Genomic DNA, 71595 nt, shown 5'->3' with positions numbered 1-71595 from the left:
ATGGATGGAGGGATGGAGGGAGGGATGGAGGGAGGGATGGAGGGAGGGAGGGATGGATGGATGGATGGATGGATGGATGGATGGATGGATGGATGGATGGAGGGATGGAGGGAGGGATGGATGGAGGGATGGAGGGATGGAGGGAGGGATGGAGGGAGGGATGGATGGATGGATGGATGGATGGAGGGATGGATGGATGGATGGATGGATGGATGGATGGAGGGAGGGAGGGATGGATGGAGGGAGGGATGGATGGAGGGATGGAGGGATGGAGGGAGGGATGGAGGGAGGGATGGATGGATGGATGGATGGATGGAGGGAGGGAGGGATGGATGGAGGGAGGGATGGATGGAGGGATGGAGGGATGGATGGACGGATGGACGGACAGACAGACAGATGGATGGATGGACAGGTGGATGGATGGATGGATGGATGGATGGATGGATAGATGGACAGATGGACACTGACAGCAGCCCCATCCCGGCCACTCAAAGGACACACAAGGAGTGTAAAGCTCTGTGTTCCAGCCAACACTGGCAGGAAAGGACAGAGCATCCCCCTGCCCTGGATTTGGGGAGCCCCAGGAGCCCCCAGGAACCCCCAGGAAGGGCAGTAAAAGCACAGGGAGGACTCAGAGGCCGCAGCATCCCGGGGGATACCCAAGAACACTTCAGGGATGGAGGCAAAGGCCACACTGGGGGATGCAGAGAATCCAGCAGGGGGAATCCAGCCAGGACTGCAGATCACAGCAGGGGATGGACAGTCATTGGGATGTCCCCATCACCCCCTCCCGGCCCTGCAGCACTTACTGGCTCGCACAAAACACAGATCGCAGCCGAAGAGCATCAGGACCGGGCTGATCACCGCCGAGACTCGGGCCATGGCTGTTCCCGGTTCCCCCAGGGCAGGAGGGAGCGGGGCCGAGCCCCGGCCGCAGAGCGGGGGGTGGGGGGGACGGACGGGCCCGGCCCGGCCCCCGAGCGGCTCCGCAGCGGCTCCGGGACCGCCCCCAGCCCCGGGACCGCCCCCAGCCCCGGGACCGCCCCCAGCCCCCGGGACCGCCCCCAGCCCCCGGGACCGCCCCCAGCCCCCAGTAACCCCCAGTGCTGACCATTTCCATCCTGCACCCCCAGTGCCAATTTTTTCCATGCTGCACCCCCAGTAATCCCCAGTGACCCCCAGAGTAACCCCCAGTAACCCCCAGTGCTATTTCCCTGCTGCATCCCCAGTAACCCCCAGTGCCAATTCTTTCCATGCTGCACCCCCAGTTACCCCCAGTAACCCCCAGTAACCCCCAGTGCTGACTATTTCCATGCTGCACTCCCAGTAACCCCCAGTGCAAAGTCTTTTCATCCTGCACCCCCAGTAACCCCCAGTAACTCCCAATGCTGACTATTTCCATCCTGCACCCTCAGTGCCAATTCCTTCCATGCTGCACCCCCCAACGCTGACTATTTCCATGTCGCATCCCGAGTAACCCCCAGTGCTATTTCCATTCTGCACCTCCAGTAACCCCCAGTAACCCCCAGTGCTATTTCCATCCTGCACCCCCAGTAACCCCCAGTAGCCCCCAGTGCTGATTCTTACCATGCTGCATCCCCAGTAACCCCTAGTGCCAATTATTTCTATTCTGCACCCTCGGTAACTCCCAGTGCTGACTATTTCTGTGCTGCACCCCCCCAGTAACCCCCAGTGCCGATTCTTTCCATGCTGAACCCCCCAGTAACCCCCAGTAACCCCAGTAACCCCCAGTGCCGATTCTTTCCATGCTGAACCCCCCCAGTAACCCCCAGTAACCCCAGTAACCCCCAGTAGCCTCCAGTGCTGACCATTTCCATTCTGCACCCCCAGTGCCAATTCTTTCCCTGCTGCACCCCCAGTAACCCCCCAGTGCTGACTATTTCCATCCTGCAGCCCCAGTGCCAATTCTTTACATGCTGCATCCCCCAGTGCTATTTCCATGTTGCACCCCCAGTAACCCCTAGTGACCCCCAGTGACCCCCAGTGACCCCCAGTGACCCCCAGTAACCTCCAGTGCTGACTCCTTCCATCCTGCACCACCAGTGCCAATTCCTTCCACGCTGCACCCCCAGTAACACCAGTGCTGACTATTTCCATGTTGCATCCCCCAGTGCCAATTCTTTCCATGCTGCACCCCCAGTGCTGACTATTTCCATGCCGCACCCCCCCAGTAACCCCCAGTAGCCCCTAGTGCTAACTATTTCCATCCTGCACCCCCAGTGCCAATTCTTTCCATCCTGCACCCCCAGTAACCCCCAGTGCTGATTCTTTCCATGTTGCACCTCCCAGTAGCCCCCAGTGCTGACCATTTCCATCCTGCACCCCCAGTGCCAATTCTTTCCATGGTGCATCCCCAGTAACCCCCAGTGTCATTTCCATCCTGCACCCCCAGGAACTCCCAGTGCTGATTATTTCCCTGCAGCACTCCCAGTAACCCCCAGTGCCAATTCTTTTCATGCTGCACCCCCAGTAACCCCCAGTAACCCCCAGTAACCCCCAGTGCTGACTATTTCCATCCTGCACCCCCAGTAGCCCCCAGTGCCATTTTTTTTCCATGCTGCACCCCCAGTTACCCCCAGTAACCCCCAGTAATCCCCAGTGCTGACCATTTCCATTCTGCATCCCCAGTGCCAATTTTTTCCATGCTGCACCCCTGGTAGTCCCCAGTGCCAATTCCACGCTGCATCCCCAGTAACCCCCAGTAACCCCCAGTGCTGACTATTTCCATTCTGCACCCCCAGGAACCCCCAGTGCAAATTCTTTCCCTGCTGCACCCCCCCAGGTAGCCCCCAGTAACCCCCAGTAGCCCCCAGTGCCAATTCTTTCCATGCTGCACCCCCAGTGCTGACCATTTCCATCCTGCACCCCCAGTGCTGACTATTTCCATGCTGCACCCCCCCAGTAACCCCCAGTAGCCCCCAGTGCTGACCATTTCCATCCTGCACCCCCAGTGCCAATTTTTTCCATGCTGCACCCCCAGTAAACCCCAGTAACCCCCAGTGCTGATTCTTTCCATGCTGCATTCCCAGTAACTCCCAGTAACCCCTAGTGACCCCAGTGCCAATTCTTTCCATGCTGCACCCCCAGTTAGCTGTGGTTTTGGGCAGACTTGGGAACTCCTGAGACTCCTCCCAGCCCAGCTGATGTCCTTGGCTGCAGCCCAGGCTGTTTTCCTGGACCCAAAGGGCAGTTTAGACCATGGGCCTGCATGAGGTCAACCCACAGCAAAAGTATTTCAGTGTGTGCCTGTGTCGTGGTTTGAAAGCAAAACAAGTGAGAGGCTCCAAGTCAGAAATATAATTTAATAAGAAGAAAAGGTAAAAAGGTAAAAATAAAATAAAATCAATGCAATAACACAAAAGAGCACTGCCAGAGTCAGAACACAGCCTGAGCAGGGTGGTGGGAGCAGTCCAGGTGAGGGGCTCTTCCTGAAGCAGTGATCCCACAGAAAGGTCTGGGAGCTCTGCTCCTCTGGGAATCCAGTGGCTCAGGGCTGCTTGTCCTGTCCCAAATCCCAGATTCTCTCCAGGTGGGAATGCTTGGCTCCTCCCCCTGGGCATTGGGAGCATCTCCCAATGGGATGAGGAGTCGTGCAGTGGCTCCTTGATGGCCCATTAAACAGAGATAATCATGAAATGGGTCCTTGATGTTCCGTTAAACAGATATAATCATTAAATGAGTCCTTGATGGCCCATTAAACACAGACAGTCCTGCAGTGGGTCCTTGATGGTCCATTAAACAGAAAAAATCATGAAATGGGTCCTTGATGGCTCATTAAACAGAAATAATAATGAAATGTCTTCTTGGTGGCCCATTAAATAGGGATAGTCATGAAATGAGCCCTTGATGGCCCATTAAACAGAGATAACTCCTGGAGGGAGTTCCCTGTGAGTCCTGGGCAAGGCATTGATGGGCCATGAGCAGAAGACGCCCTTGGGAAAACCCTGCCCCACTTGGTTCCAACAGCTCATGGGGATGGGGATGGAATAAATACTTTGTGTACATCCCACACTACAACCCAGGACAGCCTGTTTGGAGATGTGGGCACAGACATCTGTAGTTCAGTGCCCTAAAAATCTTTATTTGGTCATTGAAAAGGCCTTTCCTAGTTAGAGGAGAATTGTTGCTTTGGGGAGAGCTGTGGGAGAGCAGGGTACTCGTGTTGCCACGTGAAGGATTTAATCTGTGCAAAAGGCAAGTTCCAGCTAAGTGATGTGAAAAAACGAGGTTCACTTTTTGGTAAATTTTAAGAAATATGTTTAATAAAATAATTAAGACAATTAGGAGATAAAAAAAAAAAGTTAAGTACGGCTGGCTGGGTGACTTGGCATTCAGCTAAATTCACACTGTGCTATTTCAGAGACATTTTTTTAAAATACTCTTTTCATCGCAATAGTTTATGAATTCCATAAACTGGTTTCTATATTTTAGGAACTGTTTTGCATTGGTTTTTTTTGGTTTTTTGGCTCTGCCTTTTTAGAGTATGCGTGGTTTGTGGTTTTGTTTTTATTATCACTTTCAGTTTGGGCTTTGCTTTGTGCTTTTTGCAGGTGGGAGATGCTGATAGTTGGTATATTAGCAGTAGAGTCTTCTTTATATGTTCATTGGATGTTATCCCAACCAAACAGACACTTTAAGCATCCTTACATCAACTACTTTCATTATATTTAATCTTTTTTTTTTTACCAATAGCAGAAATAAACTTATATTTTATACCCTTACTATGTCATTAATCATACAGCACACATCTTGCGAAAATTATATATATTATATATAATTTTATATATTTATAATACAATAACAATATATATATAATATAATATAATATAATATAATATAATATATATAATATATATTATAATATATATAATATATATTATAATATATAGTTATATATAATTATATATAATAGATATAATATATAATATATTATATATAATATATTATATATATTATAATAATAATATAAATAACATAAATATAAATAATATACAATAATATAATATATATATAATATAATATTATATAATAAGATAATAATATATAATAATAAAATATATATAATAATAAAATATAAATATAAAATAAATAATAATATATATAATATATAATATATAATATATAATATATAATATTATAATATTATAATATATAATATATATATTAGATATATATTATATAATAGTATATATAATAGTATATATAATATAATATAATATAATATAATATAATATAATATAATATAATATATATAATACAATTTTATAATACACATTTATAACAGTGAAAACTGAAGCTTGTCAGGATTTACATCAACTCTCTGCAAGGTCCATTCTCACTCATTTGCTGTGAGAACAATTTGGTTATTGCAGAGCCAGCTCTTGGTGTTAATGTTGATTTTTCCAGAGCCTGAGTTTGCCACCAGGCAAAAATCCCAGGCCCAGCCCTGCTCTGACCTGCACAGGAGGACTCAGATATTTTATTTAATAATCTCAGCACTGCCAGGGTTAGATATCAGTGAGCAATGCAATTGTTTTTTTTTTTTTGTAGCAGAAACAGGTGGGCCATTAGCACTGTGCAGTTTATTCTGCATCCTTCCCCTGAACTACTTTAAAGTGGTTCCATTCCCTTCAATTGAAATTCCATTTCAATTCCAAAAATTCCTTTCCCTGTGCTCCAGCCCCGTTGCATGTGCAGGGTGAGGACTATGCTGTGGTTGGGGAATTTTTTTATCTGATCACTGTTGTGTTGGCTCCTGGCATTCCCAGGCTTCACAAACCTGCCAGATCAGTGCTGGACATGGGAAAAATCACATTTTGTGCCACTTAGGACAATGCTGGGAATTCAGTGCATTGAGTGCACGGTGTGCTTTGAGAGCCAGGTGATGGCATTTGCATCTGTGCCTTCAGTCTATAAATAATAAATACTGAGAGTGCAAGCTCTCCACACACATTTAATTATCACTTGAGTATTTGGGATTTTGGCCAGGCAAAAATTCAATTTGCCATCGCAAATCAGGCACTAATGCATCTAAATTGTATTTATATGCCTTGTACTTAGAATTCAGTGGGGAAATAAATCCAGGACTCCCAGCAGGTCAGGAATTGAACTTCTGCAGCTGGGAAAGGTTTGGGTTGATGATATTCCCTGTGCAGAATCTGCATAAATGTTATTGATTAAATGAAGCCCACAAAGGATTTTTGTGGCCCTAAATCTAAACTTTAATTAGGTGTTAACTGGTGCAAGGTGAGCATTCCCAGATTTATGAAAACACAATGATTCATTCCCATCCATTTTGTCACATCTGGGTGCTGGTGCTGTATCTTCCATTCCTCTCCCATGGAAGTGGGAATTAACACACTGATTCCCTGTGATGACACTACAGCTGGGAGAGCTTTGGATTTGGATTGATGATATTCCCTGTGCAGAATCTGCATAAATGTTATTGATTAAATGAAGCCCACAAAGGATTTTGTGGCCCTAAATCTAAACTTTAATTAGATGAGCATTCACAGATTTATGAAAACACAACATGACCTGCAATAGCTGAGTCCTGACCTGGGTGGTTTGGACCCTCCTGGGCCACTCATGCAATTATTTCTCCCATATTTTGGCTGCTCCTTTTTCCTCCTCCAGACCTTCCCATGGCCAGCTGTGATCCAGCTGTGCCTATGGAAACAGGGACAACTGCAGCTGTGACTCAGATGGCCCCTTTCCTACCTGTGTCCTCCCTTCCAGAGTTTCCTGGCTGCTGCTTCACTTTATCTGTCTCAATGTTCACTGAAAGGAAACATCCAAAGTTGTTTGTGAGGGTTCATTCCCATCTATTTTGTCACATCTGGGTGCTGGTGCTGTATCCTCCATTTCTCTCCCATGGAAGTGGGAATTAACACACTGATTCCCTGTGATGATTCTACAGCTGGGAGAGGTTTGGATTGATGATATTCCCCGTGCAGAATCTGCATAAATGTTATTGATTAAATGAAGCCCAAAAAGGATTTCGTGGCCCTAAATCTAAACTTTAATTAGGTGTTAACTGGTGCAAGGTGAGCATTCACAGATTTATGAAAACACAACATGACCTGCAATAGCTCAGACCTGTCACCAGTCTATGGATATCAGCACTTTATCAACACTTCATGAACTTTACTAATGTGGAAAGTCAATCTGCTGATCATTAATATCTCCGGGTCCTCCTTTTGTGTTTATTTTTTTTTTTTTTTCTGATGGCATCTTTTTTACCATCTGCTGCATAATTGGATTGGGGGAATTCAGTGCTGCCCGAGAACAGACATTTCTACTCTCTATTGTCACAGGCTATTGTGAAGTCAAGAGTTTTCGCTGTGTAATTATGTGCATTGTGAAAAAAAAAGTAATTTATTCTGTTGCATTTAGACCAGATGCCCAAATTACTTCTTCTGGTGCTTCCTAGCTTTTATTGTAAGAAAAAAAAAAAAAAAAAAGTAATAATAGTTTGCTATTTATCTGCACACAGCAGACCCTGGTCATCTTTCACAGCTGATTATTTCTTTTTAACCCTTTTAATATGGGACAAGTAGGGTAATGAGAAATAAAACCAAATAGTAAAATCATCTTCTCACCACTCCTCCTTTTTTCCCAGCTTTAGTTTCATTGCCCAGCTCCCCCTCAGCAGTGCAGTGGGACAGGGAATGGGATCAAAATTAATCACAGCATGTCTCCTCCACTATTTCCTTCTCAGGGAGAGGGTCCTCACACTCTTCCTCTGCTCTCACATGGATCTTTTTGGGTTTTAGGTGGGTCTCTGCTACCCCTGTGCCCCGCAGGCTGCAAAAAAATCCCTGTCCCAGCACTTGGAATATCTTCTCTCATTCCTTCTGCACTGGCCTGGGGGAGTGCAGATCACACATCTTTTTTTAAGTACTGGCACATTTGAGTTTTGCTTTGGGGGCCTGGAGGGTTGTTGGTTTTTTAGTGGGTTTTTTTGGGGTTGGTTTGGTGTTTTTTTTTTTTTTTTTTTTTTTTTTTTTTTTTTTTTTGTTTTGTTTTGTTTTGTTTTTTGAGGAGAGAGATTATATTTTAGTTCAGGAGTTATTTGGTTGTTTTTTTTTTCATAATCCTCAAGGATTTCCCCGTTGTTTCAAGATTTGTTAAAAGTCATTAATAATTCATTAATTCCCATGAGATCACTCACCACCCTTCCCTGCAAGTTATACAATGCAGTACCTTTAAGGTTTAATCTTTTTCAACAATGCCCAAATATCCAAAACAATGGAGCTGTTGTATTGAGAGAAAACTCTCACTGGATCACCTTGGGGCACATCCCTTTAGTTTATCATCTCTCTATTGCTAAGGACAACCACACTGGTGCCAGGCAAGCTCCTCCACTGCTTTCCTTTCCTCACAGTGACATCACCTAGAAATCAAACATTTCCCTGAGCTGCTGCAGGTATTTGGGAGCAGCTGTTGATGGATCCATGGCATGGGACCAACTTCTGGAGCAATCTGGTCCTTGGTGTTTGCTCAGTGACCTTCAAGGCAGGTGGAGGGTTAAATATCACCCTGAGATGCTGATGTGTGACACTGATGCTGATAATAAAACCACAGAACCACCCCTGTAACCCTCCCTCTACCCCAAAACCCTGCCATGAAAGCAAACCCAATAAATTCCCTTAGGAGGGAGTTTTGGGCAAAGCAACTTATGGCGAAAGCCTAAATTAGCCTGAGTTGTTTAGCCTAGAAACTATGAAAGTGAGGGGGATGTGCTGACAGCTTCTCTTTAGATGCCTGACAGCTGCCAGGCACTTACACTTGGCTGCTGCAGAGGCTGGAATGGCCTGTTCCATGTAAAACTTCAGTCCATGTTGGCTTGACCCACATGGAAACCCAGGGCTGATTGTCCTCTCAGGGTGAGACTGCAGAATGTTGATTTAATTTCCAGCCACTCCTCCACCTCAAGGACTGCCATTCCTCTGACATCCTCTCCCTGGCATTGCTTCTGACAGGACCAAAGTAATTTGCCAGCTGCATCACTGGCACTGGGAAATCTGCTCCTTGTGTTTGCTTGTGCTGATTGTGTGACTGTTCCCATAATTTGGGAGCAGAGATGCAGTTCCTGGAGGAAGGGGAGGGAATTTGCTTGCCAGGCTCTGCCACATCTCATGAACATCAGCCAGCAGTGCGCCCAGGTGGCTGAGAGGGCCAATGGCCCCTGGCCTGGATCAGGAATGGTGTGGCCAGCAGGAGCAGGGAGGTCATTCTTCCCCTGGACACGGCACTGGTGAGGCCACACCTTGAGTGCTGTGTCCAGTTCTGGGCCCCTCAGTTCAGGAAGGACATTGAGATGCTTGAACGTGTCCAGAGAAGGGCAACAAAGCTGGTGAAGGGATTGGAAAACAAGCCATAAGAAGAACGACTGAGGGAGCTGGGGTTGTTTAGCCTGGAGAAAAGGAGACTCAGGGGTGACCTGATCACTCTCTACAACTCCCTGAAGGGGGGCTGTGGACAGTTGGGGGCTGGTCTCTTTCTCCAGGCAGCACTGACAGAATGAGAGGACACAGCCTTGAGCTGCGTCAAGGGAAATACAGGTTGGATATCAGGAAGAAGTTTTTCACTGAAAGAGTGATTAAATACTGGAATGGTCTGCCCGGGGAGGTGGTGGAGTCACCATCCCTGGGTGTGTTTAAAAGGAAACTGGATGTGGCACTCGATGCCATGACCTGGTTGAGATGTTAGGGCTGGGTTAGACTCGATGATCTTGAAGGTCTCTTCCAACCTACACATTCTGTGATTCTGTGATCTCTGCTCCACAAGCCAGGGGCAGAGCCAAGGTGGCCTGGGAAGGAGGGGAAACCTCTGTGGTGCCTGGATCTCCATGGCACAGGACAGGGAGCTCTCAGGGACAGGGTGTAGAGGTGTCTTGTCTCTGCCTTGGCTATTCCTGACACCTCCACAGGGAAGGGTTTGGGAGCAGGATGAACCTCACTGACCCCTGTGAGTTCTTGTCTTGCCCAAAGGAGTGAAGCAACGACAGCAGGAGAAAAGAGGAGGCTGTTCTGGGTTAACTGCTGGCTTTATTCATCATTTATTTATTTATCTGCCCCAGCAGACACCCCTCAGCAGAAGCAGCAGGGGGGGGAAAAAATGAGGGAAAAGAATCTTTTTGAACCCCCCAATGCAGCACCTTTTATTGGGGGGAGGAACTCAGGGATGGGTTTAACTGGGGACAAATCAGGGGCCAAAGGGCTCTCTGGATAAATGACACACATTGTGACAAATCAATAACTCGGGTGGGGAGACAGCTGAAGTCTTGTCCAATCACTTGGGGTCCTCACTGGAACTTTCCAGACTTTTGGGAGAGACCCCAAAGTGACAGACAAGGCCCAGGGGCTGGAAAACTTCTGACTGACACATAACTGGGGTTGGGGTGAAACCAATGAGGGTGGGACATGGGGCAAACCATTATAACTTATAAAAATGAACTTAACACAAGGAACAAATACATCCATAAAACTGCTAAAACCAAACCCACAGCACTACAACAGGGGACAGTGACATAAGGCACTTTCTGGGCAACCTGAGTGACATTTGAGAGGCTGCAAGGGCAATAAATAGATGTTATTGGGGCCCTTTCATTTTATAATAATGAATTTCATCTGCCATTTCATCTCCCAGCCATTCAGTATTCCAAGATGCTTTAGCAGTTCTTTGTGGTTACCTTTTAATTTTTACTGCTCCATGTAATCCTCAAACCTGACCTTAATCCTTGCCTATTTACTTCTTGTATCACGAGGGAAACATTTTAATATGTGTTAATATGAATCCCTGAAGGATTTCCCAATGGCCTCACTCCCTGGAAAATGCCAAATATCTCCTCCAAATGCTTCCTCTAGCCTTCAATGAGACAACCATACTGTTTAATGCATGGCAGTCTTGCTTTTTAAAGAGATCCAAGGCCTTGTCAATTTTTTTTTTTTTTTTTTTTTTTTTTTTTTTTTTTTTTTTTTTTTTTTTTTTTTTTTTTGGAAATTCCAAAATTTTATTTTTTGGAAATTTCAAAACCCCTCCAGTGCCGAAAGGAAAAATCCTACAAGAATGATGGGGATGGACAGTTTAGCAGGGCCTGGTGCAATAAGAGCAAGGAGTGATGGTTTAAATGGAAGGAGAGTTAATTTAGATCAGATGTAAGGAAGTTTTTCACAATGAATGTGGCCAGACACACACAGAGGCTTGGCCAGAGAGGTCTTGAGTGTCCCATCCTTGGAATCATTTAACACCCAGTTGGATGGTGTTCTGAGCAACCCAATCCAGTAAAGACAATCTTGCTCATTGCAGGGTCTTGGCCCAGTTAACATTTAAAAGTCCCTTCACAAACCAAAGCATTTCCATGATTCTACGTGTGGAAAAAATCTTCTTTTGAGGTTTATCTGTTTACTGAGTACTTTAATCAGATGAGATCTGTCTCCTATTCCTTTGCACATGAGCTCTCCTCTTTCCTCTAACCCTCACTGCTGCAGGGGCTGGTCTCTGCTTTTTATAAGGTGAAGGAGCTGTCCCCAAAAACAGCACCAAAACAGCACCACAGGCAGATGAGGGACCAGCCCACACTGCAGTGGCACAGAGGGCCAAGAGCCTCCTTGGCAAAGAACTGGGAAAAAAAAAAAAAAAAAAAAAAAAAAAAAAAAAGCTGACAGCACTGGCTGTGATTTTTGTGATTTTTCTAATCTTTAATTTGGCTCTGTCTGGCAGCCACTGGGACCACATTTTTGGTTGTTCTGTGGTTCAGTGCAGGTTGCGTTTGAGTAACTACCTGGCTTTTGTTACCTCCTTCCAAAGAAAGACAAGAGATTTGCTTCTGAAATGGCAACTGCACTTTCTGAAAACAAAAGCTTCTGATTTAGAAGACCTCTGCCTCCTTGGCAATGAGAAAGAACTGAAAAAAAAAAAAAAAAGAAAAAAAGCTGACAGCACTGGCTGTGATTATCCTAATCTTTAATTTGGCTCTGTCTCCACAGGCAGCCACATCTCTGGTCATTCTGTGTTTGAGTAACTACCTGGTTTTTGTTACCTCCTTCCAAAGAAAGACAAGAGGCTTCCTTCTGAAATGGCAACTGCACTTTCTGAAAACAAAATCTTCTGATTTAGAAGACCTCTGAGTGTAATTCAGATGTGTTTTTGGACCTGATGCAGCACGTATAAAAGAGGACACTGCGCTAATTAATGTCTCAGCAGAGCTGTCCAATATAACCACCTCCCCCTCCAATCTCACTATATTTTTAATGATAACATTGACCTATTTAATTTTGAAGGCAGCTTGGCTTTCAGAGCCAAGAAACACTTGAAGAAATGATGTCATGTTTAGTGCTGGTTTTATTATCAGCATCAGTGTCACACATCAGCATCTCAGGGTGATATTTAACCCTCCACTTGCCTTGAAGGTCACTGAGCAAACACCAAGGACCAGATTGCTCCAGAAGCTGGTCCCATGCCATGGATCCATCAACAGCTGCTCCCAAATACCTGCAGCAGCTCAGGGAAATGTTTGATTTCTAGGTGATGTCACTGTGAGGAAAGGAAAGCAGTGGAGGAGCTTGCCTGGCACCAGTGTGGTTGTCCTTAGCAATAGAGAGGTGATAAACTAAAGGGATGTGCCCCAAGGTGATCCAGTGAGAGTTTTCTCTCAATACAACAGCTCCATTGTTTTGGATATTTTGGCATTGTTAAAAGAGGTTAGACCTTAAAGGTACTGCATTGTATAACTTGCAGGGAAGGGTGGTGAGTGATCTGATGGAAATTACTGAATTATTAATGACTTTTAACAAATCTTGAAACAATCCTTGAGGATTATGAAAAAACCAAACAACCAAACAGCTCCTGAACTAAAATATAATCTCTCCTCCAAAAAACAAAACAAAACCAAAAAAACCCCAAAAAACCCCAAAAAACAAAAAAAAACCAAAACCAAACCAAACCAAACCAAAAAAACAAACAAAAAAACCCAAACCAAACCAAACCAAAAAAAAAACCAAAAACAAACAAACAAAAAAACAAATCCCAAAAAACAACAAAAAAAAAACCAACCAAAAAAACCCCCCAAAAAACAAACAAACAAAACCAACAAAAAAACCCCCCAAAAACCGCCAAAAACCAAAAAAAAACCCCCCAAAAAAACCAACCAAAAAAACCCCCCACCCCCCCAAAAAACAAAAAAAACCCAAAACAAAACCAAACAAAAAAAACCAAACAAAAAAAAACAACCAAAAAAACCCCCCAAAAACCCCGAAAACCAAAAAAACCCAAAAACAAAACAAAAAAACCCCCAAAAAACACCAACCAAAAAACCCCCCCAAAACCCCTCCAAAAAACCAAAAAAAACAAACCAAACCAAAACAAAACAAAAAACAACAAAAAACCCCCTCAAAAAACCCAAAAAAACCCCAAACCAAACCAAACCAAAAAACCCAACCAAAAAACCCCCCAAAAAACCCCAAAAAAACCCACTAAAAAAACCAACAACCCTCCAGGCTCCCAAAGCAAAACTCAAGTGTGTCAGTACTTAAAAAAATATGTGTGATGAGTGTAAGCACAGCTTAATCTGAGATCTGCCAGACACACCAAAAATTGACATTAAAAGGCATCGTAAGTAAGACCCAGCCAAGGTGGTTTCACAGAGAAGAGTTTTCTGTAAATATTATTCTTTAATTAATTACAAGTCCATTTAGGTAAAGGTAGCTGTTGACATCATAAATTTCTCTAAGGCCTTGCTCTTGGCCCCCACGTGTTATACAAGCATCAGTGGAACACATTAAATGCTTGATATTAAGTAATTGTAAATAAGGGTTTGTCCTAGAGAATCCCAGAGTCTGCAGCTATTTAACATCTTTATCAAGAAATGTTAATGAAATTATATAACAAATACAAAGAAAATCTGCAGATTAAAACCAAGCTTTCTGGAAAAGTCACTGTACAAAATATTGTTATTAAGGTCTTTGCTGGAGGAGTAGTTTTGTGAAATACACCACAAATGTTTCAGAATGTGCTGTCTGGCCTTAAACTCTGTGGAGTTTCTAGAAATAAAAGAGAGATGAGTTCTCAGAGGCATTTGCAGAATAACTGAAAAATGTGTCTAAGAGGGTAAAAGTGAATATTAATGGTGTAAGTGAGGGAGGTGAGGACAGAAAAGAGGTAGGTGAGAGCAGAGCAAGGTTATCATTGTATCTTACATAAAACCAGACTGTTACAGAATGCTGCAGCTGGTTCCTGGTTCATCTCTCTGGACTTTAAAAAAAAAAAAAAAAAGTGAAAAAATGCACCAATCGATGTACAACGTGTCAGCAAAGAACGATGCACAGCAGGAAAAAGAAAAAGAGCAAAAAAAGCCTCTCGTGACTGAGACTAACAAGCCTCTTTATCTCATACAGCAAATTATGTAATGGAGTTAATAATGACTACAAATATGCAGGAAGAAATTTCTGATACCATAAAGCTATTTCAGTTACCAGGACTCAGCAGAACGGGATGCAGAGGCTGAAATGAAAACAAATCCCAGTGAGAAAATACATAATTTTTTAGTACAGTGAATCACTGCAACAGGTACTGAGTGACTGGTTGGTCTCTTATCAATTCTGATTCCTTCAAAACTGGATCTCTTTCTAAATATGTACTTGTTCAAGTAAAATTGATAACAGCAAGGATCAGTTTGCTGGGGCAGTGGTCAAGCATTTTTCCAGGGCTTGTTGCACACAATATATAATATTTTCAATCCAAGCTGCCTGGTGGAACTGATTTTCTGGAGGAGAGGGATGTCATCCAGAACAAACTGGGGAATTCATGGATGGAGAACAGCCCTGGTGGACTGGGGATAAAAGAACTGGACATAACCTGGCCCAGAAACCACCAGTGCCCAGGGCTGCAGCTCCAGGAGTGTGGAGAGCAGGGGAGGGAGGTGATTTTTGCCTCTCTGGTAAATTCTTTGCTCTCAGTGAAGCTGTCTCAGCCTCATTGCAGCAGGAGGGAGGTGCTATGGGACAGATCTCTGTGCTCACAGCAGTGCCAATCCAGCAAACAATCTGCTGTAATGCTGATGGATTGTTAAAAAAAGGTTTTCTTCCCCATGCTGTGTTATGTGGAGGAGTATTTTACTGAATAACCACAAAAAAATATCCATGTCTAGAAAGCAGGTCTAGTTAGTAACTCATAAATGACAGGAAACTGGACTCTGGACTGAAAATTGAATATGAAAAACTTTCTTTAATTCCTGGGTTTATTGTACTGAGTGGGAAGGTGGTGAACATTTGCACTGTGGAGTTCTGAAGAGAAACTGAAAAGACAACTGGACAGCACCAATGCATGCAGGACAAACCCTGCAGGCAGGCTGGGGTGTGCAGTGTGAGGAGGGATGGCACCAAGAAAACACCAAACAGACAAGAAAACCACATTCTCACACCACATTCTGCACAGCACTGTTTTCTCATGATTAGTTTGTGTGCATTCTGTGCAAGAAAGGATTTCCCCCCTTTGAAGAGACTTAAACATTCTGTTAGTCAGTCCCTTAAGAGAAGAATTGTAAAAAAAAGAACCCCGATCTCACACATCAGAGGAAGATGACAAAACAGACACTTGCTGTACTGGAAATCACTAAACAAGCAACTAGTATGACCAAACTGAGACTGCAACCAGAGCAGGGATCACACTGTCAGTGCCACTGTCCAAAGGAATTCCACCAGCAGAAGCAACCTCTGCACCACAGCTTTGGTTTGTGTTCCTCACAAACTGACCAGATGCAGAAGTTTTCAGTATCAAAGCCACCCGCAGAATTGAGTCACAGTCCCAAAAGACATTCAGTTGCTTGGATTAGTGCTGTGGGTTATGAGCTTGACAGAAAAGTGGGGTTTGGAACTGAAAAGCCTTAGAATTAATTACTCCTTCTCCTCTTCCAGGGATTTGCTTCGGCCTCGCTTGCGGCTGGTTTTTGGGACTTCAGCTCTCTGTGCCCCCTCCTCACCACCTGCACTCTCCTTGTCCACTCGTCGTGGACGACCTCTCTTATTTCTCCTCACTTTTTCAGCTCCAGCAGGGGGGAGCTTCTTGGCAGAAAGAGTGCCAGCTCTCTTCTTTCTGCCCCTGGTCAAAGGACGTTTCTTCCGTTGCTTCTTCTGCTCTTCCCTTTGGCGAATTTTCATCAGCTTCTCGAAGCTTTTGGTGGTCGTTGTGTTCATATCAAACCAATCCTGTGGGTTTAGAAGGTGACAAGGTTGGTACTGATGGTGGTGGAAATGCCAAATAAAGCCTATCAGGGTTTATATCAATATAAGGTTGTGTTGTGGGACAAGGTTTCCCTGCAATGTGAGATCTGGAAAGGCAACTGCCTAATAATGTTCTTTGATGTGTCTCCTCAGGTGTCACTCTGTCTCAGAGGATTCAGATTTGATTTGACAAATTGAAGGCACAGGAAATGCTGCAGAGCTGGACAGAGCAGCAGCAGCTTGGGACAAGGCAAGTGACACGACAGAACACTCAGCTCCCCACACTAACAGGTAAGAGCAGCTGAGTTTAAGGACCCAACAGTGAGCAAGGAGAAAGTAAAACATGGCACACATCCGGTATTTTCTTTTTAAGACACTCTCCCCACTCCCAGCAGCCTGGGGTTTGAGGCTCCACTCTGCCTGCCTTACCTCAGCGTGCACAGAGTTGATGTGATACTTGACCCCACTCTCAGAAATGAACTCCTTCTCACACAGGAGACACTTGTATTTACCAGCCACAAAGTCTCCCTGGCGTCAAAACAAATAAACAAAAAAAAAATTTCATCAAGAGTTGCTGGACCAGGAGGCTGATAAACCTAGATATTTAATTTGAATTTTGCTCAGCTAGAACCCAGCAATAAAACCTAGAAACTCTCATCCATACCAGACAGCTTATCAGAGGGACAGGGGCTATAAAGAGGAAAATTACCAACCAAGGTACATGTGCCAAGGTGAGACTTGAGTCCTGAGACACTGCCATACACGGATTCACAACCCTGAAACAGTAAAAAAGAACAAATAAATGTGTGAACAACATCCTAGCAAGAAATCACTTCTTCCTGGATAATAAAGCATTGTCTGGAGGGCAGGCTCTGGAAAGGTTGCTCAGAGCTGTGCCTGCCCCACACCTGCAAATACCCAAGGCCAGGTTGAAAAGGGCTTAAAGCTTTCTAGAGCAATGAAGAAAATTAAAGTGCTGTGCCAGACAAAGTCTCATTACTCCTGTATTTCCACCTCTACTCCTTCCTTCTGTGATTAGATTTAGATAGAAAGGCAAGGAAAGTGTTATTTTTCCACTATTCAAACCTCCAAATGGACCAACTGCTCACCTGGATGAGAAAACTGTACCAGCCTGACACCAAATTACTGGTTCTCAAGTGTTTACAAATTCCCAAAAGGATCATCCCCAGGGATTTTTTGATGCAAAGGACTAAAGGAGCATCCCCAGCACTAAAAAGAGTCTTAATTACACTAAACAACCATAATGAGATAGAGCAGGATTTGTCTCTCCCACAAAGACCAACTGCAGTTTTAAGGCTGTGGGAAGCTGTTGGCTCATACAAACCCAAAATCTGTCCTCTCTGGAGCTTCAGAAACAGTTAAGGATTACCTGATTTGGGCAGTGGACTCTTCGGTACATCTTTATCTCTGTTTTCCACTTGCACAGCACATCTTGACTAAACGTGGGCAGTCCAGGACGAGTGTATTTCAGCTGGGACAAAGATGGAATTGAGAGCTGGAGGTAATGCTGGCTATGCAGAATTTCCTCTTCTAGGCTGAGACAGAAGTGCTATCTCTTCTCCTACTTTAACAGGCAAACTCCCAGTAATCAAATATTTTCCTGCCATCAACTCTTTAGAAACATAACTGAATCTGGAAAACCCCCACAATTTCAGAACCTGAAACTTCCCATTGCTTTGACTACAACAACTCCTCTAAATGTACCAACCCCACTGAAATCATAAAGCATCTTTTTCTCTTGGGTTTCACAGCCTAAAAGACTCTGCTGGAAACTCTAAAACACTGTGAAATACCACATGTATGGGAGATGAGAAGGATTGCTGAGGCCTCACAGCATGGCCAGGAGTGATCTTGAGCCTGTCAAATGTGAGCAATCATCAGAACTGGAACATGTTCCCTCTGCTCACTGAGAATTCCAGCAATAGGACTTTTCAATCAGAACAAAACACTCCCACTACAGCAATTGCTGCTGTAAAAATACTGTTAATCTAAGATGAGAGAGAGAGCAGAACGCAATCCCCCACACCACACACTGCTTTCCAAATGCCATAAACCAGTACAAGACTCATCAGATGTTGAGGTATAAACTTGAACCCTATAAAGCATTTTTAAGGCCTCGTACCTTCCGGTCATCTGGAATCAAGTCCTGCAGAACTTTTCTTTTGGGCCACTCTTTGGCCAGCTCTTCTCCTGCCAGCTCATGGAGATAGTAGATTGCCACTTTTGCAGATCTCCTCTGAACTCTGCCTGTGTTGTTTTGATCCCATTTCATTTCTTTCAGGTTCTCTGTTCTCTCCTCATGGAGGAAAGTGACCTGCAATGAAGGCCCCCCAAAAAAATGAGCCTCTTTCACTATTTCCTATTTCAGTTACACTAAATACTAGGAATCAATGTTTTGCCAAATCTCCCATAAATAGGCTGCAGCAGCTGTGGTTTACTGTCACAGACATAGGACAGAAATGCCTCCCAGACCCCCAGATCTGCTCACAGAGATCACAGCAATGAGGCTCAAGCAGAGAGCTTTATGCAGTTGTTAATCTTGAAAAGTATTCCATCATCTACTGTAAAACCCTCATGGACAACAAGACTGCCTGTTCTGCTCCAGTGTTGAGTCTTTTAAGAGCAAAGGAAAGCATCTCCCAAATTACATCAGCATCACTCATTCAGGGAGCAAAACTCAGCTCCTTTACTGCTGCCATGATGATTTACTATTAAAAAACCTCATCCTAGTCACAGACAAGCAACAGCTGCTGCTAGAAGGAAACCATCAAGGACAAAATAATCCGGGGGGAGGAAAAATGCAAAGATTTGTAGATCTGGAATTCCCCAAGAAAGCAGCAGACAAAAGGCTGCATGTGTTTCAAGCCTGAGTGGCTGAAGCCCCACCAGAGCACTCACCGGCCCGTGCTTGGATCGGAGGTGGTAGACAAGTCCTGCCTTTGATCTGTATGCTTTTCCACAGTGATGGCACTTCATGGCCATCTTTTCCAGCTCAGAAGCAGCTTTCCCACATTTTTTAATGTGATATAGGTATCCCATGATGCTGGTGAAGCTGCCTGTGCAGCCCTGTCAATAGAGAAGAAAAATACGTGGAAGAAAACTGTTCTTCGAGGGGTTACACAACCAGTGTGAACAGGATCCACAGTTTATTAATCAAAGGACTATCACTCATCCTCACAGAGCAGAAACAGGTAGGTAGAAAAATTAATGTTAGTCTATTCAGACAGACAAAATCTGCAACAAAGAATTGGCATTGAAATGACTATTAAAGGTCTCTTTTAACCCAAATTATTCTATGATTCTATACTACTCTGTCTTAAAAGCATAGTTGGGATCTCAAAACATAATCTTTGGCCAGCAGCAGAACATACTCAACAGCACTCTCATGTTTTATATTTCTGCATTCAGTGCTGTTTAACCCTTTTTTTTCATCTTTTGCACAGTGCAGCTTACCTCCCTTGTGCACTTTAGTTTCCCCATGCGCTTCAGGACCTTCCGAAGGCGCTCCCGCTCCAGCTGCTCGTCCAGTTCCTCTCCCTCCTTCACAATTGGCTGAAGAACAGCAGAGAGATGAATGAAAAACACAGGATTTACAGTTCCTCTCAAAGGGAATTTGCTACTCAATACACTGGGGGCAGGAAAGCTTCTAAAATGTTGCAATTTTTTCCGTGGATGGCAGGGAGAAGGAACTCTGCAGAGCTGAGATGCTCTAGAAACACGGGGGTTTATTATTCCAAGGGTGGTGGGTAAAGAGGGCTTTGCCTTCAGCCACCAGCCTGGGCTGGAGCAAAGCCCTAAAGAGAGAATGGGGAGAGAGAGAGAGAAGAGAGCTCAGGGGGAAAAACGGGGCAGGAGCAGGGGAAAAACGTGGGGAGAAAACAGGAGCAAGTGAGGTGAGAGAGAGGAGAGGGGATGGGCCAAGAGAGGTGAGGGAAGAGGGGTGAGAGGGCCAGAGGAGAGAGGTGAGGGCAAAAGGGAGGAGAGCCAGGACAAGAGAGGGGAGAAGAGGGGAAAAGAGAGGACAAGAGAGCGATCCTCTTGTTACAATCCATTATATCCTTTTTTCTGTTGAATATTCTAATTCACATTGACCAACCAGCGTGAGATACAAAACCTACAAACTTTGCATGCAGCCTGTAAGAACTACTGCATTACCATGTCATTTTATATTCTAAACTCTATAGACTCCTTTCTTATGCATTTGTTCCTGGATGTCTTTGCCAAGGTGGAAAGGCAACATTCTTGTCCTTTTGTCAGCTCATCCCCGTCTTCCTGCCTGCCATGCTCACATCTCCAAAATGGCTTTCATTCCTATTTCACTTACAGGTTTTACATCTACAGTATTTCTTGCCATGCAGTCATATCCATAAGTCCGTCCTGCCCCGTCTTTCCCAACACTAAAATAATTAAATCTCTGCAATTTATGATTTTACAGACATGTATTTACCGTAATGATCGCTTTTTGTATATCTGTGCCGGTTATGGCTGAAGTGACAATTGTTGTGGGAGTGTGTTTTGGATCTGGGTTGACAGCAGAGAGATGGTTTTTGCTGTTGCTGAGCAGCCCTTGGACAGTGCTAAAGGCTTTTCTCATACTGCCATCGAGTGGTCTGGGGGCGCACAAGCAGCTGGGAGGGGATTTATGTGGGACAGCTGATCCCAAATGATCACAAGGATATTCCAGACCATATAAAGCTGGGGGAAGGAGAAGGAAGGGGACAGAATTTGTTGTCCCAAAGCTACTGTTATGAGTGATGGAGCCCTGTGGTTCCTGGAGATGTCTGGACTTTCCTGTCCAGGTGGGGAATGAATTTCTTGTTTTGTTTTGTTTTGCTTCGGTGCTTCATCTATTGAACTCTTTATGAGTTTTCTCACTTTGATTGTCTCCCCTATCCTGAGAGAGTAAAGGGCTGCATGGAGCTTGGCTGCTGGCTGGGGTTAAACCAAGAGGAATTACCTTTAAAAGGAGTAAACTGACAAAAATGATGCATCTTAAACATTTATTGGTCCTACTAAAGTGAAGCAGACTGCTTGTAACAGTTATTCATCTGTGCTAAACTACAGCTCAAGTTCCTTATTCTGTCTCTGATGGTTATTGTTTATTTATTCATTCCTACTTTACCTAATTTTACACCTAGACTGAATAAAAATATAGAACTCAGTGACAGACCTAATCCTAATCCAGAACATAATTCCTGATCTGCATAATTTACTATTACAGCTGTAGGTTCAGAAACTGCACTACTGGGAATTGTGTGAAAAATTCAGAGTGAATTATCTGAACATTACACAAACTTCCAATGACCTTTTTTTTAAAAAGTTCTAATTCCTCACAACTACAACAGGAGGCATTGCCTTCTTTAAAGGAGGAAAAGAGATTGTAGTATCAGTACTAATCTAGTGTTAGATTAGTATTTTTACAGTAAAGAGAGATGAGAACTAATTGCTGCTTCTGCTATTTTCCCTCAAATCTAGTCTGCTCTGGATGCAGAAAAACCTCTTCCTTTCTAACAAAGGACTGAAAATTGCAGCCTGATCTTTTTCCTTCTGATTGGGAATGCCTTTTATGTGTGACTTATTACCAACCTAAATATAAATTCATCTCTCTTTCTATGATGTTGCATGTCTACCATCTCTGGTAACATTCTACTTTATTTTCAGATGTTAAATCTCACTGGAAAAATAATAGTTAAGACTAGATTTGAACAGCCACAATGCTTGAAAAAAACTGTTTCTGTGTGTACCAGGAAAGGACCAAAGCCTGTTCTGCCTGCAGAAGTTGTGTTACCTGATTGTTGTGGTCTGCCATGACATGGTATTTCATCCCTGCTAAAGATTTCAGCTGCTTCCCACAGTGATGACACGTGAACATTTCCTAGGAAAAAAAACCAACATTTAACTGGAAATAACCAAAAGTAGTGGAAAACTCTTTGGGGCAAAGGAGCAGGAGAGCAGAATGATTTATTTGGGGTTGGTAATTTGTCTTCTAAGAACAGATTTTATGGAGATTAAAACTTAGTGGAACAATGAAATAACTACACCCTTGTTCACTGCTCTAAATCTCCAGCAAAAAGCTGGGCAAGAAGCACCAACACTATTCTTATAAATGTACAAAGGACTGATGAGATGAAACTGGTTTTAAACACAACACAAAACAGGCAGGCTTTTTTTATCAGTTAAGCTGAAGAGGAATAACGAAACCATAGCTCAGCTCTTGTGTTCTTACCTTTCTGCAATTTACCATATGTTTCTTCAGGCCTTCTACAGTCTTCCTGACCACAGCCCGGCATGTTGGACAGGTAACTCTGCCTTTGTCCTGGATCTCTAAAGACCACTGCTCTTCTATACTACCTGTCAAAACACAATATTTAGAATACCAGTGCTAACACAAGATCTTTTTTATTTTCCTCCTTTGGGTGTGCACAGTGAAGTTTAAAAAGAAAAGGGTTACAAGCCACCAAACCTGTGTCCAGCTGTGCTTCAATAAATGTAGTTTATTTACAGCTTTTTGTCACACATCACTGCTTTTCAAAAAGCATTTTATAAAAGCTCTTTAAACTACAATTTTCTTCTAAGGAGTGTTCTTCTACTTGAGCAGTGGACATTCTTCCTTTGTTAATTACTTTAGTGTGCTGAGTAAACTTTTCTTTTGGCAAAAAGTGTTTTCACTTTTGTTGTCTTGGGTGTTGTTTGTCTGTGTGCTTGTTTTTTATTTTTTTTTTTTTTTTGTACTACTACATTTGTATTCTTAATATTCCTAGTAAAGAATTGTTATCCCTATTTCCAAATCTTTGCCTGAAATTGCAAATTTGTAATTGGGGAAGGAGGAGGGCTGGTTTATATTCTCCATTCCAAGGTAAACTCCAGATTTCCCTGGCAGATCTTCCCAAACCAAGAAATAATAAAAGCAGTCACAGACCAGTAACAGCCAGGGAAAAGCACCCTGTGTGCTCATGGATCTCCAGCTCCTGGCCTCTTTGTGAAATCCCAAGCAAAAATTTGAGATTTCAAGGCCAAAACCAGGATTTTTGGATGGAAAGTGGAGGGTACAACAAATTGACCAGATAAACTGGGCAGGAGCTTGAGGAAGGACTTAAAAAACAATGGGAGAACACAGTGGGAAGGTACAGCTTGAACAATCCAGTGGGTCTTTGAAGAACACAGAACTTTCCAGAATTAGGGGAAGGGATTAATATAGATTGACAACCAAACAAGTGGGGGAACTGGCAGGGGGTTGGTTCAGTAAGGAATTGGCACAGAACATTCTGGAATGTGGGGCAGGGTTTGGGGAGTAACTAACAAGGAAAGGGAGGAGATAAGATTGGGTGAAACCATCCATTTGAGGGTCAACCATTCAAAGAACTGCAATTTATTTTAGCAGGCTTTTTGTTCAGTTCAAGAAGTGATTCCCTCTTCATTATTACATTATGAAATTACAAGAATATGTGGAATTTCACTCAGGCAGTGTGCAGTGTCCTCAGCCAGTTCTTCTTTCTCAACAGTAAAGTTTCCACTGAATGGAAACACCAGAAACTCAGCTGTTGCTCTGATTTAAATCCTAGAATTGCATTTATCTTTTATCTGTTTCATAAACAATGTTTAGTTACTGCCTCCTCTTACCTCTGTCATAGGTTTCTGGCTCTTTGTGAGCACGGTGCTCTTTCGTTCTGGAGTTTTGTTTTGTTCCACTTTGATGTTTTTTCCCTGTTACAACACAAAGAAGACAAGCCAGAAGATTCAGTTCTGCTAGTTTTGTTACAATAAAAAGCAGATTTTTTTTTTTTTTTGCTAAAAGGCTGCTATTTAGTCTGCTGTCTCAAAGTTATTCAGAAATGTTCATTATTTTATTTTTTTTTAAGCAATGTCAAGATTATGTTTGCTACTCTCTTTCAAAATCTATTTATAGTGGCAGGCATTGGTCCCACCCAAATATTTGTAAGTTTTATACTTGTTCATACACAAAGCTCAGGCAATGGGAAGTCTTCACACTGAAATATCCTCTGTGCAGTTTGCCTGAGTCCATCTGATGCCAACCAAAATGGAGTCTCATTTCTCTACTCATTCCTGCCTTCTTTACACTAAAAACCTCTTTATTGTTTCAGTATGGGTTATGCTGTTTGCTCTCATCTCCCTGTCCTCTTCAGTTGTCCCACACATTTCCTGAATGGGCAGTGCCTACTCCTGGAAAAAGCATTCCATGGTGACCTTGCCTTAGAGCAAAAGAATTACTTTATGTGTCTAATTATTTCACAAATTCTACATTCCTGCTCAAACCTCAGTCTAACAATTTAAAAACAGCTGTGACACTGCTGGTCCATAGTCAGCTTTTGATTTTCTAGATCTTGAATCCTCTTCTGAAGCGTTGATTTCTGAGAGGCAGTTCTTTGTTTTTCTGCTGTGACAGTATTTCTTCCCAAACTATACAATCTTCGATTTTATATTGTTCTCTGTCCTATTTTTAAATTGTTGTCAAGACCACTTCAACTTTTAGCCTGCTCTCCAATACACTTGCTGTCACTTTCAGCTTTGTGCTGTCTACATCCTTCCAAGTCCTTGGTGACAAAAATAATAATTAGAATTGAATATAAGGATGGTGAACCATCTTTTTATATAGTCCTGTTTTACCAAGCTAGTGACCTCAGGGTGGAAGGCTATCAGGTCGATTTAAATATGATTTGCCCTGCATGAATCCATGTTGGTTAATTCAAATCCCCATCTTGTCCTTCATGTGTTTGGAAATGCTTTCCAGGATGATTCTCTCCATCATCTTCCCAGGGACTGAGGTGAGTGAGGTTGACTGGCCTGTAGTTCCCCAGATCTTCCTTCTTTTTGTCCTTGAAGATATGAGTGATATTTTCTCTCTTCCAACCTCCAGAAAGCTCTGCCAGTCGCCAAGACCTTTCAAAGATAATTGCTCCCAGTATCACATCTAAACCTGGTGCAACTTGAGGCCATTTCCCCTTGTCCTGTCCCTGTTCCCTGGGAGCAAAGCCCAACTCTCATCTGGCTGTCCCCTTCTGGCAGGGAGTTTTGGAGAGCCACAAGGTCCCCCCTGAGCCTCCTTTTCTCCAGGCTGAGCCCCTTTCCCAGCTCCCTCAGCCCCTCCTGGGGCTCCATTCCCTTCCCAGCTCCCTCAGCCTCTCCTGGGGCTCCATTCCCTTCCCCAGCTCCCTCAGCCTCTCCTGGGGCTCCAGACCCTTCCCCAGCTCCCTCAGCCCCTCCTGGGGCTCCATTCCCTTCCCCAGCTCCCTCAGCCCCTCCTGGGGCTCCATTCCCTTCCCAGCTCCCTCAGCCCCTCCTGGGGCTCCATTCCCTTCCCCAGCTCCATTCCCTGCAGGTCTCTCTTGTCAGGAGGAGCCCAGAGCTGCCCCCAGCACTGGAGGTGCCCCAGCAGTGCCAGCACAGGGGACAGGCACTGCCCTGGCCCTGCTGCCACCCCAGAACTGCCACTGGCCCCTGGGCACAGCTGGGCTTCTGTTGAGCCACTCTTGACCAACACTCAGAGAGCTTTTTCCAGCTCTTCTGCTTAATGGGGTTGTTGTGACACAAAGGCAGGACCTGGAACTTGATCTTGTTGATCCTCACACTGCTGGCCTTGGCACATCATTCCAGCCTGTCCTGTTTCCTCTGCAGAGCCTCCCTGCTCTCCATCCCATCCCACTTGGTGTCACTTACTGAAGATTGTACTCCATCTCCTCATCTAGATCATCAATAAAGATATTTAACTGGACTGGCCAAATGCTGGGCCCTGAGGAAGACCAGCCCTAGATGGATGTCACTCCATTCCTCATGGATGGCCTAGAGGCACAGCCATCCAGCCAATTTTCTACCCAGCAAAGAGTGCACCTGTCCAAGCCATGAGCATCCAGTTCCTCCAGAAGAATGATGTGGGAAATGGTGGCAGAAGGCTTTGCTAAAATCCAGGGAAATAACATCCACAGCTTTTCTTTAATCTGTTAAGTGCAGCACCTTGTTATAGAAGGATATCAGGTTAGTCAAGCAGTACCTAAATTCATTCTGCCTGGCCTTGATTACCATGTTGTCCTGTAAATGCCACACAATAGTACCCAAGATAATCTGCTGCATGACCTGCCCTGGCACTAAAGCCAGAGCAACATGTCTGTAGTTTCCTGGATCCTCCTTTGCCCCCTCACACCTTCCCACTTAACCAAGACTTAACTGGCAAATGATTTGGTAAATCCAGTTTGTTTAAGTGCTCTAAGCTTGACCTCTTTCATTGAGTGTAGGAGCTTCTTTGTTCCAAATTTTCCCCTCTGTCTGGTCTCAGGTTCCTGGGATTCCTGAAGGATTCCTTTAATTGATAAAGATCAAGTCACAGAAAACACTGAGTGCCTTTTTTGTGTCATTTGTCACCAGTTCCCCTGCTCTGATGAGCAGTGCACTCACACCTTCCCTGCTCTTTGCTGTTCATCTCTTCTTGTTGCTGTTCACATCCCTTGCCAGATTCAACTCCAGGCTGGATTTGGCTTTTCTGGTCTCATCTTTGCAAGACTGGACAGCAAATGTACATTTTTGTCTCATCTGCTCCTACTTTCACCACTTGTACACCTTTCTTTGCACTTAACTACAGACTGACAAACTTTTTGAAGGAATAAGAGACCTTTGATGTCAAGCATTTTTCCCCTCAGTCTTTGTGGCAAAAAAAAAGAAGCGTTTGGGGTTTGATTTCTTCTTAACAAACTCATATTGCTGTTATCAACTAATCAATCTCCAGATGTTTATAAGTAATGTGTCTCATTGTTTAGTCTATAATCTTTTGGGAAACTGAAATGATGCAGACTAGCCTATATTTCCCATTAATTCCTTTCCTCCCTCCCTTTATTGGACTTCTAAAACAGACTGAAATTAAATCACCTCTCACTGATGAAGCAAACACTAGTCAATGGTCTCCTAGAACAAAACATTCAGAATCAGAAATAGAATTTGAAGACTCCAGAAGATGTCATTTGGGCAGAGAAGTCTGAAGTACCTGGAGATTTAAAATTAGAAATCACAAGTTATTTGTATTAATTACCTGAAATCTTCCGCTTCTTCCTGGGAGAGTCTTTAACATCTTTGCCTTCCCTTTGCTCAGATTTCCTCTTGCCTTTCAAGAGCACTTCTCCTGATAAGTAAGAACAGATATGTTTCAGTCTTGGTATTCAGTGTGCATAACAGCTTTGAGTCTACTGCTGCCTCATCTTATCTTTGTATTCAATATTTAGTCAAAAAAAACCAACCCCAAAAGTAGTTCTTGTGAGGCATCTGGACACCAGTGGACCAGACACTGTTCTTTTTCAGCAACATTTAGGCACCTCATGGCCCACAATACTCTGATACAGCAGGTAAGGAATAAATAGTGCCTGGAAAAATAATCTTCAGGAAAAAGAGGCAGAAAGTGCTGGGTTATGTCATAGAAAACTCACCTGCACTCACACAAAAAGGAGCATAAAGAAACCCAAATAATAGCATGCCTGCCCTGAATATTTCCAAGTTTTATCTCCATGAATACAGATGAGCACAGAAGCACAATGGTAGGCAGGAAACACCAACTGGAGACTTTAGGAAACAGAGAATTTCCTCCTGGGAATTGAGGATTTAAGGATTTAAGGATGGAGGCTGTTGGTGCTGCTTGTGTGAATGCTGATCTGTTTGTTTATGTTTTATATCTGTGTTCCTACAGGAATATTTAATCTTGCTACTGACTGGACCTGGGGCTGTGGAGCTACAGCAATCTCATTTTTATCAAGATACTGAATTTGGGTTCCTCTCCCCACAATCCTAACTTAGAGGTAAGAAGGGAATACATTAAAGAAGACTGAAGTTTGGAAAACAGCTCCTAAGCCAGGAAATCTGAATGTTCCTACAACAACCTAAGCCCCACACCACTCAAAATCAGAAAACTCTAACTGACAAATGTGAGAAAATAAAAACATCCTTAAAAAATAATCATCTACCAACCACAAAAGCTGTGTCTAATCCCAAATATTGCTGAATGGTCCCCTTTGCCACATCTTTAGTGTTGATGGTTCTATTTTTAAAGATCTCACAAATGTGAGAAAATAAAAACATCCTTAAAAAATAATCATCTACCAACCACAAAAGCTGTGTCTAATCCCAAATATTGGTGATTGGTCCCCTTTGCCACATCTTTAGAGATGATGGTTCTATTTTTAAAGATCTTGAGTTCTATTTTTAAAGATCTTGAAGCTTATTTCTGATATGATCAGAACTTTTACTTTTACTTAATTCTACAGTGTAATTTTTACTTACCTCTTTTACAGACAGAACTGAGTTCAGCCACAGAATGATTATTTTAATAGACAAGCCACTCAAAAGGAACTGTGTAATGTCAGAGAATTGTACCTGAGTTTGTGCAGTGGTATAAATTAATTTCTTTCTATGAGCAGCACTAGCAAGTAATTTTGTAATTTTTGGCTGAATTGCAGCAAACTAATCTCTCATCGAAAAACCAGAGAGAAAATCAGTTTTGCCCTGGACCAAAGGGGAGATAAATACCTTTTTTTTCTGCAGATTTGTTGGCACTGTTCTTCATCCCTCTCATCTCTAACCAATAAGCAGGTCTGCGGATGGTCCGTTTGCTCCTGGGCTCTGCGCTCCCGTTCACTGGGGCCTCTGGTGAGGCAGAGGAAATGTTGGTGTCTGTGTCATCACTGTTATTGTTCACCTCTGGAACGGCAGCTTCCCCTTCCTCAGGCTGCTTAGACCTGGAAAAAAAATCAAATTGAATCCCCTCTGTATGTGGATGCACATCAGAATAAATAAATCACAGTAAATTTGACAGACGACCTTCCCAAATATCCTAAAAATTAATCTCGCTGTTCACTGAATCTCCTGAGTTTTGGGAACTGTGATAAAACATGCTCAGTGTTGTTTTTTTTTATTGATGTATCTTTTTAATAATGACATCAGTAAGCTCTCTAGAGGAACTAAAAAAATATTCTTCCTACCTCAAACTTTCAACTTCAAACTTTCAAACTTTCAACTTCAGAAGCGAGTGCAAGTGAGTCTTAGTTTAAAAATAAGCATTTAGTTTAAAAATAAGCATGAAAAATAAGTTTAAAAATAAGCATTTAGTTTAAAAATAAGCATGAAAAATAAGTTTAAAAATAAGCATTTAGTTTAAAAATAAGCATGAAAAATAAGTTTAAAAATAAGCATTTATTTATTGTTGGAATATAAGAATATTTCTGCAGCCCACCATTACAAAAGAGACATTTTCCATGTGGATGCACATCACAATAAATCAATCACAGTAAATTCGACTGTAAACTTCATTCCCACCTTCCCAAATATCCTAAAAATTATTCTCGCTGTTCACCGAATCTCTTGAGTGTTGGGAACTGTGATAAAACATCCTCAGTGTTGTTTTTTTTTTTTTTGGTGTATCTTTTTAATAATGACATCAGTAAACTCTCAAGAGGAACTGAAAAAAATATTCCTCCTACCTCAAACTTTCAACTTTTCAACTTCAGAAGCGAGTGCAAGTGAATCTTAGTTTAAAAATAAGCATTTAGTTTAAAAATAAGCATTAAAAATAAGTTTAAAAATAAGCATTTAGTTTAAAAATAAGCATGAAAAATAAGTTTAAAAATAAGCATTTAGTTTAAAAATAAGCATTAAAAATAAGTTTAAAAATAAGCATTTAGTTTAAAAATAAGCATGAAAAATAAGTTTAAAAATAAGCATTTAGTTTAAAAATAAGCATTAAAAATAAGTTTAAAAATAAGCATTTATTTATTGTTGGAATATAAGAATATTCCTGCAGCCCACCATTACAAAAGAGACATTTTCCATGTGGATGCACATCACAATAAATAAATCACGGTAAATTTGACTGTAAACTTCATTCTCACCTTCCCAAATATCCTAAAAATTATTCTTGCTGTTCACTGAATCTCTTGAGTTTTGGGAACTGTGATAAAACATCCTCAGTGTTGTTTTTTTTCAGTGTATCTTTTTAATAATGATAATAGTAAGATCTCAAGAGGAACTAAAAAAAAAATATTCCTCCTACCTTAAACTTTCAAACTTTCAACTTCAGAAGCGAGTGCAAGTGAGTCTTAGTTTAAAAATAAGCATTTAGTTTAAAAATAAGCATTAAAAATAAGTTTAAAAATAAGCATTTATTTATTGTTGGAATATAAGAATATTTCTGCAGCCCACCATTACAAAAGAGACATTTTCCATCCCACAAAGGGCAAAATCTCCTTCAATCTCTATTCCCAGAGTCAGGGCCAGCACTACACAATTAAAATTAAGAATTTTAACAAGTGAAGCCTTCAGCAATGAAGATAAACTTTTATTATATTCTAAAAATTACATTACATTAAGAATACTTTAGATTCATCAGCAGTACTTAATTTTCTTAATTTTTTTCCCTAGAGATCAGAGAGAATTTTGCTTCACTGTCCCAAAGTCTTTCTCTCAGACTTTGAAATATCTGGACATTTAAATTCCTGTAAACTGAATGAGGTGTCAAAAAAAAAAAAAACTCAGGATATTTATTCCCTGGGTAAATAACATTTATATAAAGAGAAAAGAAAGAACAGAAATATTTTGCAATGTATCCCTACAATTACCAAGTGAAGTAACCAGACTGATGGCCATTCTATTAATATTATTAATATTATTAGTATTATTAATATTATTAATACTATTAATACTCTGAGCTGTGGAGCTCACCCTTTAACACATCAATCCAGAAATTAATAATAAAGGGGCAGAAATTAATAATCCAGAAATTAATAACGGGGCAGAAATTAATAATCCAAAAATTAATAAGGGGGCAGAAATTAATAATCCAGAAATTAATAATAAAGGGGCAGAAATTAATAATCCAGAAATTAATAAGGGGGCAGAAATTAATAATAAAGGGGCAGAAATTAATAATCCAGAAATTAATAATAAAAGGGCAGAAATTAATAATCCAGAAATTAATAATAAAGGGACAGAAATTAATAATCCAGAAATAAATAAGGGGGCAGAAATTAATAATGCAGAAATTAATAATAAAGGGGCAGAAATTAATAATAAAGGGGCAGAAATTAATAATCCAGAAATTAATAACGGGGCAGAAATTAATAATCCAGAAATTAATAAAGGGGCAGAAATTAATAATCCAGAAATTAATAATAAAGGGGAAGAAATTAATAATCCAGAAATTAATAATAAGGGGGCAGAAATTAATAATCCAGAAATTAATAATAAAGGGGGCAGAAATTAATAATCCAGAAATTAATAATAAAGGGACAGAAATTAATAATCCAGAAATTAATAATAAAGGGGGCAGAAATTAATAATCCAGAAATTAATAAAGGGGCAGAAATTAATAATCCAGAAATTAATAATAAGGGGGCAGAAATTAATAATCCAGAAATTAATAATAAAGGGGCAGAAATTAATAATCCAGAAATTAATAACGGGGCAGAAATTAATAATCCAGAAATTAATAATAAAGGGGCAGAAATTATTAATCCAGAAATTAATAAGGGGGCAGAAATTAATAATCCAGAAATAAATAAGGGGGCAGAAATTAATAATGCAGAAATTAATAATAAAGGGGCAGAAATTAATAATCCAGAAATTAATAACGGGGCAGAAATTAATAATCCAGAAATTAATAATAAAGGGGAAGAAATTAATATTCCAGAAATTAATAATAAAGGGGCAGAAAATAATAATCCAGAAATTAATAATCTGGCATCAGGTCAGGTCATTACATACAATATTTCAGGAGGATTTCTCAAATTAAAATCTTTAAGCCCAAAATAAAAATTCACAAATAACCCAAAAATTATTTCAGAGCTCCATTTGGTCTTGGATTTAAAATATTTATCTTTACTATGTTAAAATCTTTAAAAAAAAATAAAAAAAAAAGAAAGGTAATACACAGTGAAATGTCAGAAAAGCACTTTTCCCACAAACTTATTGATTATTCATAATTATTGATATTCATAATCCATCAGTAAGTGAAGTCAGCTGAGATTCTCAACACACTAATTAAAATTGCTGCAACTCTTAAAATTCAGAATATTTATCAAAACTAGATTTTTTTTTCACTAAGATTCTTTCAGCTTTTTTTTTTTTTTTTTGCTCTCAATCAAACCAGAAAAAAAAAAATTAAAAAAAAAAAATCACATACTTTTTATTTCCCAAGGGTCTCTTGAGCTTTTGCTGTCTGTGATGTCCAGTCCTGGTGTCCTAATGAGGGAAAATAATTCACATTAGCAGCATAATTTGTTTTTTTTTGCTTATATTTGATGACAAATATTTTAGTTAGTAATTTACCAGTCTTTAAATAGCATTTATTTTTCCTCAATGAAAAAAAAAAATTTGCATAATTTTTGCATTTACCTTGCCTGGAATGTTGTCTCTAGTTTCCTTCATTCCTTTATTTTATATTTTATTTTATCACACCCAGATATTCACTTTATCTGTATCACATTATTTATTTTATCACATTTATATTTTCATTATTTAACAAAGATTTTTTTTGTCATTTATCACTTGCTGTGCTCTTATTAAGACACATAATTTAGCACAACTTTGTAAAAATAAATTTAAAAGTCAATATGAACAATTTATTTGCTGTGTGTTGTTCCTGCATTTTATTATAAATATTAGTCATGACTAAATGATATTTTTTGTTGGAAAAGTGATGAGAAAATAGAGCAGAAAATAAAAATCATTGCCCAGTGGGAGGATATATAAAATCAAAATTGTAACCTGGGGAACAAAGGTAGTGTTTTGGAATAGGAAGTGGCTAAGAAAATGGAAAGAAAAAAAATACACACAAAAAAAAAACCCCAAAGAAAAACAACAAAACAAAACAAAACCAAAACAAACAAAAAACCCCACAAAAAACCCCAAAACAACACAAAACAAACAAAAAAAAAAAAAAAAGAAAGAAAAAAAGGAAAACAACACAAAACAAAAAAAGAGAAGAAAAAAATAAAGATTTTAAAAAAGGAAAAAACCCACAAAAAACCCAACCAACCAACCAAAAAAAAAAAAAACAAATCAAACCAAACCAAACCAAAAAAACCACAAAAAAACCACAACCAACCAAAAAAAAAAAACCCCAAACAAAAAACCCCACAAAACCCCCCAAAAACAAAAAAAACAAATCAAAAAAACCCAACCAAAAAAAAAAAAAAAACCACCAAAAACAAAACAAAACAAAAGAAGTAATCAAAATCAAAAAAGAAAAAACAAAATCAAAACAAAACAAAAGAAAAAAAAAGGAAAACAAAACAAAAAAAGAGAGGAATAAAAAGAAAAAAAAAAGAAAAAAAAAGAAGAAAAAAAAGGAAAAACCCCCCAAAAAACTCCAACCAACCAACAAAAAAAAATAAAACCCAAAAAAACCCCCAAAAAACCCAACAATCAACCAAAAAAAAACCTCAAAAAAACCCCAACAAAAAAACCAAAAAAACAAAACACCAAACAAACAAAAAAACCCCAAACAAAATAAAATAATAATAAAAAACCCCAAACAAACAAACAAACAAAAAAACACCTGAGAGGAAAAAACCCAAAAAAATTCAACTAAACCAACCAACCAACCAACCAATAAAAAAAAAAAAAAAAAAAAAAAGAAATGATGGTTAAATTACCTGTCTTTTATATAGAAAAATGTGCTGCCCACTATCTATGGTGAGAGATAAACCACCAGCTAAAAAGTTCAGTAGCAGGCAGTGATAAATGAATAATGAATAATCAATAAATGAATGGTGAATCAATAATCAATAAATGAACGAAAATCAGAAATGTGTGGAAGCCTTGCCAGAAAAAAATCAGAGTGATGAGATTACAATGATAATTACAATAAAAATTTTGTGTAAGAGTAAAGATTAGTGTGAAGAACTTTGGTTAAGGATCTGCAGCAAAAAGGGAGAGTGAAAAATTATTTGTTGGGCTTTCTGAGAAGTTAATATGTCTGATATAGGATAATATAGTATATATTATATTATAATATATATATTATATTATACTATATATAGTATAATATATATACTATTATATAATATATACTATAATATATACTATACAATATATTTAATATATATTATATATATATTAAATATATAATATACTATTATATCTGATATGGTATATATTATATTATACTATATATAATATAATATAATATATAGTATAATATAATATAGTATAGTATAATATAGTATAATATAATATAATATAATATAATATAATATAATATAATATAATACGGTATAATATAATATCAGTATAGTACAGTATAACATATATATAATATAATTAATATAATATAAATATAATATAAATATAATATAAATAGTATAATATAATAATTTATAAATATATAATATATAAATAGTATAATATAATATAAATAATATAATACAGTATAATATACTAAAATATAATATAATATAACATAATATATGATACAATATATGATATAATGTAATATATAGTATGATATGATATAAAATAGAAGTTAATAACCAATTAAGAAGAAAACACCTACAGAAACTGGCATTTAAGTTTTATGTGTGGTTTTTTTTCATTTATACCCTTTACTTCCTACAGTATAATATAATATAATATAATATAATATAGTATAATATAATATAAGACACGATATGATATAATGTAATATATAGTATGATATGATATAATATAGAAATTAATAACCAATTATGAAGGAAACACCTACAGAAACTGGCATTTAAGTTCTATGTGTGTTTTTTTTTCATTTATACCGTTTACTTCCTACAGATTAATATAATATAATATAATATAATATAATATAATATAATATAATATAATATATATAGTATGATATGATATAATATAGAAGAACCAATTATGAAGCAAACACCGACAGAAATTGTTTAAGTGCTATGTGTGGTTTTTTTTCATTTATACAGTTTACTTCCTACAGTATAATATAATATAATATAATATAATATAATATAATATAATATAATATAAGATATTATATGATATAATGTAATACATAGTATGATATGACATAATATAGAAGTTAATAACCAATTATGAAGAAAACATCTACAGAAACTGGTGTTTAAGTGCTATGTGTGGGTATTTTTTCATTTATACCCTTTACTTCCTACGGTATAATATAATATAATACAATATAAGATATTATATAATGTAATATATAGTATGATATGACATAATATAGAAATTAATAACCAATTATAAAAGGAAACACCTACAGAAACTGGTGTTTAAGTGCTATGTGTGGTTTTTTTTTCATTTATACCATTTACTTCCTACAGTATAACATAATATAATATAATATAATATAATATAATATAATATAATATAATATAATATAATATATGATACAATATATGATATAATGTAATATATAGTATGATATGACATAATATAGAAATTAATAACCAATTATGAAGGAAACACCTACAGAAACTGGTGTTTAAGTTTTATGTGTGTTTTTTTTTCATTTATACCGTTTACTTCCTACAGCATAATATAATATAATATAATATAATATAATATAATATAATATAATATAATATAATATCATATCATATCATATCATATAATACAATATAATATAAGACACGATATGATATAATGTAATATATAGTATATTATGATATAATAAAGAAATTAATAACCAATTATGAAGGAAACACCTACAGAAACTGGTGTTTAAGTTTTATGTGTGTTTTTTTTCATTTATACCATTTACTTCCTACAGTATAAAATAATATAATATAATATAATATATGATATTATATAATGTAATATATAGTATGATATGATATAATATAGAAATTAATAACCAATTATGAAGCAAACACCTACAGAAACTGGTGTTTAAGTTCTGTGTGTGTTTTTTTTCATTTATTCCCTTTACTTCCTACAGTATAATATAATATAATATAATATAATATAATATAATATAAGACACAATATGATATAATGTAATATATAGTATATTATGATATAATATAGAAATTAATAACCAATTATGAAGCAAACACCTACAGAAACTGGCATTTAAGTTTTATGTGTGGGTTTTTTTTCATTTATACCCTTTACTTCCTACAGTATAATATAATATAATATAATATAATATAATATAATATAATATAATATATAGTATGATATGACATAATATAGAAATTAATAACCAATTATAAAGAAAACACCTACAGAAACTGGTGTTTAAGTTCTATGTGTGGTTTTTTTCCCATTTATTCCATTAACTTCCTATTTAAAGAACAGACACCTAACACATGCAGGAATCCATGCAGGAAAACCCAAAAGCTGAACACAAGGAAAACAAACAAACAAAAAAAATCCACTTTTCTTGCAGAGCTGAGAAAAAGTGAAAAAAGTGGCTTGAAAAAATGGAGAGTGGTGGATTCTTTCTGCTGCTGCTGGACTCTGGGCCATTCCAGTGAGCTGGAAATGGGCTGCCCTACATCATCCAGCCCCTAAATACAGCAAAAAACCACTGGAGTGACCAGGTTGATACAGAAAAGGTGATGGAAATGTCACAGCAGGGCCTGATTGTCCTCGGGAGGAGCGGGAAAGCTCAGAATCCTTTGGGGATCCTCCAAGGGAGGCCTTTAGGACAAAGCGAAAAACAGCGCCTTGTTCCTGCAGGATAAAACTGAGCTCGGCTCGAGGTTTTCAGGGCGGCCTTGGGGAGAAGAGGAGCCGCTCATTCCCGGGAGTGTTTCCCGTTTCTCCACCCGTTCAGGGCCGCTCATGGAGCCGGGCCTCACAACACAACACAACACAAACCCGGAGAAACCGGCTCGTTATCGCCATCCCGTTATCAGAGCCCATCTGGCTGGGTTTCCCGGTGAAAAGCCTGGCGGACACTCACCGAGGAGCCGCTCATCTCCGGGAGTGTTTCCCGCTCCTTCTCCTGTTCAGGGCCGCTCATGGAGCCGGGCCTCACAACACAACACAACATAAACCCAGAGAAAGCGGCTCGTTATCGCCATCCCGCTATCAGAGCTCATCTAGCTGGGTTTCCCGGTGAGAAGCTTGGCAGACACTCACCGAGGAGGAGCCGCTCATCCCCGGGAGTGTTTCCCGCTCATCCGCCCGTTCAGGGCCGGTCATGGAGCCGGGCCTCACAACACAACACAACCCCGGAGAAAGCGGCTCGTTATCGCCATCCCGCTATCAGAGCTCATCTAGCTGGGATTCCCGGTGAAAAAGCTTGGCGGACACTCACCGAGGAGGAGCCGCTCATCCCCGGGAGCGTTTCCCGCTCATCCGCCTGTTCAGGGCCGCTCATGGAGCCGGGCCTCACATCACAACACAACATAAACCCAGAGAAAGCGGCTCGTTATCGCCATCCCGCTATCAGAGCCCATCTGGCTGGGTTTTCCTGGTGAAAAGCCTGGCGAACACTCACCGAGGAGGAAGAACCACCACCGTCGTCCCGCATGGTGCCGGTGCCGCCGCCACGTCAGCGCCGCGCCTGCCCCGCCGTTTCCTCCCGGGCCTCACCGGCAGCACCACCGCTACACCCTGGAGGAAGCTCCACCGAGCAGTTATAGCTCTTTTATTTTTTATTTTATTTTTTTTTTCAGTGGGGTGAACCGAGCGGGAAGAGACCCAGCGAGGCCTCGGTGTTTCCCCAGCGGCAGCAGCGGGGCCACCCCCGGAGCTCCGGGCGCGTCACCACGAACGGCCCGGAAGGACAAAGGGAGCTGTGGGAACATGGCAGCGGCAGCAGCAGCGGGAGAGGCGGAGGAGGCGGCCAAGATGCCGGTGTGTGTGTTGGTGTTGGGCATGGCCGGCTCTGGGAAAACCACCTTTGTGCAGGTGAGGGGGATGCGGGAGGCGTGAGGGAGTTGTGGGAGTCGTCAGGAGGTTGCGGGAGGCGTGAGAGGGTTAAGGGAGTCGTGAAGGGGATGCGGGAGTTTTGAGGGGGTTAAGGGTGTTGTGAGGGGGCCGAGGGAGTCGTGAGGGAATTGCGGGAGTCGTGAGGGGGTTTCGGGGGTCGTGAGGGGGTTGTAGGAGCCCTGAGGGGGATGCGGGAGTCGTGAGGGAGCTGTCGGAGTCCTGAAGGGGTTGCGGGAGTTTTGAGGGGGCTGTAGGAGTCGTGAGAAGGTTAAGGGAGTCGTGAGGGGGTTGCGGGAGTCTTGAGGGGTCCGTGGGGCCATGAGGGGGATGCAGGAGTCGTGAGGGGGTTGCGGGAATCGTGAGGGGGCTGCGGGAGTTTTGAGGGAGATGCGGGAATCGTGAGGGGCCGCGGGAGTCGTCAGGAGGTTGCGGGAGTCCTGAAGGGGTTGCAGGAGTCGAGGGGGAGATGCAGGAGTCGTGAGGGGGCCACGGGAGTCCTGGGGGGGATGCGGGAGTCGTGAGGGGGTTCCGGGGGTCCCGAGGGGGTTGAGGGAGCCGTGAAGGGGCCGCGGAAATCCTGAGGGAATTGCAGGAGCCCTGAGGGGGCTGTAGGAGCCCTGAGGGGGCTGCAGGAGTCTTGAGGGGGCTGCGGGAGTCGTGAAAGGGTTAAGGGAGTCCTGAGGGGGATGCAGGAGTCGTGAGGGAGTTGCGGGAGTCCTGACGGGGCTCCGGGGGTCGTGAGGGAGCTGTAGGAATCCTGAGGGGGCCGCGGGAGTTTTAAGGGCCCGCGGGAGGCGTGAGGGGGTTGTGGGAGTCGTGAAGGGGCCGCGGGGGTCGTGAGGGGGTTGCGGGAGTTCTGAGGAGGCTGCGGGAGTTTTGAGGGGGTTGCGGGATCCTAAGGGGGCTGCGGGGGTGAATTATTAAAAAAAATCAATGCTTCTAGGGTCGTGAGGGGGCTGTAGGAATCCTGAGGGGGCTGCGGGAGTCGTGAGGGGGCTGTAGGAGTCCTGAGGGGGCTGTAGGAGTCCTGAGGGGGTGTCAAGGTCCTCCAACATCTGCAGGGAACCTGATGGTTGGTTTTGGAGATCTCAAAGCTCAAAAGACACAGCAGGGACAACTCAGTTTGCTTAAACAAAAAATTGCACTTTTATTTAGTGCCCACAATGCGATAGTAGGGAAAGAAAATAGAGAATAGTGAGAAAGATAGAGAAAGAGGGGAAGGGGATTATAGCAACCAACGTGGAGAGTCAGAAATCCTCAAGGCTTAGAGATGCCCATAGACGGGATCTTCTCCAGTGGGGTGTACACAAAGGTGTTTGGGGTCTGCAGAGTCTTTATAGGTTGGTCAAGGTGGGGACCAAAACGAAGGCACAGAGCCAAGGCATGAAACACCTCATGTCGAGGTTGGATGCTCAGGAACAAACTGACTCTCCTGGTACAGACAGACCAGCTGGGACAAGCAATCTCAGCTCAGTCCACCATAACCACTTCCATCATTCTTGCACTCCATTTTCATGGAGATGCCGCATCAGTCCTCCAAGACTCGAGAGATGTCCCACCTCAGCCAGGCCAGGGGCTCCTTCAGAGTTCGGGGTCCCCAAGCATTGGAGACAGTTGTGAGGCAAATCACATCCACAGACAGACTCTGACAGGGGGCTGCGGGAGTCCTGAGGGGGCTGTGGGAGTCCTGAGGGGGCTGTGGGAATCCTGAGGGGGCTGCGGGAGTCCTGAGGGGGCTGTGGGAGTCGTGAGGGGCCTCAGGGAGCTGCCGGTTGTCCCCCCCGTGTGTTATCACCGTGCCCAGCGGGGCTTTAACGCCGCCTTTCCCCACCCATATCTCCTCCACAGCGTTTGGCCGCTCATTTACACGAGCAGAGCTGCCCTCCGTACGTGATCAACCTGGATCCTGCCGTGCACGACCTGCCTTTCCCCGCCAACATCGGTGAGTGCTGCAGATGGGCGGGCCCGGGGGTGGAGTCTGCTGGAAGAGAACGGGTATATGGAACCCTAAATTGTGTCAAAACCCGTTCACAGAGAGTGCTTTTCATATCACAAAATCACAGAAATGTGCAGCTTAAAAGAGACCTCCGAGATCATCGAGTCCAACCTGTTGGAGTCCAGGAGATCCCTTTGGATGAGCTGGGATCTGGGAAAGGGAATTTGAGCCCTGGACAGGGATTGTGGAGCTGGTCCAGGGGGGTTGGAGACCTTGGCACAGCCCAGGAAGACACTGAGTTTGATCTCAGCCCATGGGAGAAACTTCCAGCACAAGGAGAGAAATTGCAAATCACCAGGAAGTGAAAACAGTAGTTTAGCACAGTCGAACATACAAAATTCAGTAGTTTTAGGATTCTTAGAATAGAGGTAAATGGGGGACAAGATGGTGGGATTTGGGTGGTGCCTCGTGTCCCTCTCCTTCTTCCTCGTCCTCCATCTCCTGGGGTGGTGATGAAATAAGGTAGTGAGAGTGGGTTGGGTCAAAGCAGCAGTGACCCTTTTAGTGTAAACATTGGTACAAAATAGTGAATAACCTACACGTAATTATCTGTATAAATGTAAGGTGACGTCCCATCGGTGGGAAGTCGCCTCGTGTCCCAGCCCTGTCCAGACCTCGGCTGGGAGCGGAGAAAAACTCTGTAATATCAAATAATAAACAACTCGATAAACCAGAAAACAAGGCCTTGAAGACTCTGCTTCTTTGTACCAACACGACTTGGGGCTTTTAGAGGGACAAGGGCTTTAAATAACCTGAATCTGGAGTGAGAAAACCAACCCGAGACAACCCAGCCCCGACACCTCAACACCGAGTGCCACATCCAGTCTTTTATTAAACACACCCAGGGATGGTGGTTCCACCACTTCCCCGTGCAGATTATTCCAGTATTTAATCACTCTTTCCCTGAAAAACTTTTTCCTGATATCCAAACTATATTTCCCTTTTTGCAGCCTGAGGTTGTGTCCTCTCCTTCTCTCAATTGCTCTGTGTCTCTCCTTTTATCAGTTGCTGCCTGGAGTTCCATGGAAATGAATACATGAAGGAATAAAAGCTGTTTCCCCTTAAGAAAGTCAAAGTTTGAATAAAAGAAGGACTTGAAGACTATTTTTTTTTTAATTGTAGCTCTTTTCTCCTAACAGTCATTAATATTTGTCCAAGTTCAAATAAAAGAAGGACTTGAAGACTAATTTTTTTTTTAATTATAGCTCTTTTCTCCTAACAGTCATTAATATGGGTGTTTTTAGAAAACCAAAATCATTATTCCAATGCATTTATACATTTTTTATATCATCTGGTGTGATTTGAGGTGTAAACTCTTTTTATGTCATTCTCCCTTAGATATCAGAGACACCGTGAAGTACAAAGAAGTCATGAAACTGTATCCTTTATTTTATTTATTTTTTTTGTCTAAATAATGACATTTGAAATTTCAAGTTTTTAAAAATAATCAAGAGGTGGGAGGGGATTGCAGTAATGCAAAATTCCATGATGATCAAGAGGTTTTGGCTCTGTATTTCTTGGGTGTGATATTAGGAATGTGTGTTCTACAAGATTTAGCACTTCTACAGGTAATTTTCTTCTTTATTAAAAATAATTCTGCCTAACAGTAATTTTTAACAAGGAATAAGGACTCTACCCATGTAAAATTATTTTTTTTCTTATTTTTTTTTTCAGTTGTTCTTTTAAAGAACTTGTATCTTCTATTGGTTTGTTGGGTTTATTTGTTGATTTTTTTTTTTTGTGGAAGCCAGCAGTCTTTTCACCACATTTTAACCAGTGTGATTTTATTTGTCATAAGCAAATACAGAAATTCTTACTTGCCTGTAGTGATTTTATTTGTCATAAGCAAATACAGAAATTCTTACTTGCCTGTAGTGATTTTATTTGTCATAAGCAAATACAGAAATTCTTTCTCACCTGTAGTAGATGGATAAAACTTTCTCTCTTATTTGACTGTAATCAAAGCACTGTTTTCTCTCTGAATCTCAGAGATATTGGGGTGTTTGTTTTAAAGTTAGGAAGTGTCTGTTTATTACACACCACAATTCACAGATGATCACAGGGGCTTTTTATGTCCAGGAGTATTGAACACCCAAAACACAAATGCACATTCATAACTCTGGTACATCTTATTTTTTGTTTTGTATGGTAATTAGCCCAAAAAGCCATTAAACACGAGTAATTTGTTCTTTGAAATGGGTCAGTGGTCTTTTTTATAGGGTGGGGTCCCAAAATGATGAAGAAAGATGGGCCTTCCTCCCTTTGACTTTTTAACCTTTGACAGCTGAATCCTGTTTTTCCCAGGACTGTTTGATTTATGATTGTATTGTATTCATGGGGTCTATTGATTATTCAGGATGCAAAAGCTTAGTTTGACAGCTTTTATGATTGTATCAGTTCCTTCAGTGATTTATCAGTTCCTTCCCTGATTTATCAGTTCCTTCAGTGATCTATCAGTTCCTTCCCTGATCTATCAGTTCCTTCCATGATTTATCAGTTCCTTCCCTGATTTATCAGTTCCTTCAGTGATTTATCAGTTCCTCCAATGATTTATCAGTTCCTTCCCTGATTTATCAGTTCCTTTAGTGATTTATCAGTTCCTTCCATGATTTATCAGTTCCTTCCGTGATTTATCAGTTCCTCCAATGATTTATCAGTTCCTTCCCTGATTTATCAGTTCCTTCAGTGATTTATCAGTTCCTTCCATGATTTATCAGTTCCTTCAGTGATTTATCAGTTCCTCCAATGATTTATCAGTTCCTTCCATGATTTATCAGTTCCTTCCATGATTTATCAGTTTTTTCCATGATTTATCAGTTCCTTCAATGATTTATCAGTTCCTCCCATGATTTATCAGTTCCTCCCATGATTTATCAGTTCCTTCAATGATTTATCAGTTCCTTCCTTGATTTATCAGTCCCTTCAGTGATTTATCAGTTCCTTCCCTGATTTATCAGTTCCTTCCGTGATTTATCAGTTCCTTCAGTCTGTCTTCTGTTAACAAAAGGGAAGTTTAGCTGCCTTACCTCAGCAATATCTATTTTAACTTTAATAAAATCTTTAATTCTTCTAAATCAATGCTTCACTCCTTCTGTCATCACACATAAAAGAGAATTTGTTACTCCACTGAATGACTGAGAAAACCTAATTATGTATTAAGGCTACTGTTCTCTTGATCTCAAGGTATCCAGTGCTGTCAGAGCTGACAAAAATCACTTTTTGGCTCTTTATAACCATCTTTTTTTTTCCTAAATGAAGCATCAGATACGGGCTGGGCCCCAATGGTGGCATCGTGACCTCCCTCAATCTCTTTGCTACAAGGTTTGACCAGGTACAAAGTTGTTTTTCTCTGTCATACCAGAGATTTCAGTTTTTCAGCTTTTTTATTTAAAGGAAAATTAAGAAGCCACACATACAAAACATCCTTCAGTCTTTATATAGAACTATTGTTGTACCATATTTCATATAAAATCTTTCATGTGAATACTCTGGTTTTCAAGTGGAAAAATTATATTTTCTCATGTTGTTTGATAATTTCCAACCCTCCTAAACCATAGCACTAAATCAACTCTAGGGTAGGACTGATGTCAAATATTAAGCCAATCTCTTGGAGAAAAAGGCAGTTGTTCCCTGTCTTTATCAGGTACTAATTTCTTTAATTTTCACAAAAAAAATCAAGGTTGTCTTTGATTTATGAGCTTTTTTTCCACCCCTCCTTAATTAGGGCATTTTCACACCCTGAAAAACATAAAGACTTTTAAACCTTCTGATATTCAGCTGTGCAAGTTAATACAGTTTCTGCTATGAAATGAATATAAAACTTTCCTGTTGTGATTCTAAATGCAAAATACGCTTCTGCCTTTTCAATCAGGTGATGAAGTTTATTGAAAAAAGACAAAATGCATCCAAGTGAGTACATTCTACTGAGTTGGGCTTTTTCTGGGATCATTGTGGGGGAAAAAAAAAGGTTTTTAAAATTTTTCTAAACTTTAGTTTAGAAAACTAAATGTTTTCCAGTTGTTTTTTTCAGCCTTGGTGAAAATTTTATATGAAGAAAGTCATGGAATGGATAAACTAGATTTTTCTTTGGATACATAAATTAAAAAAAAGCTTCCTTATTACAGTTCTGCTTTTCATTAGACTATCATTTTCTCTTTAAATAGGCAGCAATTAATTCTTTTTTCTGACAATTTTGTGCTACTAACTGTCAAATTGATTCCTTCAACTCATGAGAATCCATAAAATTCACACAGGACATTTCCAACACAACCATAAATTTCATTAATATTTGAGAAAAACCTTTTCTTACCCATTACAATCACATCATTTGCTGTTGTATACTGGTAATAGTTTAGTCAGAACTAATTAATTAGTGCTTAACTAATTTTCCCTTATTGTTGTTTGGGGTAACTTCTTACCAGGTATGTTATTATTGACACACCAGGGCAAATCGAGGTGTTTACTTGGTCAGCATCAGGAACCATCATAACTGAGGCTTTGGTAAGTACTTTTTAAACATGTCTAGACAGTGAAATTGTGTGAAATAGCTTGAATTTTGAACAGTGAGCTTTTAATTAAACAATCTTTTATTTTTTTTTTGTTCCCAGGCCTCCTCTTTTCCTTCAGTTGTTGTCTATGTGATGGACACCTCTCGCAGCACTAACCCTGTCACTTTTATGTCCAACATGCTCTATGCCTGCAGGTGAGAAAAGCTGCAAGTGCAGCCCATCTGCTTCAATCCCTGTGTGTCTTTAATAGTTATTTTATAAGGGAAATAATGGAATAATTTAGGTTTAAAGAGACCTTTAAAGGCCATTTTTAAAGTCTTCTGTGGGTAGAGACACCTTCCACTACACCAAACCTTATCCAGCCTGGCCTTGAACACTTTCAGGGATGATCCAGTGTGCTTCAATATCTCTCTGCTATCATAAAAAACTTTTTCAGCCTGTCCCTTTTAGCTTAAAACCATTAATCCTTGTCCTGTCACTACAAGCCTTGGTAAAAAATCACTCAATTTTTCTTACAAACTTCTTTGTGTATTGAAAAGCTGCGGTAAAGCTTCCCTGAATTCTTCTCCAGGCTGAACAATCTGGCCTTTCTCCATAAGAGAGTCCTCCAGTCCTTTAATGATTTTCATGACCTCATGTCTTTCTTGTACTCTGGTGCTCCAGGTGGGATAAGAACAGAATAAAAAGAGAAAAATCACTTCTCCTCACCCTGCTGCACATTCTGCTTTTGCTGCAGCCCAGGGTGTGGTTAATTTTGCACTTGGGTGTCTCATATCCACTTAATCTCCTGGCAAGGTTATTCTTTTAGTGATTTCCTCATTGAAAAAACCAGAATTATATAGGTGCCAGTGGACACTTAACCTAATGGCAAGGTTATTCTTTTAGTGATTTCCTCATTGAAAAAAAACCAGAATTATTTATGTGCCACTTGGCTCAAAACTCCCACTGAAAACATTAAATAATCCATGAGTCCTTGGTGTGATGAATGCTGGTTTTAACATTGTCTATTGGTTATAAACCTATTTATCTAAGTTGTATCAAGATAGTTTAGTTTAAGTTCCTTCTTGTAAACACAGTTTTTTACTCGATTTTTTAATTAGGAGATTCTTCAATTTGAGTTCAGCATAGCAAGGAGTTGTTGATTTATTATATTCTTTTTCATCCATGAATTTATCTGATTTTTTCACATTAAATCAGGAACTAAATACCCATAGAATGATCAGCATAGCTGGAGCTGTAATAATTCATTGTAAACATTGGTAAGATTGTAAACAGGACCTGGGTGAAAATTACATTCTGATTGATGCAGAGAAAAATAATCTTTTGATATCAAATATATTCAGTTTTGCACAAGTCTTGCCTGCCTTACGCTTAACTTGTTTTCAGTTCTAATAAGTTTTAAATTAATGTTAAATTTTTATTTTGTGTTTCCCTGCCCAGCATCCTGTACAAGACCAAGCTGCCTTTCATTGTGGTTATGAACAAAGTAAGTTCAAAATTTACCAAATTAAATTTTGAAAAAAAAAAAGAAAAAATTATGAACAAAGTAATTCAAAAATTACCTCTGATTTCTATTTCCCAGTGAAACATTGTTCTGCTTATCTTCTTTGCTGTGATGTTGTTGTTTTACCACAATAATAATTTTTTTCTAGAAAAAAAGAGACTGGGAAAGGGCTGCAGGTTCACAACCAAATCTAAAAAGGGTCTTTAATTTATCCAAATTTACAAAGATGGACAAAACCATATTTTGAGCTGCTTGCTTACTGAGCAAAGTTTTTAATGCTGTTTTCTCCCTCACTCTAGACAGTATTTTTAGAATAATCTACTAAGCTTTTTGTTTTTCCCCTCATAGAAAAACCCACAAGGTAAGAAAATCATTCTCTCTTAAAAAAATACACCTTTTGAAAGGCTAAAAGTGGGAGTTGATCAGTATTTGTAAGGAAAGGTAGGCTCAAAGCTTAGGTTTTATAACTTCAAACCTCATTTTAATTTCATGTTTGCCTTTGCTAAAAAAGGCAACAGCATTTTAAGAATTTTTAACAAAATATAATTAAATTTAATTTTTTAAAATTGACTCTTGATAAGAATGGAAGAATCCCGGGCAACTGATACAGATTTTAGAATTTTAAGGTTTGCAGAGAGGGGGAAAAAAAAGCAATTTGTAGAGGTAAATTTATTTTATTTATAGAATTTTAAGTACTCCAGCTTTGCCCCTTGGTGGATTCAGTTCTATCTCAAATCTTGTGGGTAATACTAGACAGAACTTCATCTTTCTCCTTCACATCGGTGCAGAGAAATGAAAAATATCAGATTTTTAGTCACCTAAGAGTGGTAAGATGTTTCTGAAACTTTTTTATTTGCATATAAATCAGTGTAAAATTGTAGAACCATCTAATTCATTTGTGCCCATTGTCTTGCACTGAGTTTGGGTTGTAATTTCTTAATTTGGGTTGTCATTTCAAACAGCTCATGGGTTTGTCATTTCAAACAGCTCTTAATTGGGTTGTAATTTCTTAATTTGGGTTGTAATTTCTTAATTTGGGTTGTAATTTCTTAATTTGGGTTGTAATTTCAAACAGCTCATGTTTGTAGAGACCCCACTTTGCTCCTCCATCCCCAAAAAACAATCAGGAAAATTTGGGATTTCAGTGAGAGCTGCTCTTGTCTGGCCTCAAATAAATAAATTAGTTTTTAAATTCTCCTTTGCAGTGGTAAATCACAGAAGGCTTTAGACCTGTGATTTTTTCCTTAAACAGTTATTTGTTTTATTTTCAGGTATTCATGCAGTTGGTTTGATAAAAACAGAACTTTTAAAACTTCAGGAGAATCTTGAAAAGATTAACATTTTGAAAATAAGCTTAACATGGAAATTTTTATTTTATTTGTCCACTTAACAATCTACAGGTGAGATTATTATTTCTGAATATTTCTCCTTGCAGACTGACATAATTGATCACAGTTTTGCACTGGAATGGATGCAGGACTTTGAGACTTTTCAGGACGCTCTGAATCAAGAGACCTCCTATGCCAGTAACCTGACTCGTTCTATGAGTTTAGTGTTGGATGAATTTTACAGTTCACTCAAGGTGAGGATCTTCTTTTTATTGTTATTTATTACATCTCATAAAAACCTGGAGAAGAGAAAACTCAAGAATAATGTTTTTTGATGTAGAGTGGAAGGAAGGCAAAAGGTAAAATGTTCTCAGGTGCTGAGGGAAAGGAAAAGAATCAACAGACACAAAGTGAAATGCAAGAAAAAAATATGTTTAAACATAATAGGAAAAAAAAATTACTTTATTTTTACTGATATTTGCTTGGGCAAGAAGTGGGGGCTTTTTTTCCTCACTTAAGCAGGTTTTGAGAAGACAAAATAATCCAGTTCTTCATGAAACTCTGTGCATTGGAGGCTGTTACTGTTCCCAGAGCTGAAGGTTTCAGATAATTGTGTTTGGCATCAACTTTTACTAAAGAAAAAAAAAAAAAAAAATCCTTCTTGGCTTTATGGGTATTAAAAGAAAGACAAAGAAAATAAATGATTCTGTTCAAATAGATAATGACAATGCAGCCAGAACAAAAATATTTTAAGTGTTTTATGTGGAACAATATACAGAATTTCAGAAGGGATTTTAGTGGTGCCATATACAGAATTAAAGTATTTCCTGGTCCTTAAATACAAATTTATTAACATATATTAATATTTTAATACTTGAAATCCTTTGGGGAGCTGTCTCATGTTTGCTCTATTAATGATCAAGTGCAAGTAGAAAGGAAGTAGTTGAGATTGTCTTGCTTTTCAAAAAGAGGAAGAATTTTTATTAAAAGATGATCAATTCTGACTGGTAATAATCCTAATGAAATGTATTTTTAGGTAATTGATTTAATACAGGCAGAACAAATAGCCAGAAGTGCAATGAAAGAGAAGTTCAAATTAAGAAGGAGATGTGCATGTTGAATAGTAACTGATTAAATTCTCCACCTCTTGCTGTTCTGAACTTGGACATTTTAAAATGGGATGTGGTTAAATACAAAAAAAATATTAAATGTAATTTCAGACTACACTGATACATAATAATCCACTCTGCATTTAGGGTTATAAGTAATTAATAACATTAAACAAATAAGCAACAGAAAGACCTGACTTTCTCTTGAAAAAAAAACCCAAACCCCCTTCCCCAAAGATAAAATACTGCAACAACTCACCAAATAAAAAACCATCAACAACCAAAAAAATAACAGGTAACAAACACAAACAGCAAGGTGGAGAAAGAGTTTGAAAACAAGATGGATAAAAGCGAAGTTTTCCTGCACATTCCTCTATCACTGTGATGAATAAATGGCTATAATTAAGTTTAAACTAGTGATTATTTTTTATTTTGGTTCAGTTTCTGGTGTGTGGTTTCTTCTGCAGGTGGTTGGTGTTTCTGCAGTGCTTGGCACAGGACTGGATGAGTTTTTTATCCAACTTTCTAAAGCTGTAGATGAATATGAGAGGTAAGAGGATAGTTAAACCCAGTTAAAATTTCCTGAAGGTATTGATTTGTAAATCCTTTTGATTTTAAAGACTCTACACTTCCCTTAGCTGAGGTAATTCAGTGTTTTTAATAAACTTCAAGCATCAGCATAAAAAGTGACAGTGTAAAGAAACTATTCAGAGTGAATTTTTGTGTTCACTGAAAAAGCAAAAGCTGTTTGTGTCTTCAAATATGTGAAATAATATATTTTTTTCTCTAATTCCATACAGTGATCAAGGTTTCAATGAAATACATTTCACTTATTTCACATCCATTGGTTTCAAAATCCAAATCTGGGTAAAATGCACTGTTAGTCCTTCTGAAATATCTCTCAAACATGAAAGCCTAGAAAAAAACATCTTTTGGGGGTAGAAGGAAATCTCTGAAATGATCCTTAATATAAATCCTGTGTTGATTCACTCTGAATTCACTCTGTTTTTTCAGGGAGTATCGTCCGGAGTACGAGCGCCTGAGGAAATCCCTTGTAAGTGTTTTCAGCTATTGAAAGTGTATCTACAGAGCATTTCTATGCACACAATTGCCTTTATGTTGAGAGGGGTCTAACCCTCATTTAATTTTCATTTATTAGTGGCACTCAATGTGGAAAAACTCTCCTGAAAAAGTCTATCTGCCTTTTTTTCCTAAATATGGTGGAGCGTGCCTTTACTATAAAGGCAGAATAAAGATATTTTACAGAATAAAGATGTTTTACAAACCACGTATTGTTTGCTGCTTTAGTTGCTAGTATTTGAACTAATTGTGAGAAATAATTTTGTATCTTCCATTCAAAAGGACAGAGAGTTCTTAAAAATAAATTCTTGAGTGATTTGTTGAGAATATTCTTGTAATTTCCTGTACCAAAGACTGATTTGCAGTGCCAAAAATCAGTAGCTCTGCTCACTTTGAGTCCTGGCTGTGCAAAAAACAGGCACAGCTACACTGATTTAGGCTTCCTGATGCTTCTGAAAATGTTCTAGAAATCTGTCATGCTGGAGGTTGCTGTCTGTGTTTATTCAAAATTTCTGTGTAACCTTAGTTGTAATATAAGATCTGCTGGGTTTGGGTGAGGTTATTTTTCTACTGATGTTTTAAATGTTCTCAGAATCCACATATAACTTTTTACCTACAGGAGGAAGCTCAAGAGAAACAGAAAAGGGAGCAGCTGGAACACCTGTGGAAGGACATGGGCAGTGTGTGTGTGCAGGGCAGCACAGTGCCAGGTACCTCAGCAGGAAAATCAGGTTCACTACAGAAGTTTTCTGAAGAGTTTGCATTGAGAAGTGCTTTGTTCCCACAGCAAAAAATGTGAAAGTATCTCTGTGTTAAAAAAGTGGGGCTTTAGTTCCTCTGGGGTTGGCCACACTTAACTCTTCCTGTGTCAGAAATCCTGCTGTGTAACTAAAGCAGCAGAAATACTAAAAATAACAAAGTGGTTTAGGAAAGGTGAGACAGATTGGAATATGGGAAAGCTGTGCTGTTCCTTACCTGATTTATGTGCTGATAAAATCTGTCCTGTGTCTTTGGGATCCACAAGCAGTTTTCTGTCCTTTCAGAAGGACAGAGCAGGTGTTAATTGTTGTGTTTATGTGCAGATAAAATTTAAAACTTGACAGTTTTAACAATACCTTTAGCAAGCTGGTTTGTGTACAACCAAATTTCTTTTGTACACAAAAATCTTTTGAACACAAATTTTGTGTTCTTTTGTACACAAAAGAAATTGTGTACAACCATTTCTTTTCCCTTTCAAGGACCTGATGATGTATCTGCAATGAGTCCCTCTGAGCTAATACTGACACGAGGAACTCTCAATGAAGATGAAGAAGAGAGGGACAGTGATACTGATGACATTGACCATGAAGGTAAAAGAAATGAGGCCTGAAAACTGCCCAGGAAATCCCCTCTGTAGTTCATTACCTGTAAAGAGAGCCCAGAAAACAAGCAAACATTCAGTCACCTAAATACATGTGATACCAAACCACAGCCCAGCTGCAATGTTTGCTCCAGGGCCATCACTCTCCAACCTTTGTGAGAGCTCGATTGTAAATTTTCTATTTAAATAATGAATAGATGAATTACACACATAAAGCAGAGAACTTGTTAGGCTTGAGGCACGCAGTGACCTCTGATTCACAGCTGTTTTATCATTTTTTTTGACCTTACAGTTTCTACCCCTGGCTCTTTTTGCTTTTACTTCTGCTTTTAGCAGTCTTCTAAATTCTTAAAGGGTGACTTTTCACTTCCATAACTCACAGATTTAATCTTCATTCTTCTCTTGTTCCATTAACCTTTAGGATCACTCATTTCCTTTGCCCTGTAATGTAGTTGAAGCCCCAAAAGCTGGTCTAGGTTGTTCTGACTATCCTGACTGTAGCTTTTATCAGTCACAAAAGTAAAATAATGACTGAACTGTGGTTTCTTCCCCCAGTGACTGAGGAGAGTCATGAAGAACCAGCCTTCAGAAACTTCATGCAGATGAAGTGCCAGAGAAAAAAGCAACCTGAGTGAATGAGACCTTCACAACCAGAAGATTTGGAAGGAAAACCAGTGTAAAAAACTTGCATGGAACCATGCGTGAAGACTTTTATTTGTGAACTGCTTCCTCTGATAGATTTTTATTTCTTTTTCTGCAATAACTCTTGGCCACGTGAGTTAAAGATCTCGTAGCCAACTGAAACTGGCACATTTCACCATCTCCCACCTTCCTGAAGCTGAAGGACTCAGAAAGCAGTTTATTTTCCTCCAGATTCTTCAGATCTATCTGTTGAGAGCTTATATTTTTGAGCTCTGACAGCATCATTACCTACAGCACTGAACTGGTGCCCAGAAAACACATTTCCATTTTGTGCAGTGAGTTGTCTCCTGCATCCAGAGCACACAAATAGTGCTGCACTGAACTTTATCAACCTTCCTGTTTGATGGTTTAGTTTTCATTAAATATGTTTTATGTACTAACCAATGTGTGATAATAGAAGGAAATTTCATTTTATGCACTGTTCCAAAGTGAGTTTTTCCCTGTGTTTGCAGCCCATCTGTGTGAATGCACAGCAAAAACATGCACACAAAAACATCTTAATTATGTTTTACAGACATGGTACAAATGCCTGCCAGGAAAATCCTGAGTAAAGACAGTTACAAGGAGGGAAAGTAATAAAAAAGACTTTAGCTTGATTTGGCTGAGAACAGAAATACACATGGCTATATATACAGAAATATAATAAATAATAAATAATAGAAAGACTTTAGCTTGATTTGGCTGAGAGCAGAACTACACATGGCTATATATACAGAAATATAATAATAAATAATAAATAATAAAAATTCTCTAGCTTGATTTGGCTGAGAGCAGAAATACACATGGCAATATATACAGAAATAAATAATAAATAATAAAAAGACTCTAGCTTGATTTGGCTGAGAACAGAAATACACATGGCAATATATACAGAAATAAATAATAAATAATAAAAAGACTCTAGCTTGATTTGGCTGAGAACAGAAATACACATGGCTATATATACAGAAATATAATAATAATAATAAATAATAAAAAGACTCTAGCTTGATTTGGCTGAGAACAGAAATACACATGGCTATATATACAGAAATATAATAATAATAATAAATAATAAAAATTCTCTAGCTTGATTTGGCTAAGAGCAGAAATACACACTGGCTGCATATATAAAAATGCATTTCCATGGATGAGTGTTTACCTGGGATACAGAAAAGTGATTTGAGACTGGCTAATACATATTTTCCTGGAAGGCACCACAGGCACAAGTGTTCACTTGCAGTTTAGCAGTCTGGACCCTGAAATCTTTGGGATTTTTTCCTCCCCTTGCAGTTTAGCAGTCTGGACCCTGGAATCTTTGGGGTTTTTTTTCCTCCCTTTGCATTTTAGCAGTCTGGACCCTGGAATCTTTGGGGTTTTTTTTCCTCCCTTTGCATTTTAGCAGTCTGGACCCTGGAATCTTTGGGTTTTTTTCCTCCTTTTGCAGTTTAGCAGTCTGGACCCTGGAATCTTTAGGGGTTTTTTTTCCTCCACACAAATTGGTGGCTTCACTGGACAGTCCCCAAGTGAAAATCTGGCACAGGGTCCGCCAGCACCAGTGTGAAACACCACTCTACTTTAATTTATAGATTATTACTTCTCTTAGTGGATAAACCCTTCAGCTGTACTTCAAATTCACCCAGTTCCAAACAGGTTCCTCTGCCTGCTGCCTTGGCAAGTATCCCTAAAGTGCCACAAAGAAAGGAGCTTCTTATAGAGACAATATTTTGGGATTCAGGGGGAAAGAAATAAGTTTTGAGTCTGTATCACCTCACACTCTGTCAACATTGATAGCAAATGGAAAGACAACAATAATCAGATTTTACAGACCCTGGTCTCACCTCGGCTTTGACACAGCCTGACAGGGAGAGAGGGAAGGAAACAGGTCTGGACGGACAATCTGCTTCAAGAAAATCATCATAACCCTTAAAGCATTAAATAGACCTGTAAGAACTTCCCAAAGTGTTCGTTTCCCTGCAGATTGAGGGCTCAGAGTGGCACTAAAGCTGAAGGACAAGGCTGGACCTGCCATGAACAGTAAGAGATACTCAGACAATTCCACAAAACATTCCAAAATCAGACTCCTGGGATATTATTGTTATTTAGCAAGCAGGAATAAATAATGGAACATTATTATTTTTTTTTTTCAAGCCACAGGAAAGAGTGAGGTGCAAAACCCTGAGCAGAGCTCAGGGAAATGGGAGGTGAGGAAGGGTCAGGTAAGGATGGATTTAAACTGGGTGCAGGAGGAGATGTTTGTCATCCAGACTGGCAAAAGGAAGACCTGCAAATCCTACCTCTGCATTGTATTTAATGTATTTTTACTTCACATTTGTCATCACAAAAAACAAGGAAAGAATAAACACACACACATAAATATGCCGACTTTTAAAAGACTGGTGTGTTTATGTTCTCTTTTTCCACTCCAAGTTTGACTTTTCTGCTCTTTTTTTTTTTTGATGTCTGCTGCATTGGGTGTCCAAAGGAGGGCTGGGTTCCTCAGCAGGAAAGAGTGTGAGGTGCAAAGCCCTGAGCAGAACTCAGAGAAATGGAAGGTGAGGAAGGGTCAGGTAAGGATGGATTTAAACTGGGTGCAGGAGGAGAATTTTATCATCCAGACTGGCAAAAGGAAGATCTGCAAATCCTACCTCTGCATTGTATTTAATGTATTTTTACTTCACATTTGCCATCACAGAAAGCAAGGAAAGAATAAACACACAAATACGCCAGCTTTTTAAAGCCTGGTGTGTTTATGTTCTCTTTTTTCCACTCCAAGTTTGACTTTTTTGTTATTTTTTTGATGTCTACTGCATTGGGTGTCCCAAGGAGGGCTGGGTTCCTCAGCAGGGCTCTTAGGAGTTGGTTTTAATTCTGCTTTTCCTGAAGGTGGATGAAACTGTGCTACCAAAATAGCTATTTTCTCCACTGAAAAGCTTTCCCTCAATGCATGCATGTCTTTTAATCATGTAGTCTGATGCACTTAGAATTTTACTTTCCAAACCAACACTTGGAGTAGATTTCTTTTTGGTTTTTGTTTCTGAAAAGTGGAATTTGTGCTGGAGAGGTGCTGTTGGGAAGAAAGGATGGAGTAAATCTACTCCAGGGGAGGGCAATATTTATAAACTGTCTCCATATTTCCCTGAAATTCTGGGTGTTTGGATTGTCAGCTAAGTCATAAACAAGCCAACCCAGCTCCTGAACTCTCCAGGAATGTTCAAAACATTTCCACAGAAAGAAAAGTCAGTAATGATTCCAAAGGAAAAATTGTAAATGAAGGGGAATAATCACTGAGGGAATTTCCTTAGGAATTATGTACCTCACACATACAGAATTTAGGAGGTGGAATCTCAGTTTCAGCCTTGGGCACCTGCAGGAGAAGAGGGGTCCTCATCTCTCAGGTTTTATGGTTTCTTTCATCTGAAATTCCAAGGCTGGTGGTTCTGGTGGGTTCTGAGGGAGTGTTTTTTTCCCTCTTGACCTCTGAAGGTTTTAGGTCTGAGTTTGTGTCTCTGTGCTCAGTGGGAAAAGGATGAGGAGTCTCAAGGTATTGATTTTCTTGGTTTCTTGTGTCATTTATTCATTCTTATCTTAAAATTCTCTGTGTCCGGCCAAAGTGTTCACAGCAGGTCGGACACGATGTGACTCCCCATGATGGGAGGTCACTCTGCTTTTATTCAGATAACTACAAACTTATTATTTACAATTCTATGCCAATGTCTGTCACCTGCACTAACAGAGTCATTTCTGCTTTGCCCCAATCCACTGAAACTCCTTTGTGCCCACGTCACTGCAGAATTTGGATGCCAAGGGAGAAGAAGAAGAACTCAGGGTTCCACCCTAATTCCTCAATCTTGTCCCTTTGCATCTACATCCTAAAAATCCCCAAAACTACATAATCTACCTGGTGATAACTACACCACTATCTGTTACACATTTGTGACTTGCAATTCTTCTCTCTGTTGGATGTTTTTCTCATGGACCAAAATTAAAGATTGTGTCTTTCTGGGCTTTGTGCCAAGGAAACCCCCCTGGGCAGACCCCAGACCCCCTGCACAGACCCCAGACCCCCCTGGGCAGACCCCAGACCCCCCTGGAGAGACCTCAGACCCCCCTGGGCAGACCCCAAACACCCCTGGACAGACCCCAGACCCTCCTGGACTGACCCCAAACACCCTGCACAGACCCCAGACCCCCCTACACAGACCCCAAACCCCCTGCACAGACCCCAGACCCTCCTGCACAGACTCCAGACCCCAAACCCCCCTGCACAGACCCCAAACCCCCTGCACAGACCCCAGACCCCCTGGGCAGACCCCAGACCCTCCTGCACGGACCCCAGACCCTCTTTTTGGGGTCCCAGATTTCTCTACCAAGGTCTGTGACTTTCCAGGGTGCCCAGAGGGATGTCCTGGACTCCAACATTTATCCATAGCAAGGAAAACCTGGTGCTCCATCCTGTCAGGGACAGACAATAAATTGTCCAGGGAATGAGCAGCAAATCCCCTTTTTCTCTGTCCTCACACCTGGACTGGCATCACCAGTAGGTGAATCAATGTGGATTCCTAAAAAGGACTTTTCTCCTTTCCCTTTTTATTTTCATCTTGCCAATCCTTTCCCTGGTGCCCCCAGGAAAAAACAAACAAACAAACAAACAAAAAAAACAAAACAAAACAAACCCACAAAAAAAACCCACAAAAAAACCGAAAAAAACAAAAAAACCCCAAAAAAACCAAACAAACAAAAAAACAAACAAACAAAAAAACACACAAAAACCAAAAAACAAACAAACAAACAAAAAACCACAAACAAAACAAACAAACAAAAAAAAACACCAACAAAAAAAACCAAAAAAACCCCACAAATGGGGGTTACGAGGACAAAAGGAGCTTAAATTGAGGGAAGAAACTCCTCTTAAACTGGGGGGAATCCTCCTTCACCTGTGATTTTAAGGGTGTTGATTGAAGGAAAACTTGGCTTTTCCAGACTGTTGACAGGGAATCCCTGTGTTCTATTTTAAATAGAAGGGGAAAATATTTTTGTTGTATCAGGGGTTTGAATTGAGGGTAAACCCCTTATTTTCATCATGTTAAAGTTTAAAGTGGGGGGAAATCCTTGTTATTGCTTTTTTTAAAGTGACTGGATAGAGGCAAAAATCTCCCTTTCCCCATCATTTGAGAGATTTGAGGAAAACCCTTTTCTGTTCTTGCTGAGGATTAAATTGAAAGGGAGAAAAACTTTTATTTGCTCTTGTATTGGCTGTCTCCTCAGTTTCAGGGCTTAAATTGAAGGAAACTCCAGCTTTCCCACTATTTGCAAAAATCACTGAAAGGAAGAGAGAGGGAAAAACCCAGCCCTGACCCTGGAGGCTTTTTGTCTCTGGGCTTTGTTGGTTTAGTTAAAACAACAGCATGGAATAACATCCTGGTTACAGCAGAGCTGATTCCCTGTTTTTCAGGCCCTTGCTATTTCAGAAATCAATTTAACCCTGTGTTATCAATAGGACAAGTCCTGGGGACTTGAAATTTGTAATGTAGAGTGTATTTGGACTGTAGGGGATATTCCTAAATTGACTTGAGATGTCTGGAGCTGTCAAGTTATCCTGCAGCACTTTGACTTTTGTCCTGACTTTCTTTCAAATGCAGATGGATTAAATTTATGGTGCAGCATCCCATCCCAGGTGAGGAGCTCCCCAGGGAAGATCTGTCACAGTTTGTGTTTGCAGGGGAGGTGTAAATGGTGATTATGCTACAGAACTCTTCTTTATCTTTATTTTTAGGAGGTAAAAAGCCAGATATCAGCAGTCAAGGTGAGCAGTGATGGGTGGACAGAAGCTTTGCTATTGCTCAACTCTCACTTTCTGCTGCGACTCTTAAGTATATTCTAAGTATATTCTCTCTTTTCCCCTGTCTATTCTAAGTATATTCTCTCATTTCCCCTGTCCATCCACCAGTTTACTCCATTCACAAACTCCCACGAGCTGAGCCCAAACCACTGAGGCAAAGGAATCCCCTTTTCCTGGCCAGGTTGGATCCTCAGACAAAAGGTATAATTATAATTATACCTCATTATCCTCATTGTAATTCTTGCAATCTACAGACACAATTTCCATGCCCAAATCACAACTAATTAAAAACTTTCACTCTTCTTTGCCAAACTAATCCTGTCCCTTTTCTGTTTCCCAATCCTCTTCAAAAACATCCATGTCCCAGCTCCCAAAACTAATCAGATTTTTCCACAATCCACTATTTCACTCAGCATGTGCTGCACTTATAATGGTTGACACCAGAGGGCAGTTTTTCCTCAAAAAACTCACCAAAAGCTCCAAAATCACAACTCTGAGACACAAAACAAGACAAAACAAACATCTCTCCCGCCTAAATATTAGTACTCCCACGGGAAACACTCACAAACACACTTACACCAAGGCACTCAACCTCTTTATATAAAATTCCACAGGCACAAAGCAAATTAATTCTTTTTTTCTGAAGATTTTGAGCTACTAAACTGTCAAATTGATGCTTTCGACTCATGAGAGTCCACACTTCTTTGTTACAAAATTCACACATTTTCAAGCACAACTATAAATTTGGTCTCTCCAAACCTGGACCCTTTTAGCAAATATTGTCCCCCCTGTAAGTGAAGTGAACACGCCGCAATCGCAGCGGGGAGCGGAGCCTTTTTATTAAAAAAAAATAAAAAAAAATTAAAGGATTTACACAACATATTGTGCTGTCAAGGGCTTTAAGCGTGTGCTCCACTTGCTCTGTTTTTCCTTTCCACCGTTTTGGTGGCCCCAAGATGGAACTGCAGGTCCAAACTCCTCCATCACTTGGCGTTAACAGCGTGTCCTCAACAAATTCTTTCGCAGTCGTGACACGTTCACAACAGCGAAACAACCACAGAACAAGGTGTCAGAGCCTGTCCAAGGATGTGATTTGCCTCACAACTGTCTCCAATGGTTGGGGACCCTGAACTCTGAAGGAGCCCCTGGCCTGGCTGAGGTGGGACGTTTGTCGAGTCTTGGAGGACTGGAATTGCATCTCCATGAAAACGGAGTGCAAGAATGATGGAAGTGGTTATGGTGGACTGAGCTGAGATTGCTTGTCCCAACTGGTTTGTCCGTACCAGGAGAGTCAGTTTGTTCCTGAGCATCCAACCTCGACACAGGTATTTAATGCCTTGGCTCTGTGCCCCTTGCTTTGGTTCCCTTTGGTCCCCTTTGGCTCTTTGCCACTCGCTTTGGTCCCCACCTTGACCAACCTATAAAGACTCTGCAGATCCCACTCACCTTTGTGATCACCCCACTGGAGAAGATCCCATCCATGGGCATCTCTACGCCTTGAGGACTTGACCCTCCACGTTGGTAGCTATAATCCCCTGTAGTGGTGTGGGTTTGGTTTTATCAGTTTTATGGATGTGTTTGTTCCTTGTATTAAGTTCATTTTTATAAGTTGTAATGGTTTGCCCCATGTTCCACCCTCATTGGTTTCACCCCAACCCCAGTTATGTGTCAGTCAGAAGTTTTCCAGCCCCTGGGCCTTGTCTGTCACTTTGGGGTCTCTCCCAAAAGTCTGGAAAGTTCCAGTGAGGACCCCAAGTGATTGGACAAGACTTCAGCTGTCTCCCCACCCGAGTTATTGATTTGTTACAATGTGTGTCATTTATCCAGAGAGCCCTTTGGCCCCTGATTTGTCCCCAGTTAAACCCATCCCTGAGTTCCTCCCCCAATAAAAGGTGTTGCATTGGGGGGTTAAAAAAAAGATTCTTTTCCCTCGTTTTTCCCCCCACTGCTGCTTCTGCTGAGGGGTGTCTGCTGGGGCAGATAAATAAATAAATGATGAATAAATCCAGCAGTTAACCCAGAACAGCCTCCTCTTTTCTCCTGCTGTCGTTGCTTCACTCCTTTGGGCAAGACAAGAACTCACAGGGATGGGTGAGGTTCATCCTGCTACCGAGCCATGCCCTTTACTGTTGAGGTGTCAGGGCTGGTTGAGGCAGAGAAAAACACCTCAGCAATACCCTTTTCCCTCTTTCTCTATCTTTCTCACTATTCTCTATTTTTCTCTCCCCACTATCACATTTGTTGGCACTAAATAAAAGTGCATTTTTTGTTTAAGTAACTTGAATTGTCCTCTGCTGTGTCTTTTGCGCTCTGAGATCCCTAAAACGAACCATCAAGTTCCCTGCATATATTTGCAGACCCTGACACAGGAAACTTCATCCATGAGCAGTTCTTCTCTTGAATTGGGTCAGTGAGCTCGAATTGGGTCAATGATCTCGAATTGGGTCAGTGCTCTTGAAGGATGAAGTGAGGAATGGCTTCAGGATATCCTGCAAAGGGAATCCCCCACCCTGTATCCTCTATTTCTGGACATCAGGAACCCCTGCTTGGCTTTTCCACACCATCCCATGTCTCCCAGTCTCCAAACTGGGATATTGGGATGGCCAGAGCTGGGATATTGGGATAGGCAGAGCTGGGATATTGGGATAGGCAGAGCTGGGATATTGGGATAGCCAGAGCTGGGATATTGGGATAGCCAGGGCTGGATATTGGGATAGCCAGAGCTGAGATATTGGGATAGCCAGAGCTGGGATATTGAGATAGCCAGAGATGGATATTGGGATAGACAGGGCTGGATATTGGGATAGCCAGAGCTGGGATATTGAGATAGCCAGAGCTGGGATATTGGGATAACCAGACCCAAGACATTGGGATAACCAAACCCAGGACTTTGGGATAACCAGACCCAGGATATTGGGATAACCAGGCCCAGCTCAAGGAGAGGAACCGGCTCGTGGCCAACAGTGACCTGGAGACGGGGCCGGGACAACCAGAGCAGGGGGGAGTGGGGGGGAGCCAGGGCTGGGCTGGGATCTGTGGGGATGGAGGACTCTGAGGGGCTGGGATGGGATCTGTGGGGATGGAGGACTCTGAGGGGCTGCAATGGGATCTGTGGGGATGGAGGACTCTGAGGGGCTGCAATGGGATCTCTGGGAATGGGGGGATCTGCAGGGCTGGAATGGGAATCCAGGCAGCTCCAAGGGGCTCTGTGGGGCTGGGACACAACTCCAGGGTCCCTTCTCTCCTCCTTCCCAGGACTCTCCATGCTGCAGGTGGTTTCCAGCATCGCATTGGTTTTGAAATGGAACAACTGGCATCACACTTGGGACTACGGGGAGAGAAACTGGGATTGTGCTGCAAACAAACTGGAGGAACTGGCAATGACTGGATGCAGGATGGAGGGAACATGATGGAGCTGTGACCTCCTGTCCAATGGAGAATCCATGGATCCCACCTGTACAGCTCTGATGGGTGGGATTTCATCTCCTTCCAGCTGGGATCCGGGAGCTTTGCAGTGTCCCACGGTGCCACCTGGATCACCCAGAGGGGCTGGGAATCCAAAGGGATCCTGGTGGAGCAGATGAAGCATTACCTGGGCCATGCCTTGTGGAAGGGCCCCCAAAAGACATCAGATATGGTCGGGAGGCTCTGGAGCACAAAGGTGGGTGTGGGAGGGGAAGGGGAATTCCTATGGGAATGTGGGATTCAGAAATGAGAGGAAATCCCATGAAATTTCCATGGCTGCATCTCACTCTCATCCCAGTCAGGTGAGAATTCCATGGATGGATCTCCCCCTCAAGCCACTGCCATGGGAATTCCACGGGGAAATGATTTGAATTGATGACCAGTGGAATTCTACTCACTCCCAGTTGCTCCCAGTAGCTCCCAACACGATTCTCTGCTCACAGCTCTCACAGTCACCTCCAGCACGATTCCAGTCCCTCCCTGGATATCCCAGTTGCCCCAGCACAGTCCCAGTTACCCTCTGCGTGCTCCTAGTCACTTCCAGGATGATCCCAGTATGACCCCAGTCACTCTCAGTGTGGTGCCACTTGCTCCCAGTACGATCCTAGTTGTCCCCATCACGGCCCCATTTCCTCCCAGTGTAATCCAAGTTGCACAGATCCAGTCACTCCCAGTATGATCCTATTCTGATGCCACCATGATCCCAGTTGCCCCCAGTACAGTCTCAGTTGCTCTCAATTGCCCCAGCACAGAGCCAGTCACTCCAAGGATGATCCCAGTATGAGTCCACCATGATCCCAGTCTGTCCCAGCATGGTCCCAGTCAATTCCAGCTGTGCCCAGTGTAGATCCCATCACTCCCAGTAACCCCAGTATGGTCACAGACACTTCCAGTATATCCCAGTCACCCTCAGCATATTCACAGTCATTCCCAGTGACACCCAGAGGCCCCAGTAAGGTTCCAGTCTCCACCTGGATGATCCCAGTCAGTCAATCCCAGTTGTGATCCCTGTTCTGCAGTTCTGGTCCTGCTGGTTCCCAGTGCCCTCTGATCCTGCTCCCAGTGGGTGCCAGTCCTGGGCCCATGTGTAATCCCAGTGTATCCTGGTGTGTAATCCTGGTGTGTAATCCTGGTGTGTAATTCTGGTGTGTAATCCCAGTGTGTAACCCTGGTGTATAATCCCGGTGTGTAATCCCAGCCCCTTTGCTCTCCCCACAGCTCCTGAGCCAGCTCCTGCTCCCCCCTGGGAGGGGCTTTGGGGACCCCCCCGGAATCCCCATTCCTGGGCACTGGGACCCCCCTGGAATCCCCATTCCCCTGGGACCCCCTGGAATCCCCATTCCTGGGCACTGGGACCCCGCTGGAATCCCCATTCCTGGGCACTGGGACCCCCTGGAATCCCCATTCCCCTGGGACCCCCTGGAATCCCCATTCCTGGGCACTGGGACCCCGCTGGAATCCCCATTCCTGGGCACTGGGACCCCCCTGGAATCCCCATTCCCCTGGGACCCCCTGGAATCCCCATTCCTGGGCACTGGGACCCCGCTGGAATCCCCATTCCTGGGCACTGGGACCCCGCTGGAATCCCCATTCTTGGGCACTGGGACCCCCCTGGAATCCCCATTCTTGGGCACTGGGACCCCCCTGGAATCCCCATTCCTGGGCACTGGGACCCCCCTGGAATCCCCATTCTTGGGCACTGGGACTCCCCTGGAATCCCCATTCTTGGGCACTGGGACCCCCCTGGAATCCCCATTCTTGGGCACTGGGACTCCCCTGGAATCCCCATTCCTGGGCACTGGGACCCCCTGGAATCCCCATTCCTCAGCATTGGGACTCCCTGGAATCCCCATTCCTGGGCACTGGGACCCCCCTGCACTCCCTTATCCTGCCCCAACACCCCCCTGCACCCCCTTGCCTGGGGCTCTTTGATAACACAGGGTTAAATTGATTTCTGAAATAGCAAAGGCCCGAGAACTGTAACCAGGATGTTATTCCATGCTGTTGTTTTAACTAAACCGAGTATAAAACTTTGCTCAGGTGGTGGTGGGGGGGAGAAAAAGGGGAACACTGGTAGAACACAGACTTCAGAGAATAAAGTCAGGTCAGGAGGATCTGTACCTGTATAATCATTAGTGTAACACACGCTGGAATTGTTGATTGTGATATTAGTTTGGTAATTAAATATGATTATTTTCTCCAAACCAGAATCTTGAGCAAGAATCGCATAAACCATTGTTCCTCGGGATGGAATCAATGGAACAATGGGGTTTAACGATTAACATGAATCCTTATGTAACAAGAAAGGTATAAAATTGTATTCATTTTCCCATGTTGGTGAGATGAAATTTTAGGCGTCCAAACTGGACAGAGCTCGGCTCCCGGAGCTCTGAAATAAAGCACCGCACACAGTTTGGCCATTGTGTGTTCTTTCCTGGGCTATAACATCCTCACCCCCAGCCCGGCCCGGGGGTCCCGCGGGGCGTGGCCGAGGAGGGTCCCGGGGAATGCCCCGAGGGGGATCCCGGGGAATCCCCGGGAATTCCGCCGCGCGCTCCCGCCGCGCTCCCTCGGGCACTTTCGCTTCCGCCTTGCCCGCCGGGATCTGCCCGGCGACGGGTGACGTCATTCAAGACTCGGGCTATCATTGGAGAACAGCAAAGAGAGGCGCCAATGGCGGGGCTGTGGGCGGGGCCTCAGCGATGGGGCCACATTATTGTGTGGGTACATTATTGTATTGTTTTGTTATTATTGCTGTTGTTATTGTTCTGTTTGCTTTGTTATACGTGCTAGTAAGGAACTATTATTCTGTTATATGTTATTCATATTCAGCTGCTATATGTTATTCATCTCTCAGCCTGAAACTCCTTTAATTTTCTAAATTATAATAATTTGGAGGGAGGGGGTTTGAATTCTCTATTCTCCCTAGCAGATACCTGTCTTTGAAACCAAGAGACAGCCCCTCTATGGAAGCTCAGCACTTCTGAACGATAGAACCAATGTGATTTCAGCAGAAGCCATTTATTGTTTACATTGCACTACAGTTCTAGATCCTATATTTCTATATTCTATATTTCTATATTCTACATTCTGCTTTTTCACACGTCATTTCATTGCCCATTTCATTTCCATGGGGCAGGCACACATCCTTCAGGACAAATAATTGTTCAGGGTCCACCATCATGTCGTGCCCCTCCTTTATCTCAATTTAACATTCTTGGTGGACACTTTCTCAGGCTCTTGGTTCTTATTTTAGTCTTGTTTTTCTCAGTCACCTTGACGAATTCCTGAGAGTTCTGCTAATGAAAACTGCAGGTGGTTTGATGAGTTTTCTCACAAAGGGTTTGGCAGGTAAACAGAGTGGGGTAAGTCTTGCAAACACATTTCTACACCCCTCCCAGTCCATATTAAGCCCCTCCCAGTCCCACCTAAAACCCCTGCAAAAAACCATGAAATTCACTGCAAAAAATCACCCCAAAAATAATACCAAAAACCACTCCCAAAGCCGCCTCAAAAATCACCTTAAAATCACCCCCAATAACCCCAAAATCGGCATCTTCCACAATCTCAACGCCAATTTCTTAATATTTGTATAAGTTTTTTTTTTTATTGTTAAACTCCAAATTAAACAAAACAAAACCACAAAAGGGCAATCGCCAGAAATCTACATATAAAAGCTTTCTCATGGCCTTATAAAAAGTTTTCAAAGAATGGATCTAACATGTTTCCAAATCAATAAATACTGTAAGTATTAAATAAATGCTTTCCATACCTCTGGACTTTGGACATCAAAAAAATCACTTTCAATGAAAAGTGAAGACCCTGAGACATATGCAAACCTTTTTTTTTGTAGCTCGACTTCTATTTGAACCATTTTTTAAGTGCCTCTCTGTGAAGAGTGCTGCATGTCTAAAACCTTTAACTTTGAAAAGTCATAAAGTCAAGATGATAATTTAAAACATGGAAAAGAGAGAAACCTGTAACTGCAATTTAAGCAATGAAAGATTTCCATAACTGTGCACAACAATCTTTCTCAGTCACCTCTAGAACTTGAGGCGTTTTCATATTACCATTTACAAAAATCAACAAGTCACTAACTCTGAAATGCTAAACCATGACTCCAGTAACCAGCTGGTTTTCTCTACCATTCCCTGATCAAGCTGGACATCTAATTCCTCTTTCAACTGCTTAAAGAGGCACCAATTTTAAGGAGAATAAAACAGCAACACAATAAATTGAAACCTGGAAACAGCTTGACAACTAGACTGCTGCAGAGAAATTATACTTTGGTGAATAAAGAGTATTTTCTGGTTGTTGGGTTTAGTCCTCATCTTCCAAAATGTATAAACGTGGGCAAGTGTGGGGGGGAAATCCAAATCCTTGTTTCACTTGAAGATCTACCCAAACAGGCATAGAAGATCTTCAGCAGCACTTATATGAATTTGTACTTTTGAGAAGACTTCAAATAAAACCAAATAATATTTTTATCATAAATTTTTAAAATTCTGGACTGACGCCCTTTGTTCTTGAAGTGAAAAAAAAAAAAAAAAAAAAAAAAAGAAAAAAAAAAAAAGAAAAAAAAAAAAAAGGGAATAGCACTTTATATCAAACTCATTACTGGCATTTTTTCCAGCAGTAAGAAAACACAATATTTCTCAAGCTTTAAGAAGGTAAAATTATCTCCTTCCTACATGTTCTAAGCCTCTTCACTATTGAGCTTTGCAGGATTTGTTTTTTTTTCCCTTGTAAAGAGTGAAATGTCATGGTCCAGGACACTGAAGACTTTGCTCACCACACTGTCAAGTGAAAGTAAAGTTTGCTCAAGTGTATCCCTAACTGAGTGTTGCTTGTTGATGAGACTTTTTGGATGAAGACAGATGATTCCTAAGAGTTATAAAAGCAGAATTAAGATGTTAGCTCAAAACCAGACTGCTCCAGTGTAGTAGGGGATCATGTATTTTGGCCCCTTGTTCACAAGTTGTGGGATTATTTGTTTTAAATAGTTTCATGATCAAGAGACTATGATGAAAAAATCTAATTGTTTTCTTGGTTAACATTCAAACAGAATTCAGCATTAAAGTGCTAACATGAAAGAAAGGGTTTACATGGCAAGTATGGGTGCAGGAAATACCTCAATTATTTCAGAAGTATTTCTAGCTCTTCAGAAGGAATTGTACATTTTCAAGCCACAAATCCTCATGTTTTGATCAAATTTAACATACAGGAAAACACTGCTAGCACCTTAGAAATGTCTTACTTTATATTGAAGTAAATTTTTTGATTAATTGCTTGTACAAATCACTGCAGTTAGCATGGTCCATCTAAGTGCTACCACCTGGTGATGTTTTAGAACAAGTTAACTTCTTTTGACTTTAATCTTTTGACTTTACAGCAATTTCAACAGTTCAGTTAAAACAGCTGCAATGCTCCTCCACTGAATCCTTTTTCCATTTCAATGAGATTCCGGTCTCACAAACTCAAATTCAGTAATTCCCTCTAACTGGTTTTGTTCACAAATCCCCGCGGGACAAAAATGTCATCCCAGGTGATTTGTTTGGCTGGAGAATTGGATGTTGTTCCTTCAGTGCCATCTTTCCCTGAGCCACCACAACAGATAATTCCCCCCTCATTTATCCCTGCTGGGACACTGCTGGGGTGGGCGTCACTAATGCAGGTGTCCTGTCTGAGCTGCAGGGACCTGCAGGGGTGCAGCTGGTACAGTTTGGTGTCTCCAGAAGGCTCCTGGCCATGAACTGATCTTATATGGGAAGCCACATTCTGGTACCTCAAGAGGAATTCTCCACACAGCAAACACTGGTACCTTCGCTCGCGGGTGTGGAGAATTTCATGCCTGGTACGACACTCTGCAAGAGCAAAAACTTTGTCGCAGTAGCGACACAGGAACTTCTTCTCCCAGGAGTGGATGTTGAAATGTCTCCACAAGCTGCTCAGATGCAGGAAGGGCCTCTGGCACACGATGCAAATGTAGTAGACTCTGCCGTCCTCTACGAGCTCGTAGTGGTAGTTGTGCTTTACTTTCATGCGTTTGCCCTTCAGAGATTCATCGCCAGATCTTTTGGGTGCGTCGTCAGGCTCGGCTTCCCCTTCCTCAGAATCATCCTCCACAGGGATGATGATGTCATAGGTATCCTCACTGATATTTGCATAAACCTTACAGCCTGTGGATAAGCCTCCTATTTCAGTTGCTGCGTCAAACGTTCTGATTTTCAGCCCATCTGCCACATCCTTTGATGATGCTACACCTGGACCTAATTCCTTGTTGTTTCCAGAAAGGACATCTGAGATTTTTATTTTCAGTTCTCCAGGATGAGGAGACGCCTCTTGTGAAAATGTAAACTGTTTTTTCTGTACACCCGATCCTTCAGTGCTCGCTGCCTTAGAAACAGAAGGTTGCTGAACCAAAGAGCTGTTGCTGACCAAACCAAGACTAGAGGAACTAATGAAATCATCTTCAACAACCTCTTCATCACCAACAGCAGTTCCTCCCACTCCAGTCACAAAGCCATTATGGGATGGCTGATGGTTCTCCTCAAGTAAATTAATTGCAGGAGTCACACGGGTTTGATGCAAGGAGCTGCCACCAAATGATGAGTTAAGCAGAGACCTGTTTAGCCCAATGATATTACCAGTAAAATGCTGTGGTGGTGCTGAGACAGGAGATTCAGCACCTGATTGTGCTTGGTTTGAGTTTTGACTGGCAGACAAAGTGAAGTTCTGAGCTGCCCTGGTGTTCCTCAAATGGGGAGAGCCACCACTGCCACAGGATTTTCGGTCAGAAGCTCCAACTGGACTTGAGCAAGGCTGGGTCTGGCTCGCAGCATTTTTGTTTTTAGCACATTCTTTTGGAGGAACAATCTCAGAACAAAAAATCACATCATCATCATCATCATCATCATCATCCTCACCATCCCAATCGCTCACGGTAATTTTTGTACTCTCAAATTGTACCCCCTGTAAGGAGAATGAATGTGTCATAACTGGCATCCCATCTGTTGCCTCTGGCTTGATCACAGTTTCCTGTGTTTCGGCATCTCTTTGATTTGGATTAGAAGCTGAAGTTCCTGAAGCATTGACATTTACCTTGCTTGGCACATTTTTGCCTTTGGCTGGAGTTATTCCCAGATCACCAATGAATTTAACACCCAGTTCCTGCCCTGATTTAATCACTTCATCAAGTACATCAGATCGAACACTCGTTATTTTAGAACTATAAATATAATCAAGAATTTTTCCAAAAATCTCTGCTCTTACAAAGCTCAGTTCGACCACTTGACCAGCAACTGAGAAAAGCTGGTGAAAATAAGTGCTTGAGGCTGAAAGGATGTTTCTGTGAGCTGGAAATTGCTGGCCCTCCACAATGACTGTAACATCACAAAAAAGTCCACGGCCGCGTTGCTCATTCAAAGACTGAAGGAGCACTCCGGGATATCGTGTCGCAGAGAGAAATTTTTTCCCCTCCATTTCTACAAAGGGAAAACGAAAGATATCAAATTAGTAAAAATGCAGATTTTACAGCATGACAACATTCACATATTTACTGGCTATTCCTTCTTTAGGAAAAAAACAAACCTGAGATTTATGTGCTACTGCACTCTGCAAATTTGTTCCTTATTGTTGTTCCTCCTTTCCCCTTCTACACAAGATAAATGGAATTCTGAATATATCCTCTGTTTTTACAAGGTGGGGAATAGAGAACCAACACCTCATCTTAGGCAACAGCAAATAAGGTTAATTTTTAAAACCAAGAAGGTGGAAGTTTCGGGTCCTACAAGCAGCTTTAAACATTATTAGTAATTTCTTTTTAATTGTGAAACACTCCATAAATTATTAGGAGAAAGCCCAATAACATGAAGTTATTTATGGCCAGACACCAGAATCTGTGTGTCTGTATATTACCAGCCAACTGACTTAATGAAAATGCTACGGATAATGCACTTCCTTCCCCAGAAAAATAAACTTTTTTTTTTAACCCCACGTCATATATTTGCAAGGCTTTGTATTTCAAGCCGAGACGCTGAAGCAGCACTGGAACAAAACAAATCTGCTAAGCCAAAGTAACCCATCTCTGGGCCTATTCAAAGCCCCCCAACAAGCTGCAAAATAAAATAAAATAAAATAAAATAAAATAAAATAAAATAAAATAAAATAAAATAAATAAAATAGTAAGTAGAACAGCCAGGTCTATTCAAAGCCCTCCAACAAGCTGCAAAATAAAATAAAATAAAATAAAATAAAATAAAATAAAATAAATAACATAAAAATAAATAAAAAATAAAAAAGTAGAACAGCCAGGCCTATTCAAAGCCCCCCAACAAGCCCCAAAATAAAATAAAATAAAATAAAATAAAATAAAATAAAATAATTAGAATAGAATAGAATAGAATAGAATAAAATTAAATAAATAAATAAAATAAAAATAAATAAAAAATAAAAAAGTAGAACAGCCAGGCCTATTCAAAGCCCCCCAACAAGCTGCAAAATAAAATAAAATAAAATAAAATAAAATAAAATATAAAAAATAAAAAATAAAATAAAAGTAAAATAAAATAATAAAAATAAAATAAAATAAAAATAAAATAATAAAAATAAAATAAAATAATAAAAATAAAATAAAGTAATAAAAATAAAATAATAAATAAATAAATAAATAAATAAAATAAAAAAAAATAAAAAATAAAAAATAAAAACGTAGAACAGCCAGGCTTTGTCTCTAATTTTACCTGTGAAATTTTTTATCCTTTATTTCGTTTACCCTGAACTTTTATCCTTTATTTCCGGCCGAGGCCGGAGCCACGCGGCCGCTCCCGCCCTCCCGCCTTCCCTCCCATCCCGGGGGGGTTTTACCGTCAAAAAAGCTCCAAAAAGGGCCCCAAAAGGGGCAGCAAAGCCTGGACAGGGCGGGGAAGGAGAACTGGGGGGCCGGACACGGGGGAAAGAGCCCGAGGGGTGGAGGGGGGAAGAGAGAGGGAGGAAAGAGGGGAAAATGGAGGAAAAGAGGGAGGGAAGAGAGGAAAAAGAGGGAGGGAGGGAGGGAGGGAGGGAGGAAGGAAGGAAGGAAGGAAGGAAGGAAGGAAGGAAGGAAGGAAGGAAGGAAGGAAGGAAGGAAGGAAGGAAGGAAGGAAGGAAGGAAGGAAGGAAGGAAGGAAGGAAGGAAGGAAGGAAGGAAGGAAGGAAGGAAGGAAGGAAGGAAGGAAGGAAGGAAGAAAAAAAAGAGAGAAAGCGAGGGAGAAAGAGAGAAAGAAAGAGAGAAAGAGAGGACGAAAGAAAAAGAGGAAGAAAGAAAAAGAAAGAGAGAAGAAAGAAAAGAAAGAAAGAGAGAAAAGAAAAGAAAAGAAAAGAAAAGAAAAGAAAAGAAAAGAAAAGAAAAGAAAAGAAAAGAAAAGAAAAGAAAAGAAAAGAAAAGAAAAGAAAAGAAAAGAAAAGAGAAGAAAAGGAGAAAGAAAGAAAGAAGAAAGAAAGAAAGAAAGAAAGAAAGAAAGAAAGAAAGAAAGAAAGAAAAAGAAAGAGAGAGAGAGAGAAGAAAGAAAAGAGAGAAAGAGATAAAAGAGATAAAATAAAATAAAATATATATAAAATAAAAAAAACCAAACCAAAACAACACAACAACAACAAAAACCCAAACCCAAACCAAAACCAAACCAAAACAAAAAACCAAAAAAACAACCCTAGTATTTTTATTATTAACACTATGTCACAATCAGAAAATACATTTCATCACTTTTCTATTAATAAAACATAACACTGTACAATTATGCAGAAAGAATTAGTTTTAATATTTTTATTGAATATTAAATATTAAATATTTTATTAAAATTAATTTTATTAAATATTCGTTTCTATATTTGCCAAAAGCCAGCTTTATAATGTGCATTTATAACACTCCTGCAGAGGCTCCCATGGGAATTCTCATGTTCCCAAATTTTGCCCCTCCCAAATCCCACATTCCCATGGGAATTCTGCCCTCCCAAATCCTACCTTCCCACAGGAATTCTGCCCTCCCAAATCCCACATTCCCATGGGAATTCTGCCCTCCCAAATCCCACATTCCCATGGGAATTCTGCCCTCCACAACTCATCCAACCACCTGCAGTTTTCATTAGCAGAACTCTCAGGAATTCATCAGGGTGACTGAGAAAAACAAGACTAAAATAAGAACCGAGAGCTTGAGAAAGTGTCCACCAAGAATGTTAAATTGAGATAGAGGAGGGGCAGGACATGATGGTGGACCCTGGACAATTATTTGTCCTGAAGGATGTGTGCCTGCCCCGTGGAAATGAAATGGGCAATGAAATTATGTGTGAACAAGCAGAATATAGAATATAGAAATATAGAATCTATAACTGTAGTGCAATGTAAACAATAAATGGCTTCTGCTGAAATCACATTGGTTATATCGTTCAGAAGTGCTGAGCTTCCATAGAGGGGCTGTCTCTTGGTTTCAAAGACAGGTATCTGCTAGGGAGAATAGAGAATTCAAACCCCCTCCCTCCAAATTATTATAATTTAGAAAATTAAAATGAGTTTCAGGCAGAGAGATGAATAACATATAGCAGCTGA

General features: G+C 40.8%; 4 protein-coding genes across 5 annotated transcripts in view; 1 reads left to right on the top strand and 3 right to left on the bottom strand.

Moving 5' to 3' along the window:
* The window catches only part of FNDC4 (fibronectin type III domain containing 4), a 13833-nt gene extending 12877 nt beyond the window's left edge, over nt 1-956 (bottom strand). For both annotated transcript variants that reach the window (XM_083857080.1, XM_083857081.1), the window contains exon 1: nt 810-956. In XM_083857080.1, coding sequence (XP_083713206.1) covers nt 810-882 — 73 coding nt within the window. In that variant the 5' untranslated portion in view covers nt 883-956. The remainder of the gene's footprint in view (nt 1-809) is intronic.
* A 12732-nt stretch (nt 957-13688) lies between these two features.
* ZNF512 (zinc finger protein 512) lies at nt 13689-37812 on the bottom strand. Its single transcript, XM_083857208.1, has 14 exons — nt 37711-37812; nt 32431-32489; nt 28785-28993; nt 27301-27390; nt 23886-23969; nt 22492-22616; nt 22054-22140; nt 19719-19817; nt 19164-19331; nt 18388-18579; nt 17635-17736; nt 16958-17020; nt 16674-16772; nt 13689-16229 (listed from the first exon to the last, which is right to left on the bottom strand). Exons 1-14 carry the CDS (start codon nt 37741-37743, stop codon nt 15918-15920), a joined length of 1722 nt encoding a protein of 573 aa, XP_083713334.1. The 5' UTR covers nt 37744-37812; the 3' UTR covers nt 13689-15917.
* Nucleotides 37813-37883: 71 nt separating this feature from the next.
* Nucleotides 37884-52111, top strand: GPN1 (GPN-loop GTPase 1). Its single transcript, XM_083857209.1, has 14 exons — nt 37884-38123; nt 39993-40086; nt 41479-41518; nt 43405-43471; nt 44012-44049; nt 44562-44640; nt 44748-44842; nt 46089-46134; nt 47588-47734; nt 49057-49139; nt 49604-49643; nt 50289-50379; nt 50908-51018; nt 51585-52111. Exons 1-14 carry the CDS (start codon nt 38019-38021, stop codon nt 51662-51664), a joined length of 1116 nt encoding a protein of 371 aa, XP_083713335.1. The 5' UTR covers nt 37884-38018; the 3' UTR covers nt 51665-52111.
* A 14402-nt stretch (nt 52112-66513) lies between these two features.
* LOC310907581 (transcriptional regulator Kaiso-like) lies at nt 66514-68499 on the bottom strand (the record flags this gene model as incomplete). Its single annotated transcript, XM_083857865.1, has 1 exon — nt 66514-68499. The coding sequence occupies one exon, from the start codon at nt 68497-68499 to the stop codon at nt 66514-66516; it is 1986 nt and encodes a 661-aa protein (XP_083713991.1).
* Between the last annotated feature and the right edge of the window lie 3096 nt (nt 68500-71595).

This window comes from Zosterops lateralis (assembly GCF_965231275.1).
Source record: "Zosterops lateralis genome assembly, chromosome: 3".
NCBI lineage: Eukaryota > Metazoa > Chordata > Aves > Passeriformes > Zosteropidae > Zosterops > Zosterops lateralis.
This window is presented reverse-complemented; position numbering and strand designations above follow the sequence as displayed.

Excerpts from the sequence above, each read along its gene's own strand:
- ZNF512 (XM_083857208.1), bottom strand. The coding sequence starts at position 37,743 with ATGCGGGACGACGGTGGTGGTTCTTCCTCCTCG. Across the intron at positions 19,818-22,053 it reads TGGCAGACCACAACAATCAG|CCAATTGTGAAGGAGGGAGA; the intron begins GTAACACAACTT and ends GCTGTTCTTCAG. Across the intron at positions 17,737-18,387 it reads TGATTCCAGATGACCGGAAG|CTGAAATACACTCGTCCTGG; the intron begins GTACGAGGCCTT and ends TCTTTGTCCCAG.
- GPN1 (XM_083857209.1), top strand. The coding sequence starts at position 38,019 with ATGGCAGCGGCAGCAGCAGCGGGAGAGGCGGAGGAGGCGGCCAAGATG. Across the intron at positions 46,135-47,587 it reads TCATTGTGGTTATGAACAAA|ACTGACATAATTGATCACAG; the intron begins GTAAGTTCAAAA and ends TTCTCCTTGCAG. Across the intron at positions 47,735-49,056 it reads AATTTTACAGTTCACTCAAG|GTGGTTGGTGTTTCTGCAGT; the intron begins GTGAGGATCTTC and ends TTTCTTCTGCAG.